The 72,089-nt window shown below is 38.7% G+C and overlaps 2 protein-coding genes across 2 annotated transcripts in view; both read right to left on the minus strand.

The window, feature by feature from the left end:
- The window catches only part of LOC105443288 (clumping factor A-like), a 6,085-nt gene extending 3,325 nt beyond the window's left edge, over positions 1-2,760 (minus strand). Inside the window, exon 1 of the mRNA XM_011676303.2 lies at positions 2,647-2,760. The gene's annotated coding sequence lies outside the window, so the exon portion shown is untranslated. The remainder of the gene's footprint in view (positions 1-2,646) is intronic.
- An 18,811-nt stretch (positions 2,761-21,571) lies between these two features.
- On the minus strand, positions 21,572-42,819 carry LOC584658 (orexin receptor type 2-like). The gene is made up of 7 exons (XM_030977997.1): positions 42,221-42,819; positions 26,946-27,104; positions 26,501-26,578; positions 25,133-25,234; positions 24,205-24,479; positions 22,799-22,935; positions 21,572-21,920 (listed from the first exon to the last, which is right to left on the minus strand). Exons 1-7 carry the CDS (start codon positions 42,632-42,634, stop codon positions 21,712-21,714), a joined length of 1,374 nt encoding a protein of 457 aa, XP_030833857.1. The 5' UTR covers positions 42,635-42,819; the 3' UTR covers positions 21,572-21,711.
- Positions 42,820-72,089: the final 29,270 nt, after the last annotated feature.

The following is a 72,089-nucleotide window of genomic DNA, read 5'->3' on the forward strand; positions in this document are numbered from 1 at the left end:
ATCAAGAGCAAGTTGAAAATAATTTTCAGTTTGTGCGAGAACTACCGTACCGTCTGCATACAGTACTGTACAAAGCCTGAGATACACATCTATGCAGTTTTTATTCGCAGCTGCATCAATAATTTTGTCAGGTAGAACATCTACTCCTCCATACTTTTCGCAAATTAGTTGTTTAAAGTCACTCAAAAGAAATAGCATCGGAGATAAATGTTCACCTTGTCGCACACCAATTTACAATCAAATAAAGAACACTTTTCTGAACAAGAAATTACACATGAATAGCCTGATCATACATATGCTTCATTACATTGACAAAGTTACCATCAACATTATTATTAAGTTATTTATTCCAAAGAGAACTAATGGGGCGGTATTCTAAAAATTGTTGTAACTTTTGTCTTATCCTTTCTTGTATCTTCCATACATAAGTTGGTATTCTGAGAAATATCTTATTCCTATATTATCTCTTGAAGGACCGCTTCTATATAATCTTTGAAACGCCACTTTCTGTGGACCCCACACTACAAAAACCAGGGTGTTAAATTTCTAACACCAGCACGGAATAGAAAGAAAAAAAACACCCTTTGGGGTTAATTTCACGTCCGTTCACGTCCGTTCAACACCAACAGAGTGTCGAAATATTTAATTACAGGTAGATGTTCCGAGTCTTGGTGTTATGGTGATGAACTTGCGCATGCGCATAAGTTAGTGGATTCGATCAAAATCATTGGACGACAGTTGTCATATGATATGACGTCGTATCGTGCATGCGCATGCGCGAGCTAGCTGTCAAGAATCTCTTCGGGATATCGTGGTTATGGAATTTTTAGTCAAGGTCTGAATATCCTATTTCATCAGCGCAATCATGCCGTTAAGTGTGAACATTTGTTCTGCAGACAGAAAAGTTAAGAAAATTGTTACCACTAAATCCAACAGACATCGGAGGATTCTTTGAATTGAGTGTTAAATCATTGGTATTGATTTTAACCACAAAAAAAAACAGGATTAAATTTTACCCACCACTGGTGTTGAAAGAAATAGTGTTGGATTTTTTAACACCAAAACTGGAATTGAACTTTAACACCAAGTTGAAATAATGGTGTTAGATTTTAACACCAAAGGCGGAACTACTTCAACACCAAGGGTGGAATTTAATCGTTTAATTCCTAACCCTGGTGTTAAACAACACCAGCTGGTGTTTTCCGATATAGATACCGAGAAAGTGTTAAAATTAACACCCATGGTGTTGAATTTAACACCCTTGTTTTTGCAGTGCACCAATCAAGATCTATTATAAACATGATAAGTAGGTCAACCAATAGGATTACTTTGTGCCATATCTGGATAAGCGCTACACGCATACTAATTTTGGGCGTAATTAGTTAATTAAGCGCTTATTACGCGTCATCATAAATTATACAGTGCACCCCGGCAAAAACAAAGGCGAGAATTATCGATGTTATATCATAATTTAATCAAAGTTATAATTGATAAATGACACATATTGGTCAAGCTTAGATCTTCTTCTTTCATTTGATGCACCTCATATGATGCATAATTCACGCATGAGTGATTAAATACAATTTGGAGAAAAGGTACTTAAAAGGCATTTGGCGAACGGTATCTGAATTTCAAAGAGAAAATCATATTTCTAGAAGGTTCTTTTTCTGACCTTTCATATGACACCTAAATCAGGAAGAATAAGCCAATGCAAGAAAAACAAAATTATGTTTGTTTAAAGTAATGTTCGCATTTCCATAATTTTATTTAACGAATCCGTTCCACTGGCTGCCTCCCCTAACAAACAAACAACGAAAGATTGCATGCATGGCTGATCGTCAACGAAACGGAGTTAAGTCTTTTGTCAACTCTGTTTGCTGCTACGACAGGCAGCCAGTGAAAACGAATTCGTTTAATAAAATTATGGAAAGTATCGAACGTATCCATCAAGCGTTTATCCATTTAACAGTTGACCATTCATGCATACATCTATTTATTTAAAATTTAGACATTATGAATTCGACGGTGTATGTAAAATGATCATGTATGTCTCCACACGTCTACATGAAATAAACCTCAACTCCACTCAAATCGAAATAAAATCAGATCTGATCAAATCAAATCAAATCCACCAAAACAAAATCAAATCAACTCAGATATGGTCAGTTTAAATCAGTTAAGATCAAATTAAATCTACGAAAGTAAAATCAAATCAAATGAGATATGATCAGTTCACACAGACAGATCAAATCAAATAAAGTTTATTCAGATAATATAAGATTAGGCCCCTGTGTCATCAAGAGATTGATTCGACTCAATCGTAACTTAGAATTAGTCGCAACTTTGTACTTAAAAGATAGGAGTTGAAGACAATTTCAAGTTTTGATTGATTCGAATCAAATCATAACTCTTTATAAGACGGGGCCCTGATCAGATAAGACCAAATGAGATCATACATTGTCATATAAAATCAAATTAAGTCAAGTCAATTTAAGTCAATTGAAGCCGAAACAAATCAAATCAAGGCAATTCAAGTCAAGTCAAGTCAAGTCAAGTCAAGTCAAGTCAAGTCAAATGAAATGAAATCAAAATCAGATCAAATCAATTCAAAAATTCAATATGATGATACTCGAATATGTTACTTACGATGCTTTTGAGTTGTTGAACGTCTGGTGAAAGAGAAAACGAGACACGAATTGCAGCTTCACAATGAGTAATAACAAAATTTAGCAGTGTCCTCAAACCAACTCCTATTTATACATTTTGAACGGTAAAATACCTTGAATGAATTACACCAAAAAAGAAATGACGTAACAGCAGAATAATACACCCATATTATAGTTGCGTTAGTTTATTGATAGTTTTGATATTTAACTGTCATTTTAACAAATCGTATAATTATTACTATTGACATTAAACAAAAGGACCTATTGATAACAATTAATGATGCGTTTATTCTTGTCCTAGTTTCGTGGCCGTATTGAGTATTGACCATTGTGAATCGACCTCGAAATCACGACAGCTTTTGTTTAGAGCGGATGTAAACACGTGACTCTCATGGCCATTTGTTGCGTCATCTGCCCCACTGTTGCGCATCCACCTTCCGGGCAAGGTCTTTTTTGGTTACGTTAAAGATAAACTCCAGTTCTGGTAAAAAAAAAATAAAAAAATTCTCAAAGAATCAAACGAAACTTACACTGAATGTTCAAGATTACAAATAAATGACATGTGCCAAACAATTTTGGAAGAAAATGTATACTGGCTGGGTAAAGAGCATAGAAAGACAAGGAAATCAAGGTAGTACTAGCCCCGACACCATGTGTGTTGTCCCATATATAGCTTTCTGTGTACAGTGCTTGTTACTTTACCAAGACTCGGTCAAATTTATTATGATTTTGATGACTCCAGAACCTTGCAGTGCACACCAATACTTACATGCTACATGGTCAACTGTTTCTGATCCTTTCCACACCTCTTCTTTCACAATGCAATCGCATTACCAGTACTAAAGTTTATCTTTAATAAACTTTCCTCGAGCAGATTTTCTCGGATAGATTTTGTTTTTGTTGAAGGAGTGAGTAGGAGAAGGATCAGAAGAAGAAGAAGAAGAAGTAGAAGAAGATGAGAAGGAAGCCGAAGATGATGAAGAAGAAACCTGTTAATACACAATAGCACAGACACACACACACACACACACACACACATAAAGACAAAGAACAGGGTCTCTGCTTTTGAGTTGTAAAACAGAGAGAGTTAACCAATTAAAAGTGAAAACAACCCTCCACATAAGAAAAAAAAACAATAACAACAAATAAAATCAAAACCACCAACAACAACAAGAACAGCAACAACACCACTAACAACAAAATTTACCAAGGGTAGCCTCTTTAGTACTAATATCGTTCTTGTTGAGGGCCCTCCAATACAATTACCATGCCTTTAATAGTTGAACTACCACTACCTTTTTGGGGGTCAGAACAAAATCCGCATCACCATCAAATAGCATAATGCAGGGGTGGTGGTGCGTCATCCAAAATAGGGGGGGGGGGCACCAACAAAAAGGGCACTTTCTGAAAAAGGGGCACCTACAAAGGGGAATATCAACAATCTTAGTATATACCCCGGCATCGTCATGGTTGTGATTACACTACCAGGGATGACATCAATATTTGTTTCTTTCATTACGTGGAAACATATAAGCAAGATAAGTAAGGGTGTGATGGTCTGAATATTAATTTGTCAAGCGAGTGAGCCAAACATTTAAGATTTGTGAGGTCGCAAGCCTTAGAGCGAAAGGTTAAATCGTTTAAAGAAGACAAAAAACGAACACTGACGAGTATTAAGCGAGTAAATTTTAGGAAAATTACAGTCGCCTTGAGTTAGGGGTGCATGTTATGGAGACAGGAAAAGCAAGCACTTAGGGATAAATGGCTCGTGTTAAAGGAAAGAGGGCAATTATCAGAGGTGAAAATGGCACTTCTTGCACCTTAAGTTCAAGTTCAAGTTCAAGTTTATTCACACCAAATCAAACATAAACAATGGTACAAGATATAACAGCAAGGAACACAAGAATGATAGGTTTGGGACCCCAGTTAAGCACAGCTTGTGAACGGGGCCCCTTTACACAGAAGACTATACAGTAGGTATATAATCGCAAGGAGTAAAATATTTACAACGAGTATAACTCATGTGTATGTAACAACATAACAAATTATGCAGATGAGTATACCTAAAAAGGAACACTCGACAGAGATAAAAAAAAAACGGCACTTGTGAGAATGGAAATGTGGAACCTGTGAAGTAAAAGGGCACCTATCAGATTTTAATAGGGGCATTTATTAGATGTTAAAAGGGGCACTTATCCAAAGGAAATATGGTACTTAATAAAAAAGGAAAAGGGGCACGTGTTAAAAAAGGGGCACATTTCAAAGGTGAAAAGTGGTGTTTAGGAGAAAGGGAAAGGGGCCTTATTACGAAGAAAAAAGTGCACTCATTAAAAAAGGAAAAAGGGGCCCGAGTCAAAGTAAAACATGGCAAAGGAATCAATGATGAAAAGGGGAATTTCTCGCACCTGAAAAGAGGTACTCATCATAGATGAAAAAAGAGGAAAAGGACAGTTATTAGAAGAGAAAATAGGCACATGTCCTATGTAAAAAGGGCACTTTAGGGGTACCTGAGAAGGTGGGGGCGCAGTGCCCTCCCCCTACCAGGAGTGTCGCCTCTGGCATATTTGGGAAAATGAAGAAAAAAAACTGGAAAACATGTCATTTCAGCAACATTTCTAAATAACTGGTATTGAATTAAATAAACCACGTTTTGTTGGGGGCGACTGCCCCCCCCCCCCTCTCCCCACATCAGTACAATAGACTGATTAGGTATTACTACACACACCATAACAAATAATTACACACCATTTATGATTCTTATAAATATTATTTTTCCCGTTTGCCTAAAGCATCCCTATAAAGTGTTCCTTCGCCCTGAATTAAATGTATTGTTTGTTTCAATTTTCACGTATAACTATGAGTGATGGTGATGATGATGATGATAATTCTGATGAAAATGATGATGATGATGATGATGATCTCTTATTGTATACCGCCGGTTTCTGCCTCTGATAAGAGCTCATGCTCATGCTCTACAATGTCTCACAGATTCAACGTTCTTGGTCAGCTGTTATTCAAATTCAGATTATTTTCGATTAGTTTTTTGTTGGCATTAGTATTATTCTTGAGATGACGTCGAAGCCTGGAACAAGACAGTCTTGAGGGCTGACATGAACGTTAATATAGACTCGGCGCCCCTGATATATCATGGAAGGTTATTTGAGAAGTCCAGAGGTCCAGAGAAGTAGGAGGCTCTGTCACCCTCAGTTACATAGATACATACATATATGCCCTCTTTTCATGAACTGATTACGAGAATAAAATTTACTCTAGATTGACAAAGTTTAAATCGACATCATTTCCAAATGTGATCGAAGAATTGTAATAGTTTGTATAAAATAACAGTGATGATGATAAATAACCTCTAAATTATTTTTCTGACTCTACAGTATTAGCCTTGTTTGTTTTAGTCTAAAAGGCGGTCGAGGTCTCAAAACAATTGATACAAATAATGATAATAATAATCGACCTCCTGTTTTTTAGTGGTGGCAAATATAAAGCGATACTTGTTTTTATTCAACAAAAGGTGGTTACGCTTTACTTGTTTTGTGTCAAGGTAAATGCAGTGAAGTTAATCTTTCTTATCAATATGCAAACAGATGTGTCACCGGGATATTAGTTCGTCATCCTCATATTGTTATTATTTATTTCGTAATTTAAGTAATTGTTTAGCCTGGTGGCAGGTTTCTGCATGTTTTCAAATAGAAAATGAAAGCCTCATATTACAACAACAAAAAACACCCCAAAAACCTAGTACAGTGCAGTATCAGAGTGTTGTTTGAAGATCACACAGTAAGTATCCATGATATAAACACGGACATGATTGCAAAAACGTCTCGAAAAAGCAACCTTAAGCCCCACTGCACTACATATAGCTCCGTGCGCCCTCTATAAAGCAAACAATGCCTAATCGGTGACCGTTGGTCCCCAATTGCCCCCCTTTTTTTAAATTTTCTCAACCCATATCGGTACATGAGATTCTAAGTGTCTATAATAAGGGAGTTTACAGATAGCACATGGTACAAATGACCCCAAATATCCACAGATCTTTTACACATGGAGAAGTTCCACTTTGAGCATCTTAGAATAATAACTGCCAAAGTCCTAGATGTGCGTCATGAATACCTTTTGTTTGACCTCTTGAAAGAATATTTCCACCTGCGTATCATAGGATGTACCGTTGGTGCATAAATGAATAATGTTACATAACTTTCATGAGCGCATATCCAGTATTCATCTCTGTGGGTTTTTACCATTTTGGTACAAATGACCTTCATCTGCCCATGCGCAGATTGTATCTGTGAACTGGCTTATTACACACATTCATTCCATCAGCCCAAACTTGGTACAAGGCGATTCTAACAACACTTTTAAAGACCATTGTGCTGAGGCAGCCGTGGTAGAAATATAATGAACTGGATATCATTGGACAGAAAACAAGTTACTCTTCATCATGAAATAGATTTCGAAGTCATTTGGTTATGACCCTTTAATAGGGAGCTAGCTACCAAAGTTGTGTACATTTGTTGTATGCGCACTATATATATACATTATTTATCTATTCTATAATACATACTATAGCATCACCAGGAAGACAAAGGCAATCATGATGTATTGTACATATGTATAGAAACATGCAATTCTATTATGAACGTGTGCTAAGCTGGGGAAATTACATACCATTGTCTATTCTAGAATATTAGTTTAGTCTGACATGTCTGACATATCAACTTATATGTTGCTATTGTTTTTGGTATTGTAACAGGTGGTCAACTTTGGCAAAGTTAAATGCCACTTTCTCAAGTTAGCACATCGATGACTGACAGATGATGTCACAAGGGGAATGAGATCTGGAGGTTTTTGGGGTGGAGCTTAGCAAGTTTGAAAAACAAATATTTAAAAAAATATTTAAAAATCTATGAAACAAATTCAGAAGTTTACATATCAAAATATGAGATGTATGCAGGACTGCAAACCAACAGGAGTTCACTTGTAATTCGATGTCATGGGCCCTTTAACAAAATTTATATTGACCTTGTCTTTTTGATGTTTAAAGAGAAGATTGTGTTCTGGGGAGAGGTGAAAAATAATTAGTGAACGTTATCATTGTCATTATGCAAGTCAGTTGGAAGAACATCAGAGGAACAAATGTTTCTTGAAAAGCATGGCCCATCAAATGCCTTCATATGCTAAATTATGACAAGTAACAGCTTGAAAATGAGGCCCAGAATTGTATGCCACATGATTGTGTAGTCCTAATATACATCTTTCGGTGTACAGTGCTTGTTACTGAACCAAGACTGGGGCAAATTTCTTACCATTTTTGATAACTCCAGAACCTTGCTACTGTAGTATTTTCCTCATTTCATCTTTCTTCATTTCCAAATTTCATTTGTTACTTTGCAAACCCGATTTGGGAGGACATTGCTCTCTGACTTATGCCAGGCACTGCCACCCTATTATGTCAACAAGTGTCAGCATAATGGCTTCAATGTCCCTGTACCTGGTAATCACCAGTGACTCACTCTCCCTTCCCAGAATTGGTATATAGTACCCTCTTTGTTTTATCCTGCCTCCCAAGAAGGATGAAAACAACATCTCTCTAACTTTCTTCTCTACCACACTTCTCATAGTTCTTCGATGAAGTAACACGTCAATATGAGAATGTCACCTCTACTTCTACAATTTGCTTCATGCATACACAAGGAGCAAATCCTTCTACAATTCTAACCTCCAGCATTTCAATTGGAGAATTCTCTTCGGTGCCTATCACCTCTTGTATGGCACATCATCTCTTTATCCTGCCGTCTTTAAAGGACTGGCAGTCTTGCAGTGGAACGCTTAAATCAGGAACCGACATGGCTCCTGATTCTCCGCTGGGAGCTGCTAGCTTCTTCACTTCGGTAGCTCTTTTCACACGCGAGCTCGATTCACTGTAGCTCGCCTGAACTTTCATCAACGAGTCCATCTCACTGCAACTCTGATGATTTCACTTCAAAGTGCGGCTCATCGATCCAGCATCGAGCGACTCACTGCTCTTCACGATCACCACTATACCGGCTTTGATGTCTACATTTCAACCTGGGCCTCCGACATCGAGCGACTCACTGCCTCGTCGTCGAGCGCCACATTTCTTCTCTTCTCTTCTCGCCCGAGCGCTACAGTCATCATCATCATGAGCGTCGGCATCGACATCGCGTTCTTCTCGGCTCTTCAGCCACGTCAACGAAGTCGCGTTTCCATCATCAAGCCTCCGCACAATCATCGCGTGAGCCCCTTTCTTCGTTTCCTCCATCATCATCTTCATGGACTTTCGACGTCATTTTCTATCAGTCGTAAGCTTTTATTATGTCATTACATTTCATTCAATAATGTCCATTTACCATTTTATGTCATGATGTAGTACATTCACCAATTTTAATTCCATATTGGTGACCCCGTCGTTTACTTGGAAGCTTGGTTGTACAATTTTATTATTCCCTGATTTTTTTTTGGACTTAACAATTTTATTTTTTGCCTTTCTTCAAATGCATGTATACATTCTGGATTTTGTTTCGAATGTTTTATGCTCTTGCATTTATACACGTTTATTCGATGCAAGCATGTCATGTATTACTGTTCTATTCATTACTACTGAAAGCCTTTCACATACCATGCTTGTTGTAACTCGTTCAGGGAGAACAGTACATTTCTCAGATCGCTATGTTCAAGTTTGGCATTTCAAATGAGACTTTCTCATATATTTTCATTCGGAATATTACTTTTTCTCTATTATCGCCCGTTTCCTTCTATTCAACGTTCTAGGAGGGGGCTGATGTAGTATTTTCCTCATTTCATCTTTCTTCATTTCCAAATTTCATTTGTTACTTTGCAAACCCGATTTGGGAGGACATTGCTCTCTGACTTATGCCAGGCACTGCCACCCTATTATGTCAACAAGTGTCAGCATAATGGCTTCAATGTCCCTGTACCTGGTAATCACCAGTGACTCACTCTCCCTTCCCAGAATTGGTATATAGTACCCTCTTTGTTTTATCCTGCCTCCCAAGAAGGATGAAAACAACATCTCTCTAACTTTCTTCTCTACCACACTTCTCATAGTTCTTCGATGAAGTAACACGTCAATATGAGAATGTCACCTCTACTTCTACAATTTGCTTCATGCATACACAAGGAGCAAATCCTTCTACAATTCTAACCTCCTGCATTTCAATTGGAGAATTCTCTTCCGTGCCTATCACCTCTTGTATGGCACATCATCTCTTTATCCTGCCGTCTTTAAAGGACTGACAGTCTTGCAGTGGAACGCTTAAATCAGCAACCGACATGGCTCCTGATTCTCTGCTGGGAGCTGCTAGTTTCTTTTCACACACGAGCTCGATTCACTGTAGCTCGCCTGAACTTTCATCAACGAGTCCATCTCACCGCAACTCTGATGATTTCACTTTCACAAAGTCCGGCTCATCGATCCAGCATCGAGCGACTCACTGCTCTTCACGATCACCACTATACCGGCTTTGATGTCTACCTTTCAACCTGGGCCTCCGACATCGAGCGACTCACTGCCTCGTCGTCGAGCACCACATCTCTTCTCTTTTCTTCTCGCCCGAGCGCTACATTCATCATCATCATGAGCGTCGGCATCGACATCGCGTTCTTCTCGGCTCTTCAGCCACGTCAACGAAGTCGCGTTTCCATCATCAAGCCTCCGCACAATCATCGCGTGAGCCCCTTTCTTCGTTTCATCCGTCATCATCTTCATGGACTTTCGACGTCATTTCTACCATTGTCGTAAGCTCTATTTATTCATCGCATTTGATTTATTCATGTCCATCTCATACATGACCATTCAAACTCCGTGCAATATCCACGATCCTCATTAATGTGATTCTCATTCTGAATCATTTATTTGCTTGCATGACTACACTTTGCAAGTGTTGTGTCTGCAAATCAGTACCCAATAAAATAACGAAAAGGGAATACTTTTTATCATGTATTTTATTGCCAGTGCAACCTTGTTTCCTCGTAGTTAAATTAAAAAGAGAGTTATGTTGTGTGATCAGTGAACACGCCTTTACAATTTCCATTCACAATTCATCTACACACTTATATCTCCTCACTACATTAACAAAGATTTCTGATCGATTCCACACCGTTTCTTTCACAATGCAATCGCATGACCAGAACTCAATATTAGGGACTTTTAGATTTGCGTGGACTGAAACGTGTGACGTCCATTCAAGGCAGTGCATTAAAAGGACGTCGATCTTAGCAATCCCCATTGTCTTCGTGCGAATCTAAAAGTCCATTTTATCTCTAAATATGGGTGAAGTGTTTTAACAGTTTAGATAATTTAGATAACAGTGATAACGATCAATATAATTTGTATTTTCTCTCTGATTCTATTTATCTTTCGTAATTGATTTTTAAAATGCAGTAGGAGCCAGAGCTACTACCACTCGATCGCGCGTTCACTCTGGGTCTCTAGATTTATCTCAGCTGCTGATTTGGGTGGAAAATAGCCATATTCCCGAGGCTTTGTCAAAAGGCTACATATACACATAAGGCGGTGTCACACAGAGACCAAAAATCCGGATTTTAGTTATCCTCTTAATTGGCTGTCTGTCACCAATTTTATTTTGAGGTAATTAAATAATTTATACGAATAATGATAACAATGAAACGACCTCCCATTTTGTATTTGTCTGCAAATAATGGATAGTTGATCTTATTCAACAAAGGGTGTACTATGCGCTCTGTTTGTGTGTCAAGGTAAAGGGAGTAACGCTATTCTTTCATATCAAATGCAAACAGATGTGTCACCGGGATATTTATTTCGTTATCTTTTTTTTAGTTGTTTTGTAAATATTAAAATTATTTGCAGTGACGTATGAGTCCGTTCTAAGAGGTGTAGCATCGTTTGTTTATTTGTTTTGATTTTTCTGTATTTGTCAACATAATAGAAAGTAATGCACAAACTAGGTGCATAGTTGTATACCACTGCCTTGTGGTTCAGGTTCTCTTTAGAATGTAAGGCTAAGGGATCAAACCCTAACAGAAAACCATGCCACCGTGAGTGGTTCACACCCGTCCTGGCTTGTCCTCCCCGGTGTGAAACTGCCACCTTCCCCGAGAGTGCCGTTAGTAACCTGCAAGGGCTACCGGTTTTTACCCACCTTTGCAAGCACCCTTCTTGATAATGTTATTTAAAGGTGAAGGCGGTCATTGTCGCTTTGCGACGGTCAGCTACTACTACTACTACTACTACTACTACTACTACTACTTCTACTTCTTTTACTACTACTATTACAAACACGAAACATATAATAGATATTTAATCATATCATAACATAAATCAATTAAATAGTTACACTTTACAAATAACATAGTTGACAAATCATTTCAAAATTGAAAGATGCAGGAGCTAGATTCCCATATTAGTCAGATTTACCATCACCATCAACCGCCACATTTTCCTCATCGCTGTATTGCAGAGATCAGATGGAGGTGAGATTTTGAAAAGAAGACGATTCGTTGTACCGTTTTCGAAAATAATCCTCGTCTGAATTTAGATTCTCCCCCCCCCCCCTCCAGCGCAAAGCGCGGAAGCTTTTACGTTTCATTAAATCATTGGAGAAAGAAAACGATTTGTTGTACAGTTTTCGACTCTTAATCCTCGTCTGAGTTCAGGTCCCCCCCACCTCCCACGCGAAGCGCGAGAGCTTTTAAGTTTCACAAGATTATGAGAGAAAGAAGACGATTGGCTGTACAGTTCTCGACTCTTAATCCTCGTCGGAATTCAGGTTCCACCCTCCGCGCGAAGCGTGGAAGCTTTTACGTTTCATTAAATCATTAGAGAAAGAGGACGATTCGTTGTACAGTTCTCGATTCTTAATCCTCGTCTGAATTCAGGTCTCCTCCCCCTGCTTGCGCGGAGCGCGGAAGCTTTGACGTTTCATTAAACTATTACTGAAAGAAGACGATTCGTTGTACCGTTCTCGACTCTTAATCCTCGTCTGAATTCAGGTCCCCCTCCAGCGTGAAGCGCGGAAGCTTTTAAGTTTCATAAGATTATGAGAGAAAGAAGACGATTGGCGAAGCGCGGAAGCTTTGACGTTTCATTAAACTATTACTGAAAGAAGACGATTCGTTGTACCGTTCTCGACTCTTAATCCTCGTCTGAATTCAGGTTTCCCCCCTCCCGCGCGAAGCGCGGAAGCTTTTAATTTTCATTAAAGCATTAGAGAAAGAAGACGATTCGTTGTACCGTTCTCGAAAATAATCCTCGTCGGAATTTAGTTCCCCCTCCATCCCGCGCGAAGCGTGGAAGCTTTGACGTTTCATAAGATTATGAGAGCAAGAAGACGATTCGTTGTACCGTTCTCGATTCTTAATCCTTGTCTGAATTTCAAAGATTTTCTTTGTCTGCTCCTTTTTCCTCCTATGTCCTCTTCCGATTTAGGGGGACCGCCCCCCCCCCCCCTGGTTACGCGCCTGCGGTCAGATAAACATATTTTGATACCTTGTCCGACCCCGCAAGCTCAGGGGCTTAAGGCAATATATTACGGTCAGATAAGCATTCAGGGGCCCGCCTTAGGGCCCCTGGTGGGGTCGAGGCGGCGGAGCCGGCCACGGAAGCTCAGATGAGCATTTAATTGTTTTACCTTATTATTTTGTGACACTGGCAGGTCACTATTTGGCGTGGGGTCTAGGGGGCGGAGCCCCAGAAAATCAGGGGTTTTAGGCATGAAATTACCGTCAGATGAGCATCTAAGGGCCGCCGTAGGGCCCTAGGTGGAATCCAGGGGGCAGAGCCCCTGGAAGCTTAGGGGTTTTAGGCATTTAATCACGGTCAGATGAGCATATTTTTATGCCTCATTATTTTTTAACACTGGCAGTTAACTATTCTTTCTTTCTTGCTCTCATTCTATGTTATTTCTCTTCAATATACTTTTTTCAAAAAAGTGTGGGGGGGGGGGAGCTCGAGGCTCCCCGATCTCCGCCGTACCTCGGGCCCTGACATATAGGTCTCTTCCCCCCCCCCCCCATCAGTACGCCAGTATCTCCTCTTTTCCTTTTTTCTTTCCCTTTCCTTCCCTTTCCTTCCTTTCTCTTATTTTTTTGATTGGGGGGGGGGGGGGGGGGGGGGGGGGGGGTCAACAGCCTGGGAGGCAAGGCCCTTCCCCCCTTCCGATCTCCTTCTTCCCCCTTTTCTTGTCTTCTTCCTCTTCTTTCTTTCCCTTTCTCTCCTCTTTCCCTTTCCCTTCTTTTCCTTTCTTCTCTTTTTTTTTGCGGGGGGGGGGGCAAGGCCCGCTCGGCCCCCCCCCTGGATCCGCGCCTGAGTCCCATATACATCTTTCGGTGTACAGTGCTTATTACTTTACCAAGACTGGGGCAAATTTCTTATCATCTTGATGACTCCAGAACCTTGCAGTACACACTAATACTTATATGCTACATGATCATTTCTGATTTCTGATCGATTCCACATATAACAGTGATAACGATCAATATAATTTGTATTTTCTCTCTGATTCTATTTATCTTTCGTAATTGATTTTTTAAATGCAGTAGGAGCCAGAGCTACTACCACTCGATCGCGCGTTCACCCTGGGTCTCTAGATTTATCTCAGCTGCTGATTTTGGTGGAAAATAGCCATATTCCCGAGGCCTTGTCAAAAGGCTACATATACACATAAGGCGGTGTCACACAAAGGCCAAAAATCCGGATTTTAGTTATCCTCTTAATTGGCTGTCTGTCACCAATTTTATTTTGAGGTAAATAAATAATTTATACGAATAATGATAACAATAAAACGACCTCCTATTTTGTATTTGTCTGCAAATAATGGATAGTTGATTTTATCAACAAAGGGTGTACTATGCGCTCTGTTTGTGTGTCAAGGTAAAGGGAGTGACTGACGCTATTCTTTATTATCAAAAGCAAACAGATGTGTCATATGGAAAGTTATTTCACCATTTTGTTTTATTTGTTTTGTAAGAATAACAATTATTTGCCGTGACGTATGAGTCCGTTGTGAAAGGTGTAGCATCGCTTGTTTGTTTGTTTGATTTGATTTCTGCATTTGTCAACATAATAGAAAGTAATATACAAACTAGATGCATGCATGTAATTGTATACCACGGCCTTGTGGTTCAGGTTCTCTTTAGAATTTAAGGCTAAGGGATCAAACCCTAACAGAAAACCATGCCATCGTCGGTGACATCAGTGAGAGCAATTGGCGATACAGAACTCCCGACATCCTTTGACCAGTCACTGCAGGGTCTAGTGCATGGTTCACACCCGTCCTGGCTCGTCCTCTACGGTGTAAAACTGCCACCATTTCCCCGAGAGAGTGCCGTTAGTAACTTACAAGAGCTACCGTTATTTCCTCACCTTTGCAAGCACCCTTCTTTATTATGTTATTTAAACGTGAAGGCGGTCATTGTCGCGTTGCGACGGTCAGCTACTACTACTACTATTACTACTTCTACTACTACTACTATTACAAATATATTATTAACGAAACATATAATAGATATAATCATATTATAACATAAATCAATTAAATAATTACACTTTAAAAATAACATAGTTGACAAATCATTTCAAAATTGAAAAATGCAGGAGCTAGACTGCCATATTAGTCAGATTTACCATCACCATCAACCGCCACAATTTCCTGATCGCTGTATTGCAGAGGTTAGATGAAGATGAGATTTCGAAATTAAAAGGACTTATTTTAGGAAGAACTAAACATAATTTTTAGTAATAAATGCCTTTTGAAAGAAAATTTTGCACAACTGAAGCAGTCGCTTATATTAATTTTTTGACGATTGTCAACAACTGATTAATTTTATCATTATATTTTCCTCAAAATGTGTGTGTGTATTTGTGTGGGTGTATATTTGTACGGTTTTAGGACGATTACACACTGACGAATCTCTCCCCAGCCGCCAAATATCAGCGGGGCAATAACCCCCTACCCCCCCCCCAGGATAATTACCCTGCCCCTGGGAAATTACCCCCTGAGTCATGCAATTATCCCCGAAGGACAATTGCCCTCCGGAAATTACCATCCAGGACAATCAAGCCCCCCCCCTCTCCCACATGTGTGTGTGTGTGGGGGGGGGGGGAGTCACACATGAAGATATCTTGTTTTGGGAGAATTATTTTAGGGGGTAATTGTCCTCGGGGGAGGGGTAGTTGTCCTTGGGGGGGGGGGGGGGTAATATTCCGGAGGTATTCTTTCGTATGTAATTTTCCCAGGGGTGATTATCTAGGGGGTTATTGTCCCGATGAGTTTGGAGTTCATTCTAGAATCTAATATCGACGTGGAACGCGTAACATCCAGAGTTAAAGTGTTTTTTGAGTGTGATTGTTACTCTTTAAATCAAATCGCATTCTAGGGGCTAAGGATGGATTTAACTACAGCTTATGTGACCACCATAGCCACTCACTGATATTGTCAACCTGTCAGTTGAAAACATATTTGGTTCATATACGAAAGAATAATAACCTTTAAAAGAACTCAACCTTCTTTTTAAGCTGACTACAAACGACACTAATAGCTTTTGAAAAGGTCAACATACCATGAAAGAAAGAAAATCAAAAAGATAGACTACAGGCTTATAGCGATACATCTTTAAATTTATTATAGAAACAAATTTGACAAACACTCCACGTATATTCATCACTTTTTAGTATACACAATTCATTATACAAATTAACCTTTGCAGATTCATATATACCGTATATCATAGTTGATTACTTATGTACAAGCGGTGAAATTTTTCATAGAAATATACATTCCTGTGCAATATAACATTAAAACATTAAGACAAAGTGACGTCTTACAATTTCCCAAATGAGTCTCTCTTTCCTCTTTTTGGAAGAGTTTTCTTTCGGTAACGTGCCATGAAGGTATATATTTGAAGTAAATTGGGTAAAATTGTACAAAGATACTTGGTAAAAAAGGAAAACTCATGTTAAATGCCTCAAATCTAGCCCAGTTATCCGTATTTTTTCTTTCCTCGAACAGGCAAGCATGTTCCCTTTTTATCCAAAATTTGGGTTAACTTTACCTTGAAAAAAGTTAGCCTTTAACACAATCAAATACATCTTTAAAGCATCATAAAACCATTTAAACAAACACATTCATAAAGAAAATCACACATAAAGCAACTTTCAATAATGTCCTTTCCCTTTTCCTCGCCCAACACTAACTCTTGTCTTTAAAATTAAAGATAAACTTTAGTACTGGTAATGCGATTGCATTGTGAAAGAAAAGGTGTGGAAAGGATCAGAAACAGTTGATCATGTAGCATGTAAGTATTGGTGTGCACTGCAAGGTTCTGGAGTCATCAAAATCATAATAAATTTGATCGAGTCTTGTTAAAGTAACAAGCACTCACATAGAAAGCTATATATGGGACAACACACATGGTGTCGGGGCTAGTACTACCTTGATTTCCTTGTCTTTCTATGCTCATTACTCAGCCAGTATACATTTTCTTCCAAAATTGTTTGGCACATGTCATTTACTTGTAATCTTGAACATTCAGTGTAAGTTTCGTTTGATTCTGTGAGAATTAATTTTTTTTTTTTACCAGTACTGGAGTTTATCTTTAATGCTTAGCATCATCTTGGGTGGAATGCACACTATATTTGGCAGGTCGATACTCCTATGCCGAGGTGATCCGACATTTCGACTGGCGAAATTTGCTCTGGCGACAATTGAAGAGTTTAATTCCAAAGGAGCTAAATTCATTTTTGTAACTTGGAGAAAAAAGGAATTGTTTAACAGATATTGTACAGGCGTCTATGAAAAAAGTAATATTAGAAGGTGCATCTTTTCATAATTGCTCCCAAAATTTAGGAAAATTATTTTGTTGAAAGACGAGTACTTAAGTAAACAATGCTCTGACATCAATAACTCAATTTTCATCCAAAGTGGATTTAACTCCTTTTTTTTAATTAAGCTCTTTAATTCATCCTAGAATTGTTTCGTCATCAGTAAAATCTAAGTGCTAGGGTTTCAATACGGCTTTAACTGAAATGAGGGTTGCAATATAAATGTTAGCTTTAGGGCTTGATTTAGGTTAATTGGTCGAGGGTTGAAGTTGGAATTTTGTGACAGCGGAGCCATTGTTGCACAAGACAACATCGTACAACCGATGCACTTTTTTTTACCTCGTGCTTCAGTTTATGCCCAAGTAAAACCAAAGTTTAATTCAATGCCATTTTATGTGATAATTATTTCAGGACATGTTCACGTACCGGTGTTCATGTTTATATTAATAACTCTAGTTCTGATGTTTTGTTTACTATCAAAGTGTCAGTGTGTGATGATTAATTTTTACAGCATCGTATGGTAATACCTTGCTCGAATGACGTTCATTAGCAGATAGTAGGGACTTTTAGATTTGCGTGGACTGATACGTGTGACGTCCATTCAAGGCAGTGCATTAAAAAGACGTCGATCGTAGCAATCCACGGTGTCGTTGTGCAAATCTAAAAGTCCCTAGTGTGCAAACAAAGCCGCTCCTTTCAGTAAATGAATGAGAAAACAACAGGAAATGCACAAAAGTAAACAAAAATACGCCCCTACTTATTATGATATTTACAATGGTTACCATCATGGATGAAAGAATTTGTGTGATATCAATTTGTAATCTTTTAAACGCGAACTCAATGGTGAGTGCGCCGACATAATGCTCTGGCGCCGAAGCTCAAGGCTTTTTTCGATTGAAGGTTGCGATGACGTGTTCGGCACACCGCACATTATACGATCTGACTACGGTTCGATTTTGGAAAAAACAATTTGCAATATAATTTGATATGAACGTCCAAAATGGTAAAATCTTAATGATTAAGAATCTGAACACACAAAATAATCATTGATAAATTCCAAATTTTAAGAGATTTGAAGATTTCTTAGAGAAGGAAAAAGTATTGGAAGTTTGATATGAAAATGGGAGTCACTTTGTTTTACGAACAAATGGGATAATTGGCTGGCACTGCGTCGACACTACCGATTCAGCCAATTTGAAGTTTCATTACGAATTTCAAAATTCATAACCTTATTATTTTTTCTGATTTCGTTCAAACTTGCACCTGGTCCAGTCTGCATCTCTGATTTTCCTGCCTTCTTTTAAAGTAGTTTTCTACTAATAGGTTGGCTTAAACTTCAAGCATAATGAAAGCCTTGTCGTGTTTTGTCCAGGACTAATAATTCAGTTGATATAATTATGTCCACTGGAGTGCACTCAAACTGCAAGAATGCACCAGAATGACAAAAGAAAGAGTAAAATGGAGAGATGTTGCAATCAACCTCCGAACCGGGAGAAGATACTTACATAGATAGATAGTCTTTATAGAGTAATTGGCGTCAGAATGAGTGTCGTACAAACCCGAGGCCTCTCGGTATAAGGGATTATTGATTGGTAAGCAAATGTTTACAAATTATAATGCAAAGTCTTCTTTCTTACATTTTACATGATTTTTTACGAATGGTATTCGTTTACAAAAAGAAAAAAGGGAGAAAACAAGTTACTTCATAATATACAACGGTTCAACTTGAACATGATATATTTCTTTTGTACAAAAATATATGTAGCTCCTCCATCCCAACGACTCAACGACTGGGTTCTTTTTACAAGCATGTATAATGATAATTTACCAGTGGGTCATTGTGTAATAACCGTGCAACAGTGGAAACGCCCTAGCCTAACCGCCACACCTACAACAAATGAACGCGAAAAAAACTAACTACAACTTGGATATTTGGTGTAATGCAATTTTTGCTTTTTCTGGTCATGTCGGTATGAATGAGGGATTGTAGTTGGTTCTAGAAGGGTAAACCAGGAAGCTATTCATGGGGAGGGGGAAGGGGGTACCGGACTAATACGAACAACGGGGAATGTGCTGCTGTAATTGGGCGCTTCACCACCATCCAAACCTTCCCCCTCCCTTTATTCCCCCACCCCGTAAAAAGGAAATCCTAAACGTTTGAAATTTTGTATTGAAACGTCTTCAAAAGTAGCCACGCATTTAAATCTTGGCCTTTACAATGGGTTAGTATTTTCTCTAGACTAACACAGTCATTCCTATTCTCCCTATATGCAGTGCGAATCCCTAATAAATAAATACGATAGAAATCTTCTTCTTTTTTCTTCATCTAATGTCTAAATAAAACCTTTGTCCGCCAAAAAAGACTTAAATAAATAGGAAAAGGTTTCAAGGGAGACTTAAACCATAAACCTCCTTCTGAACCAAACATAAGTCCCCCACCCCTTCACCCACTAGGCAGGCGCTATGCATTCTCAATCGTGACAAATCGGACGCCAATTATTTGCAACGAGGTAGTACTTGAGTCTGCATTCAGAACAAAATGGGCACGCCCCTACAACTAACGTAAATAGTAAAATGATCCGCACACATAAAAGATAAGCTAGAAAGAAAGAAAAGAGATAGATGGGTCTGTGCGTCATGACCAGTTTTACGATAAACTCCCATGACTATTGAAGCTAGCTTTGAGCATCATACGGGTTCATCAGATAATAAAATGTGCGTGTGTTGCTGTGAGAGCAAAAGGCTTTAACACCACAGTAGTGTGTGATGTACTTGTGACACGCGCACGCTCGCTTGTTTTGTGTCACGCTCATGTGCGCAGCCCCAAGCAGTTCCCTCCCACACAGTCTGTGAGTATTGTTGCGGCTCCATGAGTAGAGAGACAAATGCACTTACATGCGAATCTTTCTCTTTACTAGCACTGGCGTATCCAAGGGGGAACGTGACCCCCTCCCCCTCTCCCAGTCATTGAAAAAAGAGAGATGGAAAAGGGGTCCTCATTCTTAAAGAATAAGAATTACTAACGCTGCTCAAGCGTTGTACTGCATTACCATTTCATGTTTTAATTACGACTAAATGCATTTTGATTGGTCGATAAATAAAGGACCCACGCAGAATATTCTATGTTAGCGGGTGATTGTATGTGCTTCACCACAAAATAAATATGGTACCCCCCCCCCCCCCCTTAATTAGAAAGAGTAGTCCCCTAGTGCACCTACCCCCATGCAAAACACATCCTGTCTACGGCGCATAGTATTGGCTGCAGATTAAAGGCAGTATTGGCTGCAATGTTAAAACTGAGATGCGAGACCCTACGTGTTATCAGTGTCTGTGATATGGTGTTATATTGAAGCCCCCCCCCCCCCAGGCGCGGATCCAGGGGGGGGGGGGCCCGGGGGGCCCCCCCCCCCTTGAAAAAAATCATGTAAAATCACGTGATTTTTACGATTTTTTGGGGTTGGCCCCCCCCCCCCTGGCGCTCAAGGGGGGGGGGGGTGCAAATTGAAATTTTTTTGAGGATCAAAAAAAAAAAATGTGCTCACTACCCCCCCCCCCCCCCCCCCCCCCCCCCACTGAGTGAATTTTTGGCCGGCGCGTTTTTCAAATTTTCGGGAGCAAAAAAAAAAAAAAAAAAAAAAAAAAAAAAAAAAATGTGCTCACTACCCCCCCCCCCCCCCCCCCCACTGAGCAACTTTTCGGCCGGCGCGATTTTCAAATTTTCCGGAGCAAAAAAAAAAAAGTTGGGCCCCCTCCCCTAAGAAATCCTGGATCCGCGCCTGCCCCCCCCCACCCCCCCCCCCCACAAAAAAAAGAGGGGGCTTCAAAATGATCAAGCAGTGCCTCAAAAAAGTAGAAATATTTTAGTGACAGGTTTTACCATGTTCATTTTCTCCAATAGGCTGCAGTGTTATGAAAACCGGTAGGAAAACGCAAAATCTGATTTCGATTTCCAATCGTAAATATCTTGATAATCAGACAGGCGATCGGCTTGTAAAAGTCATGGATTCCTGACTGACCCAAAGGTTTATAATTATCATTGCATCATGAGCTAAATCCAGGATTTTGTTTCAGAATCTGAGACAAAGTTACCCAATCCCTTTAAACTACCACATTCCACGGTTTCCCCGAATCATATATTCAAAATGGGAGGGCACATTGTTATCCAATCCGATCCATCGTAATTAATGTCCATCAAAATTCGGAGGAGCTTGACTGGGGTCTGTTCGCTCTGGTGGTCACCCTCGACATCTGCATGTATTCGGTGCTGGTCGTTCTCCCCGTCGGGTTCGGACGTTGGGCGCGTCGACTAGCCGTGCTCGTGATGGCCGTCGAGTCTCGCGTAGGCTGCGGGCAACAGGCACAGGTTCCGAAGGCCGTTCGAAACTCGCGCCGAAATTTAGCTGTTTAGGAACAAACATAAACAAAAGTTATTATTAATTGAGGCTGTTAACCCGTTGACTACTGAATTGTATAGGTCCTATAGGCTTTAACACAGAGACCACCAGGTTCCCGTAAGCAAAGGGTTAACGTCCTTCACTCCGCGCTCTCATCAATTTCACTTTCTTTAACCAAAGGGGTAGAAATTTCCTCTTTTAAAGGTATAGACCAGTTTTGAAAACGCCCCCTCTCCACAAATGAAATGGAAGCTCTTATTACCAATCATGTGAAAGAATATGTTTTGACTAATACGTGATGATACAAATTTTGCCGGGAAACCGCCTTCAAATTGATATATTTGATAAATTATTAGGTGGCAGTATCAGTAAGAGAAATACTAGCAGTAGTACAGGTGTAGTTGCAGTAGTCGTAGTAGTAGTAGAAGTAGTAGTAGTAGTAGTAGTAGTAGTAGTAGTAATAGAGGTATAAGTAGTAGTAGTAGTAGTAGTAGTAGTAGTAGTAGTATAGTAATAGAGGTAGTATTATTACATGATGTTGTATATACATGATGTAATATAAGTAGTAGTAGTAATATTATTAGTAGTAGTAGTACTACTACTACTACTAGTAGTAGAAGTAGTAGTAGTATAAGTAGTAGTAGTAGTAGTAGTAGTAGTAGTAGTAGTAAAAGTAGTAGTAGTAGTAGTAGTACTACTACTACTTCTACTAGTAGTAGAAGTAGTAGTAGTATAAGTAGTAGTAGTAGTAGTAGTAGTAGTAGTAGTAGTAGTAAAAGTAGTAGTAGTAGTAGTAGTAGTAGTAGAAGTAGTAGGCCTAGTAGTAGTAGTAGTGGTAGTAGAAGTTGTAGTAGTAGAAGTAGTAGTAGTATTAGTATACTTACCACTTAAAAAGTTGTAGATAACTGGGTTGACGGTGCTGTTGATGTAGACTAGAAAATGGGCGAAGATGAAATAGAGGTGGACCTTGCTTCGGTCTCCCAGCTCGGACTTAAGGTTCATTGAAAAGACTTGCATGTGCCTAGAAGATGGCGAAGGAAAGAAATAGAAAAAAAGAAGGAGAGAAAATACTATCGTCATATTCCTCATAAATAATCGCACTGTGTCACATTGTATCTATCATGGCAGAGAAAGCGGACACTTTTTTTTTTTTTTTGGTCTCGAAATTTGAAAATTTGACTTTTTTCTTTCTTTGGGGGGGGGGGGGGGGGGGGGGTAAGGTCACTTTACGTTAGCCGTGGGCATAATTTAAAAAAAAAAAAACAAAACAAAAACAAAAACAAAACAAAACAAAGGGGGGGGGGTTTGAACCCCCGAACCCCCCCCCCCCCCTGCGTACGCCCCTGGTGGTAACCAATATTGGAATGGGTAAAGCAGTTGTGTTGCACAAACCTTTCTCTTTCGTCAATTGTGACATGTGTTTTTGATTGGTTGTATATTGTTGTCGGAATTTACCAATTTACGAAATGGAACAAGTGACCGTGCCGAGATGCAAAGAAAGCAATCAAAAAAAGAATGCTAAATTAAGGTAAATATTATAATAATTAGTTTTGTTTTGGTAATAATTTTTTTAGTGTCAGTTCATCCAATTGAGCACTATTCGAAAATAACTTTATTTTCTTTGATCTTTGGCCTACCACATATTAACATAAGAGAGATAAAAAAAATAGAAGACCAAGCAAAAAAAAAAGGGGGGGGGGTCCTAAAAATCTCTCTTCAGGAATCCGACTTCATGTCATTTAACACGCTCGAAACTACTTTCGAGGAAGGAAAACAGGAACCTATAAAGGAAAGGGCAGCATCAATTGAAATGGGTGAACATTACAAAGGCGTATTGCGTAATCAGAACATGATTTTTAAAGGATATACGATAGAGTTTTGAAATTGCCCTTGCGTTGATTCGTCGAAAGTTTGCTGACGTGTTCTTTATACAAGTCATCCTTACAATGCCTTGTCTCTTTTTAACTCTCGGCCAATGTTAACACTCGTTTGGTATTATTGTTGTTATTGTTATTTAGAAATTGACAGATACATTTGCAACAGCTGACCTGAGTTGGCGCTAGATGGGATGTTTCGGCAGAGCCATCTATACACAGAGTTTGGCCAACCCGGTTCGAGTTGGACACATTATGGCGACTACTGCTTCGTTGGGCAAGCACAAAACAAAAGAACATACGCCATGTTGTGACCCAGTGAAACCAGGTTTGCCAACCTCTGCTTATAATGGCTCTGTGTTGCGGTAGTGCTTTCTAGTAGCCTACACTATGGCTTTAATAGGTAGCATGCATACCTGATCGTATTTAGGACGTTAATTGGCAGGTAGCAGGTGAAAAATATGAGAGCTACGACGATGAGCATCCGGGCCACTTTCCGTCTCGACTCGACCTGTGTCTCCGTGCTCGTTTTCATCTGTCCAGATTTGGTGCTGCTGCCTCCTTGCGTCGCGCCTTTGCCAGTCGAGATGGATTTGCCATTGCTGTGATGACGGGCTTCGTTGTTCGAGTCGTTCGGCTTTTTTCGGCGGGTCTCTTCGCCGGGGATGGCCGACCAGAGCCGAATACAAACCTGGGGATTAAGCAGATTCAATGCATGGTTTTTTTTTACTAAAATTCATTAGACAACTTGACTCTTAAAAACTGATGATGGGGAGGGGAGAGTAAAAATTAGTTAATATAACATCTCAAAAAAGTTATCACCAGTGCCTGAATTTGAATAACTGACTGTGGTTTCAATTCTTGCTTTTGTAGCAATCCATGTGCAAATGTTTTACATGAATTTATTTTCATTTCTCCATATCACTGTTCTTCTTTGTCCTTCTTAAAGTTCTTTATCTAGTCTGTCCTTTCCTTTCCCCTTTTCGTTTTTCCTTCCATTTCCATATTGATGTTATTATTCAATGTTATTTATGTTAGTATATCATTGTATTGTATTAAGTCAACGCTGAACGCATTGTATTTTTAGTGGACATTTTGTACTCTTAAGTTTTGAATTCAGTGGTTGTTTTAGTCTGATGGCTGCTATTTTACATGTTTTTAATAATAAACCATACCGAATCGTATACGGGGATCTTCTATGGTATTGCTTTTTGCCTAATAAAACCGACATGAGATGAACCAAAGAGAGTGGAAACTATGACATCCATCCAAAAATTGCCACTTTGTTCGCGAAAATAGTGGTTACAAATATCCCACTCCCCGTTGCCGATTTAGTGGTCTTACCATCGAATAGGCGACCGTAATTACACACAATGGTAGGATGTAGGTCAGTAGCACGATGTTCACGTAGTACAGTTTCTGCCAGAAAGAATTGTGCCAGCCAGCCTACGAATGAAAAAAAAAAGGATATAGCGTCATTTTCATGTACTGGTGCCTACAAACATGATCATAGGTCGGAATAATCTTTTCTTTCGTCTTTTCATGAAATAATTATTGTGTCAAAGTGATCTATCCATGAAAGATAAGGTTGACAAATTCCTGAATCTTTCTGATCGATATAAAGAGTCAGAGATTAACCAATAAAGTTGGTTGGTTGGTTGGTTGGTTTGTTTGTGTTATCTGACTGTTTAGAAAGCATATGTATGCTTGTAAGTAAGCAACCAACCGCTTTAAGTCCGTCTCAAAGGACTCTGTAACGATGATTAAAGTCTTACCAAAGGACGCTAGGCGCTAGCACATCGAATCGAATATACTTTGAACACGGGACCTCCCGTTTACGATACCCGGTTACGGAAAAGTATGTATTCCAACACTTTTTCGCTACGCCTGGGATTTGAACCCTTTACCTCGGGTTTCATAGTCCAGAGACTAATATCCACTGCACCACAACCCCTCCACACTAGTTAAGATACAGTTAACAAATAAATCATTCATACCTCTTGTAAATTTGATAATTTTGGAACTTTTTGTAACTCAAGGATGAAAGTCGGACTGGATGAATCAGGGTCTTCGTTTAATATTTAAATTTTGAGCTTAATGTGTCACATTTTCAAGAAACATAAATCGGGACAAATCAAGTTTTACGTACTTAAAACATGAAATATTTAGTTATTATAGAGAGAGAGAGAGAGAGAGAGAGAGAATACGCACGCGTACAGACGCAAGGAGAACTGATGTAGCGCGCGTTATATGCAATATACGTCAAACATGGTGTACTGCCAAGTGTTTGGTTGTAATAATATTTCTTCGAAAACCAAGGGTAATCGTTTCATCGGTTTCCAAACCATTACAATTGCAATGAAATATTCAAGCTATAGGTAGCAGCTTTGAAGGTGGAGAAATTTCTGGACAAATAGTACAAGTACCACAGGAAAACGATGTGATCTGCTGTGATCATTTTGCAATTTACAGCAGGGAAACGTACGTACGCAATGGCGGTCGAATCCATGCGATACGTCACAAAACGTGCCGTGGGCAAACACCATGGCGACGTTCTGAATATTCTCGGAGCCCCAAAAGACGAAGGATTCTGAAGAAGAGTTACGTCATCCCCTTCATCAAATGTATGTTTTATATTTTTTAGCTAACGCCTTAAATGGCCTACAAACTGGAATTAACATAAAGTTTGAGGTTAATTCCCCTTTAACAAACCTCGTAACACTTGGACAACCAGACGGGCTTGTTTATGGAGGGCGTGTGGATGTTATACTCCAATTCCATGAAGATTGCCTGCAAAGAAGAAAGAAACGTTACTATTTATTTATTTATTTATTTATTTACTAATTTATTTATTTATTCTTTTGTTTATTTATTTATTTATTTATTTATTTATTTGTTCATTTATGTATTAATTATCTATATATTTAAAGAAGATAAGAAGAAGATAAGAAGAAGAAGAAGAAGAAGAAGAAGAAGAAGAAGAAGAAGAAAAGAGGAGGAGGAGTAGAAGAAGAAGAAGAAGAAGAAGAAGATAAAGAAAAAAATCAGTATTAGTAGTCGTAGTAGTAGTAATACAAGGGTGAATATTTATTTCTTAACTTGAAGACGAAGAAGAAGAATTAGAAGAAGAGGAGGAGAAAAAAAAAAAAAATCTTACCTGTGGTAAAACAGCAACGAAGGACCAAATCCAGATGGCGATTATAATGAAAACCGTTCGAGAAGCCCGGATGCGAAATTTGAGCGGGTGACAAATGGCTAGATATCGGTCAGCGGCGATTGCAGTCAGGGTGTAGATGGATACACATTCTGTCACGTGCTGTAAGAAGAAGAAGAAGAGGAATAAAAGAAGAAAAAGAAGAAGAAGAAGAGGAAGAAGAAGAAGAGGAAGAAGAAGAAGAAGAAGAAGAAGAAGAAGAAGAAGAAGAACTTAAGATCAAGAAGAAGAAGAATAGGAAGATGTAGAAGAAGAGAAGGAAGAAGAAAAATATATTAGTAGAATAATAAGAAGAAAAAGAAGAACAAGGAGAAGAGGGAGGTGAAAGAGAAGAGGAAGCAGAAACATAAGAAAAGGAAAGAAAGAAAGACATTGAGTAAAAGAAGAAAATGAAGTTAATATATTTAATCAAATTAAATACAACTTAATTCCTGAATATATAACTATCAAATTACACAAATCAACGTTATATGTAAAAAGAAAATGGGCATGATAATTGATATATATATATATATATATATATATATATATCTTACATAACATGATGAATTTATCAATATTCATGCAGTTTAAACTTTCTCACGGTTTTTCGGTACTCTATTCTGGATCAGAGTTTTATTTTGAGATTTTATAGAAGGAAATAAATCCCGATTCACGAAAATGGCCACAAAAAAAAACCAAAAAAAAAACCAATAAAGAGATTTCGTTATACCGGTGACAATCACCTGAATGCAATCTAAACGAAGCTTCTTTTAATTTAACTGAGACATGTTGATTCATTTCCGTTCAATTGTAGAATTAAAAATAGAGATTTATGAAAGTGGGAAGGGGGAGATTCTTCAATTAGCAACGGCTATAATAATAATAATAATAATACATAACATTTATTAGGCGCTTAATACTGATGTTTCTAAGCGCACAGTGTTCTGATTAAGAGAAGACTATAACCCGTAGAATTAAATTAGAAGAAAAAGCAAAGATACAAAAGTAACATAGATAAGGTAAGAAAAACAGTGGCAATCAACTAAATAAAGACAAATATGGTGCGCACCTCCATTGACCGACGCACAACTGCAATTTACAATTTGAAAAGATAGGTTTTGAGTAGAGATTTGAATTGAGATACAGAGGGGGCGCAGTGAATAAAGGCGGGCAGTTTGTTCCAGAGAGCGGGGGCAATAACTGAAAAGGCGCGGTCACCATACCGGGTGTTAGTGCGGGTCCAGGTGTTAACAGTAATGTGGAAGATGAACGAAGTGTTCGTGACGACGTACGGGAACGTAAGGATATGAGATCGGAAAGGTAAGAGGGGGCTAAGCCATTGATAGCTTTGTAGCACAGGAGAAGAATTTTGAAGGATATGCGGTGGTGAATTTTAAGCCAATGTAGTGAGTTCAATATTGGAGTTATGTGCTCTGATTTACGCGAGAGAGTCACAAGCCGAGCAGCGCTATTCTGTACCCTTTGAAGTGGGACTAGATGTGACTGAGGGAGGCCAGAAAGAGAAGAATTACAGTAATCGATATGGGTCGAGACAAAAGCATGGACTAATTTTGAAGTTGTGGGTCGGTCAAGTAGCCTCCTGATTCTACTGATCTTATATATACCAAAGGAAGCAGACTTACAAATATTACTAATGTGTTGTTTGAAAGTAAGATTGCTGTCAATATTTAAACCAAGGTCACGCACAGAAGCACAACAACTGAGAGAGCCATCACTCATAACAAGATCAGGAAAGGGGTCTGAGTTCCGAAATTTAGAAGTAATATGAATCATTTCAGATTTGGAATCATTAAGGCAGAGACAGTTTTGAAAAGACCAGGTTTTGATTTCATTGAGGCAACTGGTGAGTTTGTTCGCGGCTACTGTCCTGCTGTTTGGGTGAAGAGTTACATAAATCTGGGTGTCGTCTGCATACATAGTGTGTTGAATATTCTGATGAAGGTTAATAACATTTGAGAGAGGGCTGGTGTAAAGAATAAACAGGAGGGGGCCGACCACGGAACCCTGAGGAACGCCGCAGATGAGGGGAAATGATTCCGAGTTGGTGTCATTGATGATCACCTTCTGAGTTCGGTGCATGAGATAGGAGCGAATCCACTGAAGTACGGTGCCGGTGATGGAGAAGTCGTTCTCTAAGCGATGGAGTAACAGGTCGTGGTTGATAGTGTCAAATGCGGCAGTGTAATCAAGCAAGATGAGGACAGCTTCATTACCCTTATCTACAGCTAGAAGTAGGTCATTTAGGACCTTGACAGTTGCAGTCTCAGTAGAATGATGATTCCGATAGGCAGATTGGTGGATTGGAAATAAACCGAGATTGTCAATGTGGGCTTTCAGCTGTAGTGACACAATACGTTCCAAAACCTTCCCAAGGAATGGCAGGTTTGCGATGGGCCTGTAGTTCTTAAGTCCATTCGTGTCGAGACTCGGCTTCTTTAGGAGGGGAAGAAGCAGAGAAGTCTTAAAAGACTCTGGAACTATTCCGGATGATAACGAGAGATTGAACAGTTTGGTTATGTGAGGAAGGAGTTCATCGAGGACTTCCTTTAGAAGCCAGGTAGGAATCGGATCTAGCTTACAGTGTTTAGAAGGAAGTGAAGTGATGAGCTTCCTGACTTGTGAGAGGGATACAAGGCAGAAATCAGAGAGTTCATGACGAGGGCCTGGAGCAAAAGATCTTGAAGCTGGTGCTGGTACTACATTAGGGAAAGAGGATACAACTTTGGCGACTTTTCCCCTGAAGAATGTAGCAAATCTGTTGGCGAGTTCACTATCAGAAGAATGATCTGGAAGAGGTGAAGATTGAGTGGGCGTTGAGAGTGTCTTCACAAGACGAAACAGTTCTTTAGTGTCAGCATTCTTGATGAGATCTTTGAGATACGCTGACTTCGCATTGAAGATGCACTCATAATATGAATCGCATTCACGGCGGTACAGCTCTCTATCAACAAAAAGTCCAGACTTGATCGAACGACGTTCCGCACGACGCCTTCGCCTCTTGGCTTCCTGGATATCATCGGTAAACCATGGCGCATCAGGTCTGATTGATACAGTCTTGACCTGGATTGGAGCGTGCTCATCAATCAACGTCCGCAAAGATGAGTTGTAATGCTCCGCGGAAGCAGATGGACAAGATAGATCAGGAAGTGAATGGAACATTGTGTCAATAGAGTTGCGTAGAGAGTCCTTGTCAATGCTGCGATATTTCCTGAAGGAAACCTCTTTCTTGGGATTCTTCGGCCTTGCGATATTGACAGTGGTGACAAGTGCACAATGGTCGGAAGGCATGGAAGATAGCGAGTTCACGTTGCAGACATCATCCGAATTCCTTGTGAAAATCAAATCTAGAGTGTGACCTGCGCGATGGGTTGGTTCACGAACATGTTGCTTGAACCCTAACGAATCAACACATGTCATAACAGATTTTGCAAAATTATCATTGGGATCATCAACATGTATGTTGAAATCACCCAATAATAGAGGAAAATGATCATCTACAACAGCACCTTCAAGGAGAGTTGGAAATTCATCCAAGAATGTGCCGTTGGAGAGATTATTATTGGCAGACGGGGGTGGTCGATAAATACAGTACAACCTTACAGCAGATGAAGGTGTCAGATTGAGTGTGACATCCAGTAATTCAAAAGATGCAAAATCATTGTTGTTGTTCAAGGTACAGCGAGCCGTGGATCTATAGAGAAGCAAAATCCCACCGCCCTTGGAAGATAACCGGGGTCGATGGGTGAAATCATAATTAGGCAAACCAGATCTTAGATCAGCTAATATGAGACCATCCCTCTTACTGTCTCCAGAGAGCCACGACTCGGTGATGACTAGAACATCTAGATCATGTTCAACAATCAAATCAGTAATTGCGTGTGTTTTATTGGTCATGGAACGTGCATTCCAAAGGCCAAGTTTGAGGCTATTGGATGATACCGACATTGGTGGAGGGAAATCCGGCCTTGGCATCGTACGCCGCCCACGTCCGCGATGAGTTCGACGTCGGCGACCGATGCCAAGATCGCAGATCCTGCTCCAAACATTCATGGGTAGTAAATTAAGCGGCTGGTTATTAATCTGATGGAGATCATTCAAGTTGTATGAAATATGTAAAGCTGTACAATCAGCTGAATAAGGAGGTGAGTTGGTATGGCCAATATTGGAAACATTCTCAGTGCGATTCACTGGACCAGGATTGGGCTGGATATCTCCAGAATTAAGGAGACATCGAAATGTAGCTGTCGAATTACAGTAATATAGTATAGGTTGACTACAATATTTGAGATGTTTACAGTGGAGGCTCTTCATGTGTGAGCCAGTACAAGTGAAACATTCCTTGGTTATATAGGGCTGATTCAAAGTGTACAGAATAGAAAAAACAAGCCCTATAGAAAACAACACTTTCAATGGCTTTCCATCCATTGTACAAGCAGGAATAGCTTACACAAAAGGAGCATACAAAAGAGACTATTGTGAATGTCAGTACATTCAAATGGTATACAAGCAAAGTACCAGTAAAGCTTAATGCACATGCCTGTACAGTAAAATTGAACAAGAACATCAAACATTAAACTTAACAGAAATACTGCAAATTCACACCAAAATACACCTTACAAATTGATTACCTCTGTTCCTTGACCAATATCAAACACAATGTTGAAAATACAAATACTAAATCCAACCAAAATTGGTAAAAAATGAAACAAATTACAGAGCTCAAAATGAGAGAGGCTACCTATAGAGGTGCACACGAGGGTGATGCAACAAAGCTAAACTTAAGGAAAAGTCGGGCGATGAAATAGGTCCTACCTTAATTGTCATAGGTTCGTTAACCGTCCTTTGGCCTTTTATCGTATTTTAAAAATAACATTTAGGTAAATACCAGATTTGTAAATAACCCAACCTCACATCGTATTTCGAATCCCGAAATATCCATCCCTTCATCTTTCCTACCCTAAAAATAAGGCTAAGGCGAGCACTTCTGAGAACTGCGCGCTCTGAGTTTGCGGATGTGACAGCTTGATGCATTGTAATGGCCCTTCTCCGGTAGTCCGAAGGGAACATGCAGTGTTTTCTTGTAGCCAACAAATACGTCTTATCCCGAAGTTTTCTCCCCCTAGAGGTTGTCTTCCGAAAACGTGTCATTCTGGTAAGTTAACGCAAGTAAAAGACGAGCATGTATCCGGTTATTTTTTTATTTCAGTGGTGCTTTTTGAAAATATCCATATCGTTCGTCGTGGTCACAGTACATTTGCTCGTTCGTACAGTAAAAATCAGGAAACGAAAGGGAGATGGCACACATTAAGAAAAAAAGTCCCAGCCATTTGCTGTTTTAAGGGAGAGGGGAGGTAAGTAGGCCTAGATTAAAATTTACTAGCAACAAGGCCACACATACTGAGATAAGTGTTCCCTTGTCCTGCCCCCCCCCCTCCCCCTCTCCCTTTTCCCTTCCCTTTCCCCATCTTAGCCTTCTCTACGTCCCCTACCTGATTCACTATTAGATATTATCATATCTGATCTGGATTATGGTTAAAATCACGCAAAACGCTCGATAAAAGCCGAATTTATTTTAGATGTATTCGTTTCTTAACTGTTTTGATTTTTTTTCGACTTTATTTTATTTTTGCCTTTTCTAAGTATAATACAAATATGGGAACAATAATAACGTCATGTCAAAATGAGATTAACATATGAACATATAATAAAGAACTTTTTGTTTCTATAACATATTAGTATTATGCATTTAAAGTATTATCCTAACTATCTGTAGAAAAGTGCAAGAGATCGCCAATCTAAGCGATGCTGGACTAGGATGGCAGCCTCAAAAGTAGAACAGTCTTAAAGAGAAGGTTGAGTTCTGGGAAGAAGTAAAAAATAATTTGTGAGCGTTATCATTGTTATTATGCAAGGGTGGAAGAACATCAGATTAAACATGTTCCCTGAAAAGCATGGCTCTTCAAATGCCTTCATATTCTAAATATGACATGAAACATCGTAAAAATCGGGGGGGGGGTAGGGTTTCTTCACCATGTGCTCGTGTAGTCCCATATACATCATTCTATGTACAGTGCTTGTAACTTTGCCAAGGTTTGGCCAAATTTCTTATCATTTTGATGATTCCAGAACCTTGCAATACACACAAATACTTATCTACTATAGATGATCAACCTTTCCTGATAGATTCCACACCGTTTCTTTCACAATGCAATCACATGACCAGAACTCAACTTTATCTTTAAGGTGAAATATTGAAACGAAATTGTGTTCATACGATCCTTGTGTATGTGCGTTTGTGTGTATCGAATAGTGGATGTTCATGTATATCTGTGTTTTGTGTTGAAGTAGAAACTAATTCCGTGTGATTTGTCGAGGTATTTCAAACTCAAAGTTATCAAGAGGACAATAATTACAGGACAGTATGTACCTTTTTCCGGATCTATGATTTTGGGCCCCGCAGTATTAGATAATTTAACATCAAGTTACATAATCTGCAAAGATACACAAGTTATATTTTATATCTAATATCAGTTCGTATGTATTGTAAACATTGTTAAGTATTCTTATTTGTTAAAGTATCGATTGTAATAGTAAATTCATTATTTTTTGTTGTGTTACGTTTTCTAAACTGATTTGTATCAAAATATTTTGGTTACCTGTTTAAAGGGTTAGGCTCGACTAGCGCATGTGCTATTATCTGACCCCTTTTACCAACCAATAGTTTCTCTTCTTGTTCATGTAAACACATTGTATGAAATAAATTACCTTATCGATAAAATCAGAAATATAATCAAATAATTTCTTGAGACATCAATTCATAGCCGAATTCAGAGAAGACATTGTATTGCCTATAAGAAACATGGTCAGATAATACAATAGGTTAATGTTAACGCTAGCACATTAAATGTGTGATATCGAAGGTCTTTTTGATCGCCCTCATTTTTAATACCATTTTTCCATAAGATGTGATTCACTGGTGTATGAAAGAAAATTTGTCCTGCCGAATTTAGTGGAACCTTTGCCCCTATTTTCAATTACGCTCTAAGTTGTCAGTGTACGCAGAGTACCGAAATGTGACGTCATACTGGCCGAGTTGTCACGGTTGCTGGTTCCTAAGAAGTGTATGCTAAACAATGGCGTGATCTGCACACCAGCCCCAACCCTGAGTTGCCCCGCTTCAGTCCGTTGCTTGAACGATTTCGCCGTGATCCTCATGCGCAGGCTCTTTTGTTAAAGACCCTGTCCGAAAAAATACGACTTTATAAAAATGGAAAACTGAATGAATTGAGAATATTAATATAAAGAAATAACAAGAATTTACCCTTTCATTATTGCACAAAAACAAATTAAAACCTCATCTTCCGCACCCCTCTAAATTATGGGTCAACAGGGGTCAAATTGGCCGAAGTTACAGTGACGACATAACACGTGGATCCCATCGGTTCACCTATAAAGCTGAGGCCATAAGCCGTGCTTAATTATTGCAAAGTCATTGTGAATGTGCGTACTTCACATTAAGAAGATGTCACCAAGTCGATAGCAAGTTTTTCCGTCGACAACTTCCGATTTTCACAGCTTTAGATTTTGAGTTTTCAGAGAGCTGATACTCCTCTGACAGACACTATAAAGGCATATAATTGATATTATTGTAATCTATGCCTTATAATCTTTCCGTTGATTTGTAGTTCAGACATTTCATTTTTCAGTTCGGATAAGAACCAGTGACATGGAGGACAAGCGAAAATGACGTTAGCACTTCGGTACTCAAGGCCAGTGTCATGCACTGGCATGTTTCAGCTGTATTTAGCACATTGAACTTGGCGGTTGATACTGTTTTAGGCCTAATGAGAATGCTTTAAGGTGACACGTAATGACATTAACGGGTTAGCTAGACCCCGTTCACATAATGATGCGGTATTCGTCGATCGAAAACCAAATAAGAAAATAGATAGATAAATGATTTAAAGAATAGAAAATAATAGAACAATAAAAAATGATAAGTACATGTATTAAGTAGATGAAGAAATGGTTGAATAGATAAATAGATAAATAAAAGGATTATTAAATGAATTTATGAATGAATGTTTAAATGAATTCATGAATGAATGTTTAAATAAATGAATAAGTAAATGAACAAACAGTAAATATATAAATGATACATGGACGAATGAAATCGATATATAAATCAATATAAAAATAAATGAATGAATAATAAATAAAAAATACATCAATATAAAATAAATAACAAGTGAACCACATCTAGTCAACAAACTTTTTCATCCGGTCATTGGATGTGAAGTGGGTGAAGAATTAGCTGAAGGAATGAACGAATGTTCCTACTATTTAAAAGGTGTTTGTGTCGTAAGAGAGTAAAGAACCCTCACAAGTATACCATAGTGGGGTTCAGGATGTTCGTTGTGTTATACTTGTTTGTGTCTTACAAGAGATTGTCAGCGTACGTAGTTTCTGCGCCATATGTGAACGGGCTTTACAATTTACACCGGCATGATCAAGTTTTCTGTCCCATAATTACGTCACAATCAGTAGTGTATTTAAAGAAAAGGCTGCGTTGTGGAAAACGTGTACAAATAATTTGAGAGCGTTCTCATTCTTTATATGTCATTTTGGAAAATATGATATTAGAAATATACCCTGAAAATAATTGCTCTTAAATTCCATCATAATTATTGGAAATACGACTAAAACATTGGTGGAAAGTTTAGATCAGACCAGACTTTCATTTTCATACCAAATGTGTGCATATTCCCATATATATACATTACTGTGAGAAATACATGTCAATTTCTTGAAGATTGTGTAAATTTCGTCTTGTTTTTGTGATTCCGAGACTCCACAGACTATTACATTTTTTCTTTGCATATTTTAATACATTTCCCAATTGCTCAAACCACTCTCAAACACTCTTTCGTTTGTTGTCGTGATCTTATCAAATGGTCAGAATTGAAATCTAAATTTAAAACGAAGGTCAAGTTCTAGTAAAGATGACGCACATTTTGTTTACGTTTTTATTCTATATCATTCCCATGTGGAATCCTGTTACAGGAGCAATAAACCATGGACAGAACTGCCCTTCAACTACCCCCAAAATAGTACCAACCTTGATACGGGATACTTTACAGATTGTGTATTACCATGTGTCGTGGAAGAGGTGTCTTGGAAGAGTGGATATGTCACCGGACTGTGGATCACAAGGTCCGCGGGTCAAGTCCCACCGCGGCACTAATGTCCTTTGGCAACACATTGATCTACATTTGCCACTCTCCACCCAGGTGTTAATTGGGTACCCGGTAGGATGCGAAAGCTAATGTGCTTAGATTAGCAAGTATGCGCTTGTAAAAATGACGACTGGCTGGAATGCTCCCCAGGGAGTGGAGAATGTACATACATTGTGTGTGGGTAAGCCTGAATCCGATGACCGGGGTAATAATATATATATATATATATATATATATATATATCTGTAAAGCGCTTTGAGAGAGCCTTCGGTCCTGAAAGCGCTATATAAGAACTAGCTATTATTTGTATTATGTACTAATATCTGTGTCAACTATTTTCTCCTCTTTTTTTAAAGGAAGGTTGAGTCAATTTTTAACACTTCGATCGCTTCCGTCGCCTCTCTGTATACGGTCACTCGTTATCCACATGTGTATGTTTACACACGTTGAGGGATGCAATGTTTATTGGCAACACAATGACTTCAAGATTTCAACACCGGTATAGATTGATTTTGCGGTGGAAACAGTTAAATCCTCTCGAAACCTTTGGTATATCTATTCCATGATAAATAATATGTGGCACAAGGAGATTTTTTTGTGTGGAGAGTAAAGAGCTAAGACAATTTCAAAAGCCTTGGGCATCCTTTTTTTGTTAAATGTGCGCATAGAACAAAGACATATTACATAATCAAAGCATGATTTCTATTAGCAATACGACAGGCTATTGAATGTACTCTTGGGATGTTTAATTGAAAGTCTTCGTGATTTTGGGGGTAACAAATTAATGTTTTTTTAATGCCAATAATCAACATTGGGTGTCGGAGGTGGTGTTGAAGACTGAGAAAAGTAAGAATACGACATTTTCATTAAGAAAATTAAGAAATAACAATTCCGTTTTAAACATCTTTGAAAACTTCTGTTATATGAACACTCAAGTGGTATTTTAGAAAGACCATTCCTATTTTCATTATCTTCTTTTAATTGGCAATGTTTGCAAACACCGGCAACGTTTTTTTTTCTTTCTTCATTTCTTCTTGTGTAGGTTCTCTTAAACTATCATTCGGTAATAGTTTCAAAGGCTTACAACATAACAATCTCTCTCTAAAACAGTGGGGAGTTAAGTACAATTTCCTAAATAACTTTGGATAAAAGTGAAAATGTGTTTTTGTTTCTGCGATATGGGGTAGAGGTAGAGTCAGTTTAACCAACTTCAGTTACATTTTACCCAATATTGTGTACACTGTTATCCCACAGAGATGCATTTTGTTGTTTTTTAGCCAGTGATGGGTAAATTTGTATCCAACCGATAAGTCTTTGAATGTAGCTTTGTCCATACTGATCCATATGTGTGTTTTTAATTGTTTTTAATAATTTCTTTCTGCTGTAAATTATGAATTACTCGAATGTTTATTTGCAAAATACTTTCGTATATATAATTTTGTATCGATCTTATTCACGGCCGTAAGAATGTAGTTTCTTTTTTTGATGAAGAGGCGACCTATTTCAATAATGCTGAAGAAATAAAAATTAATAGAAAGAGCGTACACATCGTACGTGGATAGTTGTGGCAGAGATATGATATCGAAAACAGTTTGGAAGCACATGTACAACAAAAACTGGCGCCTTCATGCGCAGGAACATCATGTCACCACACGTGTCCCTGCGTGTATGTTCCGTCTTTTAATTCACTTAAATAAACCCAAGGACAAAACCTAGCCCTGCGGCCTCGCCCCAAGTACAGGGTCACATTGGCCTTCATCCAGCATTCCTGGCAAGGAGGACTGTTCCAAAAGTACAAGCAGTCTGGCGTGAAGGGGACGGTGTTTAAATACAATTTCGTGTTAATGTCGCCCAAATGTTTCTGTGAATGGTTGCCATGAAAGTAATACTATCATCGCCTGAGCTGGTGCAATTCATTCGGAGCTCAGCAGAATCGTAATTTTGCAAAGTAAAATACAGCATTTACTGTACAAAGAAATATTTCGGTGCACTTTCTTGTTTCGTTCGTTTGTTTATTTTCGAATCCAGAATGTTTAATTCGATACATTTTTTCAGATAAACAGACATATTTCGAAGCTTGAATGATCTTTTTTTACCATTCAGTATTGTAATCTTCATTTGTAAACAAGCTACGTCAATTGAATTGCTTTTAAGATTGTGATTCACACAGTTTACAGGTTACAAAATAGCTGAATCAGACTCAGTATATTTGCTTTATGTGTATTGATTTATTCATAAATTTTTTTGACTTAATTTATCATTTATATATTTATTCATATGAGTATTTATCCATTTCATCATACAATCAGTCGTTCATATGTTAACGCGTTAATTGATATAGTTTGTGCAAAATACAAAATGCGATGACAACTAAAAAAAAAGGTGAGTTTAATGGTAGAGCGATTGTGTGGATTAAAAATGAATACGCACATTTAACCCGCTCCCTCGTGCACAACTTTTTCCGCACATGTTGTCGGCTACTATCTTCATGCGACGTGGAGTTCTCCTCTATACGCACTTGGGAAGGCTATCTTATACCGCATAGCCGCGGCGTAACTGCCCGTGTTGTGATGCGGATGCGGGCTCCTTAGTGCTCTCTCGTGCGAGATAATGAAAACCGGGCCAGGTGGGAAATAATGAGCCACCTTCGCTTGGTAATGGGCGAATGTTCCAGAAACAATTAAATGCGAGTCAGATACCTTCCTTTCCTATCTAGTATAAACCCGTCATCAAGTTATGTTCATCTCCTTAACAAGCTCTAGTTCCCCCCCCCCCCCCATAGCGTTATAAAAGGGGCTTGAGGGGCTCAAGCCCCAGATTTGTTTATGCCCTCCTCCCAATTCTTTATCATAAATGAATATAAGTGAGGCACATTCAACAAAAAGTAATGCAAGAACCTCCACTCTGTGTAGAGGGTACGTGACTCAAGTTGTTATCATTTTGAAGATTCGAGGAAAAAAACCTCACAGTTCACCAATTAAAATGTGCTACATCAATTACTCTTTTTTTCATTTCCTTCCAGACAGTTCCTGTCACAATGCAATCGCATGACCAGGGACAAAGCCATTTGTCAATGACAAATGACAAAAATCAGTGACAAATCTGCTGATAACCAATCAGAAGCAAGGATTTCAGTAGCTTATAACAAAAACTGTCATTTGTCACTTATGAAATGTTTTGTGAAATGGGGCCATGAACCCAACTTTATCTTTAAATGACGTTGAGCATCACTAGACATAGATTGCGTTTGTGACCGAGTCAACTTTCTCCAGCCAGATCTCAAATTTATCGCTTCCCTGCATGATACTTTACCAATAGGAGGACGAAATACTAGGCCATTGAATTATAGTGAGATGTATGTCCGCCAAATGTGATTTATGAGAAATATGTCCTGATCGTGAAATTTATATTCATAGGAGCCATTTTTTAACAAGATAAGAGAGGTAAAAGTGATTTATCGGGTAGGTTTCAGAAGCCGTTGTACTTAAAGATAAAGTTGAGTACTTGTCACGGGAGCACATTGTGGTAGAAGCTGTCTGGAAGCAATTTACCGGTTTACTGACGCATTCAAAATGTATGCATAACTTAATAAACAAAGTTGTTTTTGGAAACCCGAAAGCTTGTACGAGGCTTGCCTAACATAGCGACAGGTAATGTACGCAGACCGGAATCCAAGTATTGTATAGTAGTCATTCACTAAAATCAGGTTAATGGAGTAACTCGTCTCTAGGTCCCCTGGAAGGAAACACCTATACATTTGAATATGTAAATGAACCGGTCTTTTGGTAAAGAATAATGATCATGATTGTGAAGAAAAAAAGGGGGAAATACGAAATCAAAGCAATGGAAAAAGAAGAAAATAGGGCATCGAAGCGAGATGGATTCGACCCCTAGTTCAACTGAAAAGTCAAATGTTCTGTTCCTCAACAGCTACACAGAGTCTTTCATATGGAACATAGTTTATATTCATAGTTACAGAGGGCCAGATTAGGATTGCATAATTATAGGCCCATGCACTTCCAAGGTATGATTTTCAAGTTATGAAAACAAATAATACAACAACGACAACAGCAGCAGCAGCAATAACAAATCTTGCTGAAAACAATACATGCACCCTGAAATGGGTTTATCGGACTACACAGCTATGTGGTATGAACGCTTAATGGAACCCTTTCAGCTGTTTCTCAGCATATTTCGAATATGAAGGCATTTGAACACCAATTTTTCACAGGGGACATTTCTGCTATGTTATCGTTGCAAAATGACATGAACGGATTAAACAATTATATCCGTTGCCTAAGGCGTACTCGACACACAAGCCTGTGCACTTTTTGATTTACGACTTCTTCCTTCAGTTAAAGCTGTTAGAATGCTCTGAAAAATTTGTTATGCCATTATTTTTATTTTTTACTTGAATATTTTTTTTATATTGAAAAGAAGAGAAAGAAATTGAAGATAAATAAATGTAACTATTGATTAGAGTTTGAATCTGAAAAGAGGTTTCGTGGCATAATGGTTCATTAACTTGACTTTCATTCCAAACGTAAACAAATATGAGGTGTTTTTAGAATAGTTAAAGTATCAACCATTCATCAAATTTAGAAAATATTTAATTTTAAATAGGTTTGCTACGGGATGACCAAAAGGCCTTGCATGTCATTCCGAATTCACACCTATATTAATATTTCATAAATTTGATTAATCCGTAACGCTTGGATTTGACAAAGTCGATTTATTTTTCTTTAAAGGAAAAGTCTACATGTACTATGAAGTTGGTTTTAATTAAAGCGAAAAACAGGGGGTACTGAAAGTTTGAGCAATATCCGAATAAATATAGAAAATATATGACTTTTTCAAGATGTAGTTATTAAATTACAATAGGCAAGACTGTTACGTATCTTATGAGAAAATGTCATAAACTTTCATTCTCAGTTATTGGTGACGGAATAGATTTGTTTTATACAGTGGTTGTATACAAACATTTTGGAATAAATATATTTAGGGTGAATGTTTGATTAAACATTTTTCTTAAAGGACATTTTTTTTAAACGTGTTTTAGTACATATGGCAAACAGAAGGGGACCTTCACAGAGTTGCCAATTAGTTTTTGATTGATCACACCTTCAAAAATACATAACTTTTTTTTTTATTATTCCGTTTTTGCTCAAACTTTCACCAACCTAATTCGCATATTTGTTCTGCTGCTTTAATACGGACTTAATATCAGGGTGGACTACCCCTTTAAGGGTCTTGAGGATCGTGGTATGGGGAAAGATTTGTGCCTCCAGTGACTCTAATAGGGGGCTGGTGGAATGCCCTGAATGGAGGGAAACGTCAATGAGAAGATGAATGGCACGACTGTTCCAGCTGAGCATCGTTATTTCACGCCGTAATTTAGCATACTTCAAACCTCGATCAGCATCAACAGAACACACATCAATTCATCAGTCCCATACTACGATACGAGTGTTAGTGACAACCTCTTTGAAATGTATACAATTTACATAACTCAAAGTACTTACGTGTAAGTCTGTGATCCTTCCTCGTGTGTGATCACGTATCAGAGGTGTTTTTTTAATAAGCTTTGGGATACTTTAATAGAAACGTACATGGGGGTCTTTTACCTCACATTTGTACTAAATATACTTAACTATCTTATTCCTCCTACATCCCGGGATGTTCTTTCATTATATAAATTAATCCATTTAATGACGTTACTTCAAATGTCAAGTTATAAACATGAATACATTGCGCGTCCTTTTAAAAATGTTGTAGGACTTGAATGTTTTTCTTTCAAATTTCGATGTCCTACACGCTATTTGTATTTATCTGTTCGTAAAGTTTTCCACTCGGCTATTATGGTATTTCGAAGCGTGCAGACACGCTGTCAGTACTGACTGTGATGAATTTTTTTTTAAAATAAATATTTCAGCCTCTCTTTCTTAACTTTGACTATAGGGATCTTTTAGTGGGTGTTACCTGAAAGTAGGGAATGAGCTTGCACGCTGTATCACCCAGCCACCAGGTTTCCGTGACATCACCAACTGCAGTCGGTCCGAAGCAGATCAAGGACACCAAGATATCCGCAGCGCTCAGGTTCACGATGTAATAGTTGGTGACCGAGCGCATGTGCTCGTTCCGCATGACGGCATAGACCACTAACGAGTTTCCGCCAAGGGCCAAGAGCAGGAGGAGCATGAAGAACCCCAAGATGACCCATTCGTAGGTTTGCGGGTAAACCATCTCCCACACCAAGTCATAGAAGTAGTCACTGGATTCTCCGTAATATAAAGAACTCGAGGAATTGGTTGATAAGTTGGCTGCTGATGCGTAGATCTCATCGCCAATATCTGTCAGGTTATCAGTTAGCGGTTGAAGCTCCATGATATACATTTATTGGGTGACCGCGGAGGGCGGGCTATGCGTACGAATGGTTCTAGATTTCTCAGTTGTTCTGGATGTCTCTGAGTTGATGAATATAGCCTATATCACCCGAGGGAGTAAGTGTAGTTCGAGATGAGCTTTCCAATATCTTAACGTTTCCATAGTGTTTAACAGTTTCCTCGTAGTTTGTCTTCACACCTGTGTAAAGGAACAAGAACGAAAAGGGAGTTATAATACATTTCTTCATAAGTATAATATGAAGGTTCAGTACGTTAGTTAAAGACCGTCAACACTACTGGGCCAGAAGGGATTAGACCACACAGCGAGATCACTGAAAGGTGGCTATCTCATTAACTCAGCTCTCAACTAACATAAGAAAAAGAGGATCATGGGAGACCAACAGGCACCGATTGGGAAAGTTTTCTATATAGAGGGAGCAATTAGCTACAAGTAGGACAGTGGGGTTTTAAAGGGATAATAAGGAACGTGTTGTCTCATTGGTGGCTAGATGCGTTTCGTTGTTAGCTCATTTATTTATTTATCGTATATTATGGGTACAACCGAGTATGAAACAACATTCATTATCTCTTTGTTTGTTTCCGTTTTTGTTGATGTTCTGTCGTGGTTGCTGCTGTTGTTGCTGCTGTTGTTGCTGATGCTGTTGCTGATGCTGCTGTCTTCGTTATTTTTGTTCTTGACCACCCCCATCAATATTCATGAAGTACTGAGCAATCGATAACTCGTCCTGGGTACTGTCAAATCCCGCCAAAAACTGAATTCTAAAATGGCTTTTGGGCTGGCTCCTTCATTTTGTCTTGGGACACGATAACGACGGGAAAGTTTCGTGACCTCTTACGCGGACATCACCCAGCGAGGCCGCAGATTGGAGCGTTTATTAATAAACTCCCAATTATGGTCGTGGTGTGGGCAGGGTGCTTGGGTTTAATGCAGACACCAGGCAGAGCACTACCTTCGAGGAGGATATGAAGGAAGATGATAGATGAAAGGTGATGGAAAGTCTTTTAAATGCGGGGAGCGAACCCTTCCCCCGGTGTTGAAGAGTGCGATCAGCAATCGCGGGTGGAGGGGGGGGGGGGGGAGGGGGTGAACTGGCGCCATGAGGGTGGGGCACTGAACATGGTTAATGAAATGCAAAAAGAGATAGAAAAAAAGAAAAGGGAGAGAGGGGGCAGACAGAAATATATATATATATATATATATATATATATATATATATATAGGAAAAAGCTTCAAGTTTGTTAAAGGCGAACCTACAGTTTCTTATACGAGCGAACAAATAAAAGAGACACTATGGTTTTGTGGGCATTCTGTAGTTAAAACGTCCTTGCTACGATGGAATTCCATACTTTACTTTGCTGGTTAGATTGCACTTCATTCATTGGCGCATAAAGCCTAAGCCAACGATGAACCGGCGTCCAACTAAGTTTGAAAGCTTATAGGAAATTAGGAAATATACAGCTATCATTATTTATTTGATTCATTTATAATTTGTTTGGCAGTAAAAACTTCTTTCCCCCTCGTATTAGACTGTGCTCAGTTGAGTCCTTTAATTGTTATGACTACTTTTTCTTGCTAGTGATCGGATTTCAAGAAAACAAATCCAAATTTTCCAGGTAGATTTATTTTCTTTAGAGCGATTTTATTTAGTAGACGAAATCATTTTAGAAAGGGCAATAATAAAATCCGAAATCGCGGCATGGTAAACCGTGTCTGAAGTACAGACTAATTGGACTCAAACGGTATTACACGTGTTAAGTGATAAAACACCTTCGTGCGATGTTCTCTCGCTTATTACACCCGGTTGTAGATCCTACGTACGTTCAAAGTATGGAAGAACCAAAAAGTCAAAGGCCGGGTGAACTTAAAATAGTTGAAAAATAAGTCCAGTCTTATCCAGGAACATCCCATCAGTGATAAAGGAATGTTCTATGATTCATCGGGTCATGCATTTCAAAGTTTAGGTATAGAGGGGTCGTGGTCTAGTAGATATGTATTCGAACTGTGAATCGCAGGGTTTGCGGTTCGAGTATCGCCACGGCACTGTCTTTATTAAATAGCAGAACATAAATCTACATTTGCAACTCTCCATCCAGGTGTTCATTGTGTACCGGTATTTGGAAAAAAAATGAAAATTGGGTAGATAGTGATACTTTACAATTTTTATATTATACTTGGATGTCCCTGTGGATGTATTACAAGCACTTGAAAATTTAGCCCCTAAAACACTTCCGCTTTCGAGAAAAATTGAATATATAAATATACCGGTGCTCCCGGCAAATTTTGAGAATTTTCAAATAGCACCTACGGCCGTACAATAGTACAATGTAGCTGCGACCATGAAAATCTCAGAATATGTAGATGTGATATATAATTTCCAAACGGGAATAGCTAATCGGTCGATAGTTGCCACTACTAGAATCTCCTTTGTGCCTGCGCCTCTTGTGCCACCCGTAGCTACGCCAAAGTTATAAGAAACACATTGGCCACTACCCATTCATAATATTAAACCAGTATTAATGACTTATGGGACAAGGGACGAGGGACGTTTTTGTGAATGATCACGAATGATCACCTTAGGTATCAGTCTAAGCCTATAACGATGATCAATCGCAAGATATTAGGGCCCTAATTAATAACGCTTTCCCATTAAAACCATTACCTAGTTCTGTTTGAAAGACTTTTTGATCTACTCCATTGGTGTATGACTGAAAGGGCCCTTGTCTTGATTTGTTGCACCTTTCCTTCTTTCTATGTGTCCGTCTTTCTTTTATATTTCTCTTCTCTTCTCTTACTACTAGTATATCAAACTTGACAAGTTTATGTATTGATGCTTTGCCTTTATATAGACAGATTCATTGCATCTTTCTCTATTTCTTCTTTCTCTTTTCTTTTTATGTGTCTGTCTTTCTTTATTTTCTCTTCTTTTCTATGAATATGTCAAACCTCACAGAAGTTAATTGCGTCTCTCTTTCTTTCTTTCTATGTGTCTGTCTTTCTTGTTTCTGTTTTTGAGGACAAGTGATAACTTTGGGGAAGATACACCGTATCACACCTGGCGAAGGAGGGAAAGTTAATAAGGAAACGGAGTATTTTCTTATTGTCTGATTATTTCGAATTTTGAATAGTAACAGATTAATAATTTGAAAGGCACAAAAATCTTCTTTTCCTTTGTTCTAAAAAGTAGGATTAAAATAAAGAAAATGCGAGACACGATGAGGAATGAGTGAGTGAGTGAGAGATTAGGCGTGCCTTCACTATCTCGAGATTGAGGGAGAGAGGGAGAGGGGAAGAGAGAGAGAGAGAGAGAGAGGGCGAGAGGGCGAGAGGGCGAGCGAGAGAGAGGGCTGGGGGATTGCTGATTGCTAAATTTGACAAAATTAACCGAAACAGAAAGGGACTTATATTTATACAAACTGGACAAAATATGGAAAGAAAATAATTTTACTTCAAATTGCGGATTTATATGAGATTAAATGAATAAAAGTAACAACCCCTTCGATGGAAACTTCTTGCAAATGAATCTGTTTTGACGGTTAAATGATGGATGGCGATTGTTTTGGACACGGATAACCAAGGTATCCAACTTGCTTATCCTTATGAGCTGCGCATGTCACACTTCTTAATAAAATAGGGTAGTTCGTGAGGAGGGGAAACGTGGTAACGCGATAAAATAGCGGGAAATCTGGGAAATTAAGTTCGCGCGACAAATTGGACATGAAAGTACTTCGGTTCGCATTTGGAAGCTGAAATTGGATGGGACGGTGATGGGATGAAGAAAGAAGCAGGTACGAAGAACGGGTTAGGGCATGTAGTCTTATATAAACCTTATAATCATTGAGATAATTTGGGTGTTTCAATATTCAGAGATGCGTGCAAATATTGTGAAGCAATGAAAGGTAAACCTGGTATCCATAGTGAAAATCAAGAATAAAAGAAAACATTTTTTTTTTTACTAACATTCCATTTTCAACGGATGCTATATCGAAATATTTCGTTGAAGTAATTATTAATACTTAGTCTGAACAAGTTAAAGCACCTGGATTTAATAAAGAGTGAGTTTATCATCTCAAACTGATATATAGTCGAATAATAGGACTAAGTTTCATTGTAAATCGATATTTCCAACTTAGAGAGAAAGAGAGATAAAGAGAGAGAGAAAGATTGAGTAAGTGAGAGAGGAAGAGAGAGAGAGAGAGAGAGAGATTCAGAGAGAAAAAAGTTTAAATGCTTCTCTGAATTTGGTAACAAGGATGTTTCGTGTTTTCAAACGAATTCTTCATCGATGGAATTCAATATAGTCTTTTTTTTCACCTCAAACTTAATGCAAGATAGAAATCCTTTCGTTTTATGCTTTTACTTCTTTCATTTCTGTATTTTGGTCTGAGATAAAAAATAAAAAAAACTCGTTAAAAATTCGCCAAAACATCTGTAGTACATTTTTTAGGTGAGAATGAGGGTTTTAACCAAGGGACCCGTTTTAAATCGATGAATAATTACTGTTCAATACCTGCTCCCACGAAATTGAGAATATTCAAACAAGAGGTTGAATTGGTTGAATGACCGATGGAGGAAGAGAGAAAATACGCCGTTTGAAACAGTCATCTCCTTATCAGCTGCTTATTGCGTCTACTCCGTACCGGAATGTTGGCTCAGTCAGTAGAGCGTCCGCCTCACAACCGGAAGGTCGTGGGTTCGAACCCCGGCTGCGTCATACCAAAAGACGTTAAAAGATGGGAGTTGTTGCTACCATGTTTGGCGTTCAACAATAAAGGATAGAACGACAACGTCGATCTGGCGCTGCTCAGTGGCTGCCGGGCTCACGATCAATTGGGCAAAAAGAATTTCCGTTTCGGTTTAATAACGTTTGGAGTGGACTATTAGGCTATTATCATTACTACGACAACAAAAAACAAAAACAAAAACAAAATTAGACAAAAAATGTTGAAAAATCCACTGTTAACGAAGTCGTATATCATCATTTAGGGAAGAAACGCATTCAATTAAACAAAAGCAAACAAAAATATATACTTCTATGAAGGTGTTTAATTTCATCTCATTTCAGCGAAGTCTATCTTCTCCTTGTATTGATTTTTCTATCACATTTCCTTAATTCATTTAAACGCACTAAAGCGGAGTCTTTGGACGAAAAGAAATCAAGCTGCCATTTAGCGAAGCTATAATCTTGGTAGTTCCATGTTAACAAGGCTGTTTCATAGGAAAGAACGATACTAAGTCAGTCAATGCATACAAACTGCAAGGGTGCGACTGGTTCTCTCTGTCACCAAGTTCAGCCCACAACTCACAATGCCATCGTCGTTTGAAATGAAGGTCAATATAAGCACGAGTGTTGTCATTAATTTCGATACACTGTAGTGCACTTGACTCGAGTGTAAGATGGGCATGAATCATTTTCATTGGCTCTCAGGGCCTGGTTGAAGAGGAGTCCTAGGCTAAGTAAACGCTCTTCGGAAAAAAGGACTTTCTCAAACACTTGGTCCGAAGGCAAAGGGGACGTTCCAGAAGACGGACGAACAAGACCCCACTTCCCCTTCAAATGTTTTGTTGCTGTTCCCCTTTCGCGTTATTTTGCCTTATTTCGTTGTTCCGCGTTTTCGTTTCTCTCTCTTTCTGTCTGTCATACCGTCTGTCTCAAGCCACTACTCTTCTCCACATTCCATCTCTCTCTTTCTCTGACGCTTTCTTTCTCTCTGTCTCTCTGTCTCTCCGTCTTTCCGTGTTTTTTTCTCTCTCTCTATATCTTTCTCTCATTCTGTATGTCTGCCTACCTGTCTGTGTGTTTGTTTCTCTCTATATATTATGTCTCTCTATCTGTCTGTCTTTTCTCTCTTTCTCTCATTCTGCATGTCTGTCTATCCGTCTGTTTCTCTCTCTATATCGTGCTTATTTTATCATTTTACGGTGACAACTCACTTCGTTAGATTTTTAAATTATTATTTGTTATGTTACGAATTTCATGAATATTAATATTGACGCACGGAGGGTAGTCTGATATGTACCGGGGAACAAAATAAAATAACCGCCACTGAGTATGAACATTTTATTTTTTGTAATAATTGTGCTTTTGTAATACATTTCCTTCGACGTGTGAGGGAAATATTTGTCAGCCACGAAAAATCATTATGTTATGATCATTGTAAGCTCTCTACGATATTATAAACCACATTCTAATTAACCATCTAGACTATTTTGTTACTTTTGAAACACTACTACTACTACTACTACTACTACTACTACTACTACTAATATTACTACACTGCTACTACTACTAATAATAATACTGCTACTACTACTACTACTATTGCTACTAACTACTACAAGTACTGATAAGAATGCTCGTCTACAAACTAGAAATTCATCTTCTATTTGAGGCGCTTATGTTATTTTCGTTACGTGAATATAGGTTGGAATGCCAGTAGATGAGAAAGTGAAAAAATAGGAAGGGGGAAATGGTGAAGGAAATATACCAACATTGAATTTGAATTGTGTGAATAACAATTTTTCCCCACACACAGAACCATTTTCCATCTTTCGCCTTCAGCATAAAGCATATTGGAGCTCCACGAGCCCCCTACAGACAATTAAGTTCGTTTTGAAGCGATGAAAAAAGTCGAGTACTCGAGTCTTAAGTTCCCCCGTCTAAAGTTTCACGATACGCACAGGCCAAAAATGCCCTACTTTGCTCTACTTGCTTTCAATGGGCAGATGGGAGTAACCTGCATATGGAGACTACTCCGAAAAACAGCCCTTATCATTATAAAATTATTATTTTTCTATGCTTTTTGTCTTATTCAACAACAAAAAACAATAAAAGTAGTAGTAGTAGTAATAGTAGCAGCAGCAGTAGTACTAGTAGTATTAGTGGTAGTGGTGGTCAGGCGCAGATCCAGGGGGGGGCCGAGCGGGCCTTGGCCCCCCCCCCCCCGCAAAAAAAAAAAAAAAAAAAAAAAAAAAAAAAAAAAAGAGAAAAGGAAAAGAAGCGAAAGGGAAAGAGGAGAGAAAGGGAAAGAAAGAAGAGGAAGAAGAAAAGAAAAGGGGGAAGAAGGAGATCGGGGGTCGAAAGGGCTTTGCCTCCCAGGCTGTTGACCCCCCCCCCCCCCCCCATAAAACAAATAAGAGAGAAGGAAGGAAAGGGAAAGGAAAAGAGGAGATACTGGCGTACTGGGAGGGAGGGGGGGGTGGTGGTTAGTGGAAATCAAATTCAAATGTGGTTTATTTCTAATTCCACAACGGTGGATTACAAATAATGCTGAAATTACATCATTTCCGAGATTTTTCCTCACTTTTTAGTAAATTATACGTTTGTATGTGTTTGTTGGAAAATGACCAATTCCTAAATTTGCAGCCAGGCAAGAAATATGATTCTTGAGATTCCTACATGTCAGGGCCCGAGGTACGGTGGGGATCGGGAGCCTCGAGCTCTCCCCCCCCCCACACTTTGTTTGAAAAAGTATATTAAAGAGAAATAAAATAGAATGAGAGCAAGAAAGAAAGAATAGTTAACTGCCAGTGTTAACAAATAATGAGGCATCAAAATATGCTCATCTGACCGTGATTAAATGCCTAAAACCCCTAAGCTTCCGTGGGATCTGCCCCCTAAATCCCACCAAGGGCCCTACGGCGGGCCCTTAGATGCTCATCTGACGGTAATTTAATTCCTAAAGCCCCTCTCATAATCTTATGAAACTTTAAATCTTGAGCGCTTCGCGCGGGAGGGGGGGGGGGGGGGAAGGGGACCTGAATTCAGACGAGGATTAAGAGTCGAGAACGGTACAACGAATCGCCTTATTTCTTCAATAGTTTAATGAAACGTCAAAGCTTCCGCGAATCGCGCAGGAGGGGGAGGGGGTAAACTAAATTCAGACGAGGATTAAGAGTCGAGAACTGTACAACGAATCGTCTTGTTTCTCTAATGATTTAATGAAACGTCAAAGCTTCCCCGCTTCGCGCAGGAGGGGGAGAGGGAGGGGGGAACTGAATCTAGACAAGGAATAAGAGTCGAGAACGGTACAACGAATCGTCTTCTTTCTCTAATGATTTAATGAAACGTCAAAGCTTCCGCGAATCGCGCAGGAGGGGGAGGGGGTAAACTAAATTCAGACGAGGATTAAGAGTCGAGAACTGTAAAACGAATCGCCTTGTTTCTCTAATGATTTAATAAAACATAAAAGCTTCCGCGCTTCGCGCGGGAGGGGGGGAGAATCGAAATTCAGACGAGGATTAAGAGTCGAGAACTGTTCAGCCAATCGTCTTCTTTCTCTCATAATCTTATGAAACTTAAAAGCTTCCGCGCTTCGCGCGAGAGAGGGGGGGGGGACCTGAATTCAGACGAGGATTAAGAGTCGAGAACTGTACAGCGAATCGTCTTCTTTCTCTAATAATTTAATGAAACGTAAAAGCTTCCGCGCTTCGCGCGGAGGGGGGGGGGGGGGGGGGGGGGAACTGAATTCAGATGAGGATTAAGAGTCGAGAACGGTACAACGAATTGCCTTCTTTCATATAGTTTAATGAAACGTCAAAGCTTCCGCGCTTCGCGCAGGAGGGGGAGAGGGAGGGGGGAACTGAATCTAGACAAGGATTAAGAGTCGAGAACGGTACAACGAATCGTCTTCTTTCTCTAATGATTTAATGAATCGTAAAAGCTTCCGCGCTTCGCGCGGGAGGGGGGGGGGGGAGAATTTAAATTCAGACGAGGATTATTTTCGAAAACGGTACAACGTATTGTCTTTTTTCTCTAATGATTTAAGGAAATTTAAAAGCTTCCGCGCTTCGCGCGGGAGGGGGGAGAATCTAAATTCAGACGAGGATTATTTTCGAAAACGGTACAACGAATCGTTTTTTTTTTCTCTAATGATTTAAGGAAACTTAAAAGGGGGGGGGGAACCTGAATTCAGACGAGAATTTAGAGTCGAGAACTCTACAACGAATCGTCTTCTTTCTCTAATAATTTAATAAATCCTAAAATTTTCCGCGCATCGCGCGAGAGGGGAAAAACTAAATTCAGACGAGAATTATTTTCGAAAACTGTACAACGAATCGTTTTCTTTCTCTAATAATTTAATAAATCCTAAAATTTTCCGCGCGTCGCGCGAGAGGGGAAAAACTAAATTCAGACGAGAATTATTTTCGAGAACTGTACAACGAATCGTTTTGTTTCTCTAATGATTTAATGAAACGTAAAAGCTTCCGCGCTTCGCGCGGGAGGGGGGGGGGAGAATCTAAATTCAGACGAGGATTATTTTCGAAAACGGTACAACGAATCGTTTTGTTTCTCTAATGATTTAAGGAAACTTAAAAGCTTCCGCGCTTCGCGCGATAGGGGGGGGGGAACATGAATTCAGACGAGAATTTAGAGTTGAGAACTCTACAACGAATCGTTTTCTTTCTCTAATAATTTAATAAATCCTAAAATTTTCCGCGCTTCGCGCGAGAGGGAAAAACTAAATTCAGACGAGATTTATTTTCGAGAACGGTACATCGAACCGTCTTCTTTTTCTAATAATTAAATGAAACGTCAAAGCTTCCGCGTTTCGCGGAGGAGGGAGGGGTACAACGAATCGTTTTGTTTCTCTAATGATTTAAGGAAACTTAAAAGCTTCCGCGCTTCGCGCGTTAGGGGGGGGGAACATGAATTCAGACGAGAATTTAGAGTTGAGAACTCTACAACGAATCGTTTTCTTTCTCTAATAATTTAATAAATCCTAAAATTTTCCGCGCTTCGCGCGAGAGGGCAAAAACTAAATTCAGACGAGATTTATTTTCGAGAACGGTACATCGAACCGTCTTCTTTTTCTAATAATTAAATGAAACGTCAAAGCTTCCGCGTTTCGCGGAGGAGGGAGGGGTACAACGAATCGTTTTGTTTCTCTAATGATTTAAGGAAACTTAAAAGCTTTCGCGCTTCGCGCGATAGGGGGGGGGAACATGAATTCAGACGAGAATTTAGAGTTGAGAACTCTACAACGAATCGTTTTCTTTCTCTAATAATTAAATAAATCCTAAAATTTTCCGCGCTTCGCGCGAGTGGGCAAAAACTAAATTCAGACGAGATTTATTTTCGAGAACGGTACAACGAACCGTCTTCTTTTTCTAATAATTAAATGAAACGTCAAAGCTTCCGCGTTTCGCGGAGGAGGGAGGGGAAAATTCGCCCCTCCCTGCACCGACCCCCCCCCCCGCATCACGTCACTGTTGGTCACCATTACGTACCAATATTTGGCTCGCATAATTTCAAATTTGGGCCCCCCCCCCCTAAGAAATCCTGGATCCGCGCCTGGTGGTGGTGGTTGTTATTTCTGGTTCATTGATAATAATAATCATGATAATGGCGATGATGTTACTACTTCTACAACTTCTATTACCACTGACGACTTCTATTTCTGCTAAAGACAGTGTCATACTACTACTCATGATAATAACATTGAAATAAATCACCGTGAGCCTTTGATATCCTAGACCTTTTGCAATATTTCTTCTTTTAAATTTTTTTTTTCGTCGGTCTCATGGGCTAGTAAACCTTAATTGGGCCAATGTCGTTCTTGTGGGCTGCCCGTTTCGGGACTGTCGGTCTACTCGTGTCGAAATAGCTGGGCACATTTAGATACTTGTAAGATACACGTCTAAATTACATGTCTGGTATTTTCAACCAACAAAGATTTTACATACTCCCATCACGCTAAGGTGCTAACCAAACATCATATTGAGCCTTTACGTTTAGGGTTACGACTTTAATTAAAAACATGATACTATGCAAACACAAATAGCTCAATCTTACACTCATTATCCCAACAAAGATAAGATTCAATTGGAATGTCATACATTCATGGCGAATGTATTTTACTCTTACTGAGGTTATTTACAAGGGACGAAAACTTATAAAGCATCTTAATCCTCAAGTTCTTGTCTGTGCCTTACTGTCTGTTTTAAATTATATTATATTTTCCCTTGGAATAAACGAAACGATTCAAGAGACTGATTAAAGAGAAGAATAGGAATAGGAGGAAAAGGAGGAGAAGAAAGTAGAAGAAAATGAAGAAAAGGAAGAAAAAGAAGAAGAAGAAGAAGAAGAAGAAGAAGATAAAGAAGAAGAAGAAGAAGAAGAAGAAGAAGAAGAAGATAACGAAGAAGATGAAGAAGAAGAAGAAGAAGAAGATAAAGAAGAAGAAGAGGAAGAAGAAGAAGAAGATAAAGAAGAAGATAAAGAAGAAGAAGAGGAAGAAGAAGAAGAAGATAAAGAAGGAGATGAAGAAGAAGGAAAAGTAGAAGAAGAAGAAGAAGAAGAAGAAGAAGAAGAAGAAGATAAAGAAGAAGAAGATGAAGAAGAAGAAGAAGAAGAGGAAGAAGAAGATGAAGAAGAAGAAGACTAAGAAGAAGAAGAAGAAGAAGAAGAAGAAGGGAAAAAGGATATAGGAGGAAGAGGTAGAGGATGATTGTTTGTTTTTTGTTAGCGATTTTGTTTCATCAAAACCTGACAAAAAACAAAACAAAACATAGGGCAAATCCAATGTCTAAATATCAAAAGGGGGGCTAGATTCGCCCTGTGCATTGTGCTTCAGATATGGATCACCCTGCCATTTTACGACATACAACAGCTCGGTATTTAGCTTATATTTTCAGGTGAGTGGTATATTTGAAACCGACGTGTCTCATGTTGTCGGCAGAAAACATGCATTCATTTGAATAATTTGGTAAAAACGGTACATGCCGCACGAGCATAAGGTGTGACAAAATCCTTCCCGCCGGCAGATCGGTTTTGCGGCTCCAGACAAGACCAAAGAAATAAAGAAATAAATTGTTCTTTCTCACCTTAAAGAGAAGGTTGAGTTCTGGGGAGAGGTGAACAATAATTTGTGAGCGTTTTCATTGTTATCATGGAAGTGTAGAGAACATCAGAGAAAAGGTGTTCCCTGAAAAAGCATGGCTCTCGACTCATGCCCTCATATTCTAAATATGACATGTAACAGCTTAGAAGTTAGAAATGTTTTTTTTTTACCAAGACTGGGCCAAATTTCTTATAAATGTGATGATTCCTGAACCTTGCAGTACACACCAATACTTATATGCCACATGATCAACCTTTTCTGATCGATTCCACACCTTTTATTACTCTATATGGTATGTAATGTAATTTGAAATAATTTGTATTTGTATGATGTACATGTATTGAATGAATACAATAAAAAAATTAAAAAAACTACAAAACAAAAGTTTCTTTCACAATACAATCCCATGATCAGAACTTAACTTTATCATTAAGATTAAAACACAAATGTTTGTTTGTATTGCTATCGGTTGTAAATGAGACGCAACGTTTATATTTGGATTGCCTCGTAATAACAGTTTACCTTGGGAAAAAGTGCCCCACTTTTTAAGCCCCACATCTTATTTTATATTTTATTTTGTATCTAAACGAATTAATAGATAAGGTTGAAATAATGAATGGAAACATTTTTAAAAATATAGACATAAATCGAGCATACATTAATTGTAACTAATAGACATGTGCCACCTATTGTCTGGTTGTGCCCTTCAAATGTAGTGCCACAAAATGAATGCAGGTATTTAAATCATGTTGTATTATATGTGTCCCTCCCGGAAAGGCCATGTTGTGAAATAACACCATTGGTTGACTGCCATTACCAAAAAAAAAAACGCTTTAAAGAGTTTTGTTTACAAAATTGAATCTTATTTCCTTAAAGTAGATTTCTTCCCATGCGCTGAATATATATTCATTTTGTTCAGCTATCATATTGATGTTTCATATTGATGTTTCATATTTAAGATACCATGTCCCTTTCGCAGCCAACATCTGTAGAACGTAGCAGGAATTATGAATATGTCATGTATGTCCTATATGTGAAATTTAAACGTAAGCAGTGTCCTAGTATTCAAATTATGCAAGGAAACCCGTTTACTTTCTACACTTCCCTGTCAGACACTATTGAGTAACTGACTGATATCTTTTTTTCTTTGGTAATAACATAAATAAAATGAGCCGTGACAGGTACATGAGCATTTGTCTACATCAGTAACCCACTCCTTGTAATGGCCCAAATTAATTGATTGAATCTTTGTGCAGCACAAAACGTATGGCCTGTCGGTACAAGGGTCTGAAAATCCGACTTTTACATAGGTGATTGCAATCACTTATGTCGATTCGACAACTAATGGTCGTAATTTTCCAACAAAAAGCCATTTCAGACCCTTTCGTTTTGAGGGGAAAATTGTAAATGAGAGACCCTTTTTTAAAGTACTTCTTAAAATGGATAATTTTCCTGAATTTAAACAGAAAAGTGGTTGAGAGAGAGAGAGAAAGAGAGAGAGAGAGAGAGAGAGGGGGAGAGATAGGGAGATAATGCCATCAATGACGCGCTTACTCCCGTTTTGTGACATGATAGTAAAGAAGTACTGTAATATTCATGGTAAAGTGACTTTTGAACAGCTTCACAAAATGGTGTAAACATTTCAGTGAAAGAGAGAAAAAGAGAGAGGGAAAGAGAGGGAGAGAGAGAGAGAGAGAGAGGGGAAAAGAGAGATAGAGAGGGGAGATGTAATTTGGTGAGGGACATTTTCTGCTGATTTTATACCGAATTGCGTAAACACGTCATGTAAGTTATTAAACAAATGGCTGAAAAAGATAATAAAGCACGTGTTCATTTATTTTGTCTAATCACTATTTCTTCTCATTGATCGAGTTGAAGAGCTTTCGGAAACCCTCGCAAATCAGCCACTACCTCGGCTACCCTGACTGACCGCAGATAAGAAATCAATGGGCCATTTTGAAATTTAAATTGCCCCTGTGCTAGCTTATCATTCCGTTGATCTACGGTACACAGTTTACATCTGAATCGCAAAGTATTGTGCTTGGAATAATGACAGTGACAGATCGAGAGGAAGACACTGGAAGCTTGCGACACTTTATTTCTTTACTTTTAAGTATTTATTTATAATGTGGTCATATTTTCCTCTTTTTTTTGGGGGGGGGGCGTGTTTATTGTCATTCTTATATTCATATTTGATATATTCATTATTTGTTTCTAACGTTCGATATAACGATTTATTTTCAAGAAAATTCTGCCTATTCTTTTGTATCATTAGTAAAGGTAAGAAACCGTTTTTTGTGCACCGAGAAGGAAAGAGAGAGAGAGAGAGAGAGAGAGAGATGCTTGGTAAAATTGTATGTCTATACCAAATTTCTTAGTGTGTATTCCTATCAACTATATCTGTTGATGCATGTTGTTATTATTCCGTCATTCCAATTGAGTCGGGTTGTGCGTGAGTACACACAATAAGCCGATGCCATCATAAAGGACTTTGCATTTGAAAATGTCGAACCGAAGCGTAAATAAAGCGGTTCAGTAAAACTAAAGAGTATTGGATGGGTCAGATGATATTTTCTTCATTTATTTTAATATCTAAGTAAGACATAATAGCATGATGACAGATATTATGTTGATATTGTGTTCTTGGGCCCGTTTCTGTTTTACATGTTGAGTGAAGGAGCAGGAAATTGTATCGTCACGATGACAATAAAGTTACATAACCTCACATTTCCCGAACCCCGTGAAATTTGGAAGTTATGTACAACCGGGAAAGGGGAACAAATAACACGGGAGAATGATAGAGAGAGACAGAGAAAAGAGAGAGAGAGATATATATAGAAAGAGTGAGAGAGAGAGAGAGAGAGAGAGACGCACACGAGGGTAGATGCCGGAAAACATAAAATTGGATGAGAGGAGGGGGCAGGCGGTGGACGTGATAGGAGCAAGGATGGGGGCATGGACAGGCAGGGATGGGGCAGGGATAGGGGCACCTTGGTGAGGAGCGGGATGTAAAAAGGCACTCCTAGGCGGAGTAATACATGCAGTATCAATCTTGCTAATAACTTAGAAGTCATTCCAGACTGGCATTCATTGTAAACACCTTCGTTTCGCGTGTTTTGACGTGGGTCTTAAATCACACTCCAAAAAACACACGTTCTCCCGTTATACGTTCCATACTATTTTACATAATATCGTCGTCAAAAGGTTAATCTATATCAAAAATGAATTCGGATAGGGTGCTCAAATTGTAGTCCTCAAATCAATCAACTGAAAAAATCATAATCATAACCACTCGACATGATGTTTATTGATTGGAGAAAAGATATGTAGAGTTAATGATTTTCATTGTTTCGTAGTGATAGTCGAAATTTGTGCACTGTGACCGCCGATATTTACTAACATATTCAAATTCTATGCATACATTCTACTAAATCTTGTCCCACATAGCAACAAGTAATGCATGCAGACTTGATTCCGGGTATGATTGTAGTTCGTTCATTAATAACAGGTTAATGGTATACCTCGTTACTAGGTCGCCGGAAAACAGTCATAAATTTGAATATGTCTGTAAACCGATGTATTTCATACAGAAATCTCTGTGAACTGCCTCGATACGAGTAATTGAATTACCTGGTACGAATAATTGTATCTCATTAATAGTCAGGATACAAATTCCATACGTTAGTTGTTGCTAGGTTAGCCAACATAATTGTTCCCCTACCTAACATGCATCACGAAAATGGCCCTTTTCCCAAATTGATATTCAAACACCACGGTATTTAAACAATAATACTTTAAGAATAAATGTATTAGATATATGTACTTGCTATCAATAATAATTAAATTAACACAGCTAAAATCTTTAAAAAAAAAATAATTATTATCACAAAGATATAAAGCGCGGAACATTACGTAAGGCGGTGGAAAAAGATATTGAATTTTTTAAAGGCTGACTTTCGTAGATCTCTGTGATCGTATCGTGTTGATTATTATGATTTGGGATCAACATGAGGAACCCCAACCGCGTCCGCAATTCCAACACTTTCATATATTTAGTAAGATCGACGATTTAATGCTTTAGAATTCCACGCTGAGGTAGCTGCAAGAGAGACATGAGGAGAATTAAAACCGATCAAGGTCGAAACTTGACCAAGAACTCGACTAATCCGCGAAGATTTTGTTTCCCTCAAGAACTCATCAATGTTAGCTTAAATGTACCAAGACACACAGTGCATACGTCGACATTGAAAAGGAAATTAAACAGTTTGCTACGTTACCTTTTTGAAGTCTGGAGTAACTGGTAGCAGAGTGAAGCCGTGTTTGTGAAGGTTGTTTGTTGTTTTCCTTCGATAATTTGATGAAGATAAAACAGGGCTATCGCAGCATCCCCTCGCCCCCTCTCATGTTCTCATGTTTGCTTTTCATGAGCAAATAAGCCGGCTTGGCGTGAAGAATTTACCGCCAAAAGCCGTCTGAGCTTCAACTTTGATTAACGACAGCGCGCCGACTAAAACGGGTGTCGGGAACATAAGAAACAAAGTAGGAAGAGAAATTAAGGGCCAGCAAGAACACACTTTGGATTCAGCGTATGCACGAACGATGCGTCAGGCTTCGCGACGAAGGCGGGAAAGTACGGAGTTTGGCGTGAAAAAAGCTGAGAAATCGCACTCCCAAACGTCCTCCTCAATCCAATACTTTCGACCAAAATGCCCCCACAATAGGTGAAACAAATACACCGGTGTCCAAATGAGAAGACTATTGTCTTTTGTGATATAAAGTCAACAGACAGATAATATGTGCCTCGTTTCTTGAGACCTGAAAGTAAATAAATCGTCCGTTCTCTATTCTAAACGTTCCACTTCTCGTGTTAAAAAGGCGCGTTTCTTGATGATATTTGAGTCGTTATTATGTTATACAAACGTGATCAGCGCAGTAACGAAGCTGCCACTCGGTGATAGGAAGAAACACGATATAGAGCTGAGAAAGTAAATTAGAGGTGAAAAGTTCGAGTTGCAGAGAGGCTTAAGTTGTTTGTTTTACGGAGAGAACAACAGGAAACAAACAAACAAACCACGCGATGTCGTCTAGGGTAGATGTTAAAGTAGAGGATGTTTTGAAGTATCTGTACGCAAATGCTTGTGTAGGAACTGCTGAAACGTGGGTGGTTCGTGCAGACGGTACGACGTTGTTTGCACCTAAAGTTTCTTTGAAGAAGCACGCTGGTTTTATGCCGGGTAAGTTTAGGACTCGCGGGGATGTAGGTACTACATGCCTTGAAGGCAAATTATCACCGGTTCGTGTATCTACGTGAGCTTTTGGCCCACCGCGCATGCGCCAGCTAACACGTCCAGCAGTTAGGCGCATCAATTTAATTACGGCATCTCGCCGAAGCGGACGGATAAAAACAATAGAGAGGAACATTTGAGAGAGAGAGAGAGGGAGAGAGAGATGAGGAGAAGGAGATGCAGAGCGAAGAAGAATAACAAAGGAATACAGAGAGGGATAAAGAAGGTGAAGGAGAAAGAATGGGGAGACAGATAAAGAAGACTTGAGAGTGAGAAGCCACAGAGAGAGAGAGAGAGAGAGAGAGGAGATAAGAAAGTGAGATATAAGCAAAATAGATATAAGGAAAAGAAATATAAGAAAGAGAGAGAGATAAAGAAATATACAGAGAGAGGGTGAAGGAGATAAAGAATAGATATATAAGAAAAAGAGATATAAGAAAGAGAGAGATTAAGAAATATAGAGAGAAAGAGAGATATAAAGACATATAGAGAAAAAGAGAGAGAGAGAGAGAGGGAGGGAGTAAGAGAGAGAGCGAGAGAGAGAGAGCAAGATTGAGAGGAAGCGGAGAAAGAAATGGTCGAAGTCAGATTTTTGGGAAATGGGTTTGATCAACAAAAAGGGGTTTGGTAGATGCTAATCTATCACGATACGAAATAGAATAGAAATTCTTTGTTCGCACTGTAGAGTCACCTGAACTTTGTCACAGAGTATGACTTATACCATAATTTATACAGTGTTCTTTTATATATAACACCTAAGTTTTATAAGCATTCTTGAACATATGTCATTTAAATTTATTTATATCTTCTTATTTCAACTACGCTGTTTAATGCGTTTAGACTGGTGTTACATTTATTTCTGTGTTTTGCATGGAATTGTTATAATCAAGATTCTTTATTCTTAAAAAGGAAAGAAAATGTATTGAAATTAACGAATAATAATAATAACAATAATAATAAATGATTAAAATCAAAAGAGAGCATTGACTGCAGTAAACGCAAAGCTGCCAATAATGAAATAAACTTTGCCACTCTCGTTGACACACCTATTAGCCCATTTGTTGATTTATATATTTACGAGGAAGCTTTTTCAGTTCGTCACACTGTAACTTGACTGAAATGAAATCTATCTTATTCATGGACTCAGAGTCATTATGATTTCTGTGTCGTTTCGCAGATTAGTTGTTAGATTGTCCGTCACGACAGATATGGGTGAATGAGGGAGAGGAAATGATGCTTGCCCTCATCAGTTACACATTATCATGCGTCAATGATTGACATGGAAAGATGCGAATGAATTCAAATGAATTACTTACCAATATTAAAAGAGATTTGGTTCCGTTCAGGAGAATTATTTTAATATTTCAATTCCCTACATCCTTTCCAGAAGAAGAAGAAGATGATATTGATGAAGGTAAAGAACAAGGGAGAAGAAGAAGACGAAGAAGAAAAAATATATAAAGAATATGAAGAAAAGAAATTTAAACAATTTAAAAAGAAGGCAAAAAGAAGACAAGGAAGAAGAAGAAGAGAAAGGGGGAAGAGAAAAAGAGGACATAAATAAGATGAAGAGGAAGAAGAAGAGGAAGAGGAAGAAAAGGGAAGAGGGAAAATAATAAGAAGAAATAACAAGAAGGAAGATAAAAGAAGAAGAAAAAAAGAAGACGGGGAAGAATATGAAAGAAGAAAAAATGAGAAAGAAGAAGAAGCCGTAAATCAGATCAAGAAGAAAGAATTGAGAAGAAGAGGAAATTAGGGTGAGAGGGGAAACACATAGCCTACTTAATATTTATTTGATAATTTAATGTTTTTATTTATAACTGTCTTGGGCTAGGTTCCTCTGTTTATCATTACTTTTGTGATGTAAAGCGTACTGAATATTTCATTGGATCTTGCCCTCTATAAAGAAAATGTTTAAAAAGCTGTTTTTGAGAATTCTCCAAGCTTATTTTTTTTACTTGAAAGACAGTCATTGAAGCAATGTTAGATTTAAAAGAAATGCTTTTGATTCATCTTTATATTTGAATTCGGCCGGAGGTATCTAACATAATAAATTATAATGTCACATACTGTAGTCCCTTTATGAGAACATTATGAGTGCAATAAATAGCAGCTTTTCTTCGTCATGAAATCTCAAATCAAATTAGAACAGTCATAAAAATAGGCCGAATGAAATTTTTCCTGGAAAGAGAGTGATTGACGGAATAGGTTCCCGGATTCTAATACGGTATCGGCAATGTATCAATTGAATTGAATGTAGAAATTGACAATTATCCAAGTGTAGGTCTGCAATCCCAGGAATTTAAGAACCAGATGATATTTTATAACTCCTAATGACGAAGTGTGATCCATTATCACAATAAATGCAAAATGTCTCTTCATAATTTGTTGATACATCATTATTTCCAATACACACTAAAGTACAATAATTAAGTTTCTTGCATTAGTATATATTCCTTGTACGTTTCTGTGGGATTAATGTTTAGTTCCTCTTTTTTTTTAAATGAAATCAAGCACTTACTAGGTGTATCTGTATTTGTGTCCGTCATTCTTTGTTTCCCATTGTCGCCTACTTTTTTTCTTATTAAATTTCTCTCTTCTTATGGTTTACACGATTATCGACAACTATTCAGGTTATTGTAACTACAATGTTTAGATTTATCTATGATTTTGTCTTTTCTGCATAAGTAACTAAGCACTTGTATCTTGAAATATAAGTCATGTTTTCATTAATATATTAATAATTATAAAGGAATCAAGACTACCGCTACTAAAAATAAACAAACAAACTATAAAAAAAATATATAAAAAATAAGTAAACAAAAAAGACTCTCGGACAGCGCCCTCAGCGACGGGTCACTTGGACAGTTTCAGACTGTTATGCACGCATGTTGTCTCAAGGGAGGTGGTGGAGCACTAACCTTTAGCTATATGTTCTCGAGGCTTCTTCAAGAGAACTTCGGCTGGACGCACCGCTGATCCTCGAGTGGCCTTTGTAAGATGTGTAGGGTGTGTGGGCTGTGCTAAAGGTCATAACCGCGTCCGTGTGTGCTTGGATGCAGGTATACAGTTTTCACGTTTGGAACGTAATAACCACTAAAAAGGGAATCACTGACGATTATATGATTACCACCATGTAAAGTATCGTTTCACTTATTTGAGTAAGATAGCATTAATGCTTACATGTATGAATAGATATTGGACAAAATCTACCCGTAGGAGCGAAACTTGACAGGATGTTTAGTTAATGAAATTTGCCGCTATAAAACATTTTGGTTGCCTTCTTGGTCTCTCTACACGGTCTGTCATTAACCACTCGTGTACTTTTGTACAATCGAACTGACGCAAGGATTGCTTTGGGCAACACAGTGGCTTTGCGAAATTACCCACTTTCAGTTTTGAATATCTCCATGACAATATTTTCAGCATTAGTTTAGATTAATATTTCCTGGAAACAGTGAAATAATCTTGAAGTCTTTGCTATATTTATCCTACTGTAAATGCAGTGAGGCATAGGCAGTGGCGGATCACATTGATTTCAAATTTGCCCCCTCCCCTCCCCCCCCCTAAGAAATCCTGGATCCGCGCCTGGGCACAGGGATGTTATTTGTGTGGCATGTAACGGGTTAAACCGGAGAAACGATCAAAGCATTTTAGAAGCGTACAAGGATGTTATAACATACTATGATATGTGATTAACAATAACGAAATCTTCTTACTCCAGCATCTCAAACGGGTGATTTCTTTGAGCATGTCTTTCGATGACTTTGTCACTCTTTGGAATAATGTGCAGAGCTTTGTCTGACAAAGCACTGAAAGCTTTAAAGCCCCACTGTCCTACTTGTAGCTACTTGCTCCCTCTATATAGAAAACTTCCCCAATCGGTGCCTGTTGGTCCCCCATGATCCTCTTTTTCTTATGTTAGTTGAGAGCTGAGTTAATGAGATAGCCACCTGTCAGTGACCTCGCTGTGTGGTCTAATCCCTTCTGGCCCAATAGTATTGACGGTCTTTAAAGACATTTGTTTTTAAAATCCTCTAGTGTACCAAACAGCTGAACCAAATATCTGATTATGATGAAACACTATTCTTACATATGAATGTATTACCAACGTGGTATATTATTAGGAAACCATCATTATAGGTGCATTGGGTTACCTCCTCAATATTAAGGCTAATTGTTTTGAGTTAAAGAGAAGGTTGAACTTTGGGGAAAGGTAAACAATCATTTGTGAGCGTTATCATTGTTATTATGCAAGTGTGGAAGAACATCAGATAACAAATGTTCCCTAAAAAGCACGGCTCTTCAAATTGCTCTTTTAAATATGGCATGTAACAGCATAAGAATCGGAACGAATTTGTATGCCACATGTTCGTGTAGTCCCATATACATCTTTCCGTGTACAGTGCTTGTAACTCATTACCAAGACTGGGTCAAATTTCTTATCATTTGGATGACTCCAGAACCTTGGGAACACACCTATACTTATATACTACATTGTCAACTTTTTTCTGATCGAGTCCACACTGTTTCTTTCACAATGCAATCGCATGACCAGAACTCAACTTTATCTTTAAACCATCACTTCTTATCATTATTGACGTTTGCCTTAATAGACACAGTTTGGACTTGGGGATTGAATTAATATTTGTCTGCTATGCACCTCCGTTTAAAAATGACAAAAAGGGTGTGTCAGTAAAGTTCCTCGAAAATTGATTTTCATATTTAAAAGGAGATGTTGACTTTTTCACAAACACACCATCTTTCTCTAGCGAGGTATGAAATCTAATCATGCACCATAACCGTGTTGTTCAGGGTGGGACAACTAGGGAAGCTATTCCCGTAATTGACTGGTGCTACAAATGCCACTGGTAGCGTACCCCGTGTCGCAGGGGTGTGTGGGGGTACTTTTATCCCCCTGCAGGCTGTACCCTTTTGTGTACATGATGGATCACTGATATTTATTGTGATCACATAATGTTTATGTCGAAAGCATGGAAAGAGCCGGTGGCAGTGGTGGGATATCCATATCCAGGATTGTTTTCTAACGGAGTAGGGTCGCATAGCCATGGGTTTGTGCGTGCGTGTGTGCGTGTGTGCTTTGTGCGCACGTGTGTAGTGGGGGGGGGGGGGCTGTTATCTCCCTCACTCGCGTTTTCTCTTATTATTTAAAAACTGGCGAATTCCCTATCCTGCTTGTGGTAACACAATGTTTATCAAGAGTGCTTACATGTATGTCCGTGCTGCATCCGGGAGTCAATGACTGGTAAGGGGCCGCAGGGATTTTATCATTTTCCATATCCACACTGGACATTTCTGTATTCAATTTTTATGTTCGATCGCAAAATGTATTTTGGTTATTGGCGGAATCAAGGAGTCTTTCAGCTGGAGTAACGATTCAATAGCCTAGAATTTTCTTTTTTTTTCTTCTCGACTTTACGGCAGAAAGAAACATTTTGGAATCACATCTCCGTGGCAGATACATCACAAGACGTGAGCATCACTCATCGGTGCACAAATTGTATAAATGTGAGTCTCATGTTCCAAGAGATAACAGGCAGAATGCGACGGGTCGTATGATACAGAGTGATCGTGCCGTCCACATATGAAAGTTCAATGGTACTTATACTGTACTTTATCCAATTACGGTGTTGAATATCAATGAGAATGTTGGGCTTCTTTGCTTATTTCGTTGACAGGTCTGAAATATAAATTTGCATGAAACAAAAAGGTCGAGACTATACAAACTAAATGAAAAATTCGTTTTGGGCAAAAAAAGAAAGAAACTAGGGTGGAATAACTTTTCCGTTGATTTTACTTTAAGATGTTAATCTGTTATTAACAAGAAAGAAGGAGGGAGTGAAAACGAGCGAAAAACTAAGAAAAACTTTTAAAGAAAGAGAAACAACAAAGAAAAAAGAACCAGAACAAACAAATAAATAAAAAATAAAACGAACAAATATAAGAAACAAACATTCACAGAACATTATAAGGGTAATATTTATAATGGGTAGATGGCAGGGTGGTGATTATAATGTTAAAACAAATATATAGTACCTGTCTACCTGAAAATATATCAAATGTTTTTGTCTTCGTTTGTGAGAGATTCGACGACACCTTGGGATCCCCCCCCCCCCCAACACACACACCTTACATAACATCGGATCGTCCCTTGCATTAAGATACAACGAAATCGTACTTCATCTAGAAAATCACCGTTATAACTGTTTATATCTATATTAACTATTGGTGGTAACGTAATCTTCGGTGTTAAAAGGAACCAAATATGAGGGAGTGTCAAGAAGGGTTTCATTTCCTGAAAGATGGGTTACATAACCTGACTTGACAGCCATTTACATCTAATAGTGCTTGAGGTGCACAAACTCTTTCTCTATTTGCAAACGATCTCTTCTCCATCTCCCTCTGTTTCCCGTTCCCCCTCCCCTCTCTCTCTCTCTCTCTCTCTATTTCTCTCTGTCTCTCTCTCTCTATCTCTTCTCACCCTAACTCCATCTGTCTTTCTTTCCCCATCACTTTTTCTCCATCTCCCTGTCTCCCCTCCCTGTCCCTCCATCTCTCTTTCTTCTCACCCTCTCTTCAGATCTTTTTCTCTCCTCAACTCCATCTCTCCCAAAATAATCTCTCTCTCTCTTTCTCTCTTTCTCTCTCTCTCTCTTCTCATCCTCTCTATCTATGTACATGTACGTCTGTATCTCTCTCTCTCTCTCTACCCACTCTCCGTATGTCTTTCTCTCCTCCTTTCTATCTCTCCCAATCTCTCTATGTTTCGATCTGTCTCTGTCCCTCTCATTCTCTTATCATCCTCTTTCAACCTCTCCTTTCTCTCCTCCTCTCCATCTACCTCTACCCCTTCCCCATATTCCCTCTCTACCTCTCTCTCTCTCTCTCTCTCTCTCTCTCTCTATCTCTCTATGCGTCTCTCTGTCTCTCACTCTTCTCATCCTGTCTCCACCTCCCTTTGTCTCACCCCCTCCATCTCTCTCTCCCCCTCTCTCTCTCTCTCTGTCTCTCTGTCTCTCTGTCTGTCTCTCTGTCTCTTTTTCTGTCTCACACTCTTCTCATCCTCTCTCCACCTCCCTTTGTCTCACCCCTCCATGTCTCTCTCTCTCTCTCTCTCTCTCTCTGTCTCTCTGTCTCTATGTCTGTCTCTCAGTCTCTTTTTCTGCCTCACACTCTTCTCATCCTCTCTCCACCTCCCTTTGTCTCACCCCGTCCATCTCTCTCTCTCTCTCTCCCTCTGTCACTGTCCGCCGTGTTCTCCTATGATTCTTCCTCACAGCAAAAGGTCTCTGCACTATTTTGTCACAATAATTTGTCCACTTGGAGTTGATGCCATTGAATTAAATTATGAAATCATCCTGCAAGATTCCAAGTATTTTCTTAATGGAGCGATAATGCGGAGGTTTGGGGGAACAATACATCTTTACTTTTAATGTGGTAGAATTAATGATCATTATCCAAATCTAATGACTTCTCTTGAGAATTCCAATCGGTTTTTTTCCTCCCAACTTGGGAACGCGTTCACTGGAGATGCGAGGTACGTTTAGCTTAATGTATTGGTGTACATCACTGGAAATGAATTAGCTGTATATACCATTCCAGTCATCTAAAGGGTTGACATACTATTTAAAAACCTGTCTTATGTCTTATTTTTGTGCCAAAAAAAAAATGGTTTTAAAAGTGTTTAAATAGTTGGGAGAATTTACTGAGGGTGTTGCACAGTGATGCCTTAAAAAAAACATAAATATCTTTGGGGTTTTAGAATATTTTCAGGATTTGTTTGCATGTTAGAGGTTTAGTACAGTAGAAGGAATACAATAACAAAAACTTCATACAAAAATGACGCATTTTTGTCAATAAACCTTCAACAATAATACCGAGTCACTTTAAGGAAAAATTATTTGGACAGAACTTTTTATTGTAAGACAACGCGCAAATGGAAAAATCACATGACATCAAACACGATGCCTATCAGGCAAAGTTTCTGCTAGATCATCCATTTATGATAATTTCCCCAATTTTCCCTTTTACTTTAAAGTGGGACTGCATACTTGAACCCTCTATGTATCCAACAATACCTAAGCGGTGACCGTTGGTCCTCCATGGTCGCCTTTTTCTTACGTTAATTGAGAGCTGATTTGATGAGGTAACCACCTGCCAGTGACCACGCAAGGAGGTCTAATCCCTCCTGGCCAAACTAGTGGAGATATGATTTTAAACGGAATTGAAACCTGCCGCGCCTGCGCCCTCTGTTGGCAGGGTTTGGCCAATAGCGGTAACCTGCTACCTACATTTCGCAGGGCTGATAGCGGAAATTCAACATTGGTTCTGACTTTTTAAGAGCGGATAGTCTGGAAACCCGCGCGGATGGGATTGCGACCAGGACGTGTTTAGATGAGCCGTAAGAACAACAGCCCCATCCTAAAATATGGGAGGGGGTAAGCCTGATATCAGGAACAGCGGTTAGATAATTATTGCCCTCTATTTCCCCTCTTGTTTATTTTCTACATTTGAAATTAATCTGTGTTGAGAAAACGATAATTGCAAAAACACTCGCTTTTGTTTTGAATCAACCGCGATTAAAAGTCCTAAGGGAACGCCGGTCGTATCCAGAAATATGTAGGATAATTTATACCTGCCCGAATCCTATGATATAATATTTGGTAGATGGGATATATAAAGACAAATGAGAGACATTTAACCTCGGGGGACGCTATTAAAGCTGACATTCTGGTAATGACGGTATCGAGCCCGCGCCCGGGTAAGCGATGAACTCTATTCAAATTAAGGCCAGAGTATATGGTAGTGTCAGCGTGAAAAAAAGTAGGACGATATTAAGTGAGGCTAAAGTGAAAAAAAGAAGAAGAGAACGGAGGTGTGTTAGACGGAGAGAGGGAGTGAGAGGGAGAGAGAGAAAGAGAAAGAGAGAGGGGGATATGGGACTTAAGGGGCGAGTAAAATAACGGGGAGTTGAATCATAAATAAAGTGAAGCCAAGAGAAAGTGAGACGAAGAGTGAGAGGGTAAAAGAGCGGAAGAGAAAGGGAAGGATAAAGAAAGAGAAAGAGAGAGAAAGAGATATAAGTGAAAAGGGGTAAGAGAAATGATGCACATAGATAGAGGAAGAGATATAAATATACATAGAATTAGAAAGAGAGAGATAGAGAGAGAGAGAAAGAGAGAGAGAGAGAAAGAGAGAGAGAGGGGGAGAAGGAATATAATGGAGAGAGAGGGAAGCGGCAAAATAAAGAAACAAGACAAAAATTAGAATGAATAGTTAAAGCGTATCTGCCATAGTTTACAGGAGGGATTAGACTGCCCTGCAAGGTCACTGGACAGGTGGTTATCTCATCAACTCAGCTCTCAGTTAACATAAGAAAAAGAGGATCATGGGGGACCAATGGTCACCGATTGGGCATGGTTTGTTATATAGAGGGCGCAAGTAGCTACAAGTAGTGCAGTGGGCCTTTAAAGATGCAGATTCTTGAAAAGACAAACAGAAATTTCTCGCAATCTAATGCCTGTGTCTATAGTACAATGCTTTTAACCACGCGGCCAGGTACATGTCTTCATGAAATCGTTCTTTGTTCTACTAAAGGTTTATTAAAAGACAGTCTACATTTGTTTTTAAGCGATATGTTTATTTTTTTTAAACATGAAACGCTCACTAAATGTATTTTTTGATACATGTATAATTCAATTCGAAATTGAAATTAAAGGTTTTTGTACATTCTTTGGTTGATAAATTGTTTAAAGATTTCTTTTCATAATGATTAATTTGTTTGCTTCGCGCACTAAACAAGTAGTTAAAATTTGAATAATACTGAGTGAATATAATTTTGCAAAGTTTAAATTAATATGGAAAGCAGTTTGCGTTCTTCTCATATTATATTATAATTATTGACTAGTGTTCAGAGTAATAATGCACTAATTGACAAAAATAAAACCATAAGAATGGAAATCGTGGATAATTTTCTACAGAGGACTACTTTATATGTCTACTTCCCAGGTTCTTAGGCACGAAGCCCTCCTCGTGCCAACCTATTTTGCAAAGGGACACAAGGTATCGTGCACCGCACAATGGTGGCGGTCATTATCCCGTTCATGCATGGCCCTCGAAACTAACGGCGTGACGATCAGGAAGATAAACCCACGTTTTTCAGATAACAACCTGGATTAATTCAACGAAATATTTAGAGTCTTCAAGTAAGAACGAGTTTATATATTCTACATTTTTCGTTTTATCCTTCCCCTTCTTATTCACCTAATTTCATTAGCAGATATAATATGATTAATGCAAGGTCGAGATTTAATTTTTTCGGCCACGATTTCGGAACGTGAAGTAGTGTATGATGTGTATCATTGTACATACACAAAAAGAGATCAAGAATGAAGAACAAGAACGAGAACAGATAAGAAGAAATTAACGATAGCCCCCCCCCCCGAAAAATAAACAAACAAAATAGATTATTTTATAAAGAATAGATACTACGGCAGCCTTTCTATGAAATAAATGTAAACATTATTGTTCATTTTTGTTTTAAATGTTTGCAGGAAAACAAACATTTCTTATATCATAGCAAATATTGCTTCTTCTAATATAATATCATAGCCGATATACTGGAATACCTGAATAAACATTTTAATCGAGGCCTGGCGTTTTCCAAAGGATTCTGGAACGACTTTATGAGGATGATCCAATTCAAAGTTTGGGAAACGGAATGCTTACTTAGCGAAACAATGGGAGGAAAAAAAATAAGTAAGATATTGTTCATGAGAATATGCCAACTGTATAGTATTACCAGTTCAAAACAAGGGGGAGCTTAGAAAAAGCAAGATAACAATAACTGAAAATGTATTTAGAATAAAGAGGTGAATACGTCTATACAATGAGTTCATAAGTGAATTAAAATCAAATTTGTAAGTAAACAAAGTAAATTAATTTGCATTGGATAACCTTTCTGGAATTCATGTAAACCCAAAATGAAAACAAAAACACCGGTTTAGATGGCAAGCACTGTGTCAGGCCCTTTTGCTACAGCAAAATGAGTAGAACGCCCTCGCATTGACCCCAGACCACTGGGCACCTTGCCCCCTTTGAACAGCCACATAGGCCTACCCCTATAATCCTATCACAGCCTCTATTTGAAATTGTTTCGTATAGGTTTTGTAACCGTACAAGAAGGTAAAATACTCACCCATGCATTTGACAAATGCGACTAGACGATAAGAGTCAAAATCGCGGGAAAATAATGAATATAAATCCTTGGGTGTTAAGTATACGGTGGATGCATTAAAACGCGTTCGCAAGAGGCACTCTTCAATGATGGTAAGAGCCAATATTTTATGGCGTACAGCGGGCTACGCCAAACCGCAAAAGGCGTTCACATGCGCTGCATGGTAGGTGTCACTTAAGAAGAAGAAGGAGGAAGAGGAGGAGGAGGACGAAGAAGGAGAAGGAGGAGGAGGAGGAGGAGAAGTAGAAGAAGGAGAAGAAGAAGTAGAAGAAGAAGCTAGAGAAGGAAAAGAAAGTAGAAGAAGTAGTAGAAGAAGAAGAAGAAGTAGAAGAGAAAGAAGAAGAAGTAGAAGGCGAAGAAGAAGTAGAAGAAGAAGAAGGAGAAGAAGAAGAATCTAGAAAAGGAAAAGGAAGAAGAAGAAGTAGAAAAAAAAAAAGTAGAAGAGAAAGAAGAAGAAGTAGAAGGCGAAGAAGAATACGAAGAAGAAGAAGTAGAAGGAGAAGAAGAAATAGAAGAAGAAGTTAGAGAAGGAAAAGGAAGTAGAAGTAGAAGAAGTAGAAGTAGAAGAAGTAGAGGAAGTACGAAACCGAAAAATGAGAATGAGAAGGAAAATAAAAAATGACGAGGAGCAGGAAGAACAAACGAAAGAAAGAAAGAAGCGTATTTTAATGAAAACGAAGAAGAAGGAAGAAAAAACATTAGAAGGAATAAGAATATGGAGAAGAACACGCACAATAACCACAATTAAGAAGGAGAAGAAGAAAGAGAAGAAGAAAGAGAAGTAAAAAGAGAAGAAGAAGATGAAGAAGAAGCGGAGGAAGAGGAAAGAACAGAAAAGGAAGTAGGAGGAGGAGGAGGAGGAAGAGGAGGATAAAAAGAAAGAGAAGTAAAAAGAGAAGAAGAAGATGAAGAGGAAGAAGAAGAAGAAGAAGAAGAGGAGGAAGAGGAAAGAACAGAAAAGGAAGTAGGAGGAGGAGGAGGAAGAGGAGGATAAGAAGAAAGAGAAGTAAAAAGAGAAGAAGAAGATGAAGAAGAAGAATAAGAAGAAGAGGAGGAAGAGG

The sequence above is a fragment of the Strongylocentrotus purpuratus genome, unplaced genomic scaffold (genome assembly GCF_000002235.5).
Source record: "Strongylocentrotus purpuratus isolate Spur 01 unplaced genomic scaffold, Spur_5.0 spur5_scaffold_1, whole genome shotgun sequence".
In the NCBI taxonomy this organism is placed as follows: Eukaryota; Metazoa; Echinodermata; class Echinoidea; order Camarodonta; family Strongylocentrotidae; genus Strongylocentrotus; species Strongylocentrotus purpuratus.

What these genes read in the sequence shown, in the direction of transcription:
- LOC584658 (XM_030977997.1), bottom strand. Translation starts at nt 42,634, where the DNA reads ATGTATATCATGGAGCTTCAACCGCTAACTGATAACCTGACAGATATT. An exon ending in AGCTCATTCCCTACTTTCAG is followed by an intron (nt 27,105 to 42,220) that starts GTAACACCCACT and finishes TTCTTCTTACAG; the next exon opens with CACGTGACAGAATGTGTATC. An exon ending in AACGTCCTAAATACGATCAG is followed by an intron (nt 22,936 to 24,204) that starts GTATGCATGCTA and finishes GCCATCTTCTAG; the next exon opens with GCACATGCAAGTCTTTTCAA.